Below are 65,993 nucleotides of genomic sequence, written 5' to 3'. Positions count from 1 at the left end.
TTTTTCAGTATTTTAAGTAGAGCACCTTTAAGAACAATTTAAACCACAAAAATCAGTACTTTGAGTATTTTTTCCTATAGATTCAATACTTTGCTACTTTATAAATAGTACATGACTGTTAATGGTTTTGTTGTTCTTGTAGACTGAGATTTAAAGTTGAAAATGTGACCAAAAATGAAATATGCATTTTGAGCACATCAAACAAACTAACTTTTATTTTTTCTGTTTCTAAATGAAAGATGAAGATCTCTAAGGTCATGGACATCAAGGTCATTAACCTTTCTGAGGACGTGCTGCTCATCTGGGTTTCCTGTTCTGGACATCGGCAACTTGAGTTTTCATTGAGACAGATGAGAATATGTTGTGTAACAAAGGTTACATAGGCATGTTTGTGTGGATGAGCGCGTTTGTGTGTTTGTGTGTGTTTGCAAGGCAGAAAGACAGAGAGTGAGAGATCGCAGCATCACTGATCAGCAGGCAGGTCACATTCCACCACACAGCTTTGTTGTGTATCTGGTTACACAACAGCCGTGGGCTTTGACCTCTGGATGCTAACCTGCTGTCACCTCCCTTCACCTCTCTGTGCTGCCAGTGCTCTCCTCCATGCCATTCAACCCTCTGCTCTTTTGTTGCTGTTTCTCCTTCTCTCCTGTCCTGATGCATAGATGTTCAAATCCCTCTGTCAAATTGATGATACAATTTTACCATACACGGGATATGAAAAATATTGAGTTAATTATTTGAGTTAGGGAGAAGCAGAGGATGATATAAGTGTACTTCTTTCTTCTCCTTTTCATACCTATATTTATTCATGAGGTTTATGAGAACTTGTATATTGAGAGTTTGCTATATGTTTTCTAATCATTTTATTCATCCTTTTTACTAGTTTTTTCATTCAAAATAAAAAGAATAAATCTGAAAAAAAAACAGAGCAGTTATACATGAAATTGCCATGAAAATGATCCAAACCAACACACCTTTACTCCTGCACTCATCTTCCTGTGTTTCAATTTTTCATGATTCCCCGGTTCCCTGCTATTTTCTACTCTGCTCTCTCTTCTCTTTCTCCCTTCACTTCTCTTCCCTCTACAACACACTCCCCCCTTTCTCTCTCTGCATTTCATTCCTTCGGTCTTCCTTTTATGAGGATTAGCAGTACTACTCTGTACAGTGAGGTCAATTCCAGGAACACAGTCACTGTTAATAACCTACTATCTGTGTGGGAAAAAGCAGAGATTTTGATTCAAACCAGCCAAGCACGTGTCAGGAAAGGGGGGGCACAGGTGCAGACCCAAGGGTGTCTCAAAGTTATTCCCAAGGGATAACCACAAAATTACAATAGCAATAGATAGGAAAGGGTGAAAAAATACAAAACTGTATGGAGCCACTACAGGCTTCCTTAAGGAAATAAAGCACTAAGATGATAAACTAAACCACCGCTGCCAAGCAGCTGACACAAAGTCAAAATTGTCCAGGAGACTCAGAAAACACAAAACTAAAGCCAAAGGCTGCCCAGGAGACCTTTGATAAACAAGAAAGGCTGGAGACACAACAAAGTCTCCAGCACCACTACTTTACCCTAGAAAACAGGCAATGGACAACAAATACACACAAAGTACTGAGATAGTGCTTGTATATACATTTGACAACAGGGAGAAGCTCTCACTACCTCTGAGGGTGAGATAATGAGTGAGTGTGCTAAGCTAAGCAGCTGCTGGATGCAGAGTCATATTTACCGACATGAGGGTGCTAACAGGAAGCATCACACCTCTGTATTCTGTCAGCTAAAATAAGGAAAATGTATCTGTCTGTCCATCTCTTTTTTTTAGGAATGAAAATTGCTGCACCCAATATAATGACAAAAGCAGAAACGTCATTGTCAAGTGAATAGTATGGTCAAGGACATGCTTGGTGAATGCAACTACATACACCCACCACCAAAGGTTAATATGCTGTTATGTATGTAACACAGATTCAATTTCCATAACAGCTGAGTGGAGTCATAGTGGAGGCATGCTGCTCATCAGGGCCTAGTGTTCTGGACTTAGTTTTCATTAAGATAGATGAGAATGTATAGTGTAATGTGTGTGTGTGTGTGTGTGTGTGTGTGTGTGTGTGTGTGTGTGTGTGTGTGTGTGTGTGTGTGTGTGTGTGTGTGTGTGTGTGTGTGTGTGTGTGTGTGTGTGCCTGCGTTTGCGTGTTAGTTGGTGTGTGTGTGTGTGTGTGTGTGTGTGTGTGTGTGTGTGTGTGTGTGTGTGTGTGTGTTTGTGTGTGTGGTGCAGCACTACATATGCTCAGTCTGCTGGTTAGAGCTAATGGCTCCTCTGAGAGCAGCATCCTGCATTTGACAAATGGTCACATGGCAGATGGTGCACGCACACACACACACACACACACACACACACTGAGGCCAAACATAACACAACCATGCCCACAGAGAACACATAAAACTGTCGTTACAGTAAACGCAGGTTTCAACGTGCCAATAAGCACAGGGTGTGTGTGATGATCATGTGACTTCCAAATACACACACACACACCCCTCAACTGACCCAAATACAAGGTCAAACAGCAGTCCACGTCAGGCCAGGCCCAAAGGAAGGAACCATGTCAACAATGTAGATGAAAACACAAAGGCGACATTGACAACCAGTCACTGGCTCTGTTGACTCATAAAGCCCCTGAACACCCACACAGGTGTTTTCAGTTCTTCTGGCTGATTGGACCTCTGCCTGGGTTAAAGGTGGGCGGGGTCGTTGATGAGAATTTGATGGGGATTTATTAGGTCACAAATGTCTGTCTACCAACAATAATGATACAGATGTACTTTGTCCCGCCTTAACAGGTGACACAAAGCTAACAGGAGAGAAGAGGTCTGAAATGAAAACACCTGTGTGGGGGTTCAGGGGCTTTAATTTAATGACTAAATTAAAACTGTAGTTCCATTTATCTACAACGTTTGTCAGTAAGTTTACATAGTATAAATATTTACTCACAGCAATGGTTTTTTTTATGTTTTGTGAAATTTTTGGAGAATACTGTTTGTAGATGCTTTCATTAGAATTTTTCTGTTTTTCATATTTTGCATTTTAAAAATATGCATTGCATATAAAAATGGATGATATATAAATATGAAATATTGGTTGTTTTTTTTACAGTGTTCAGTGTACAGTTACAATGCCTGTGACTATTTTTACCAACCTGAATAACAAATCCGTTTTGTTATGCAATACATTCAGTATGTGGTGGGATTCAGGTCACCTCCTCTCAGGTACACGGCAGCTCCTCAGGCTGTCAGAGTGTCAGAGATCAGAGCCGGCTTTTAGATTTGATTTGTCTTACTGGAAGGTGTTGTGTGTGTCGCACCCTCAGTGGCAAAGATGGCGACACCATGAGAGAAACCACGTTCTGGTGTGAGAGGGCAGCTATGCCAGCTGAGGACACACATTCCGATACACACACACACACACACACACACACACACAAACACACACACACACACACACACACACACACACACACAAACACACACACACACACACACACACACACACACACACAGGGTCTCTCAGGATTGTTTGGGATAACTCAGTAGATCATGTTGAAGAGTGTAACAGTGCAGTGCAGCAGGTCATGGATGTGCCAAAAATACAAATCTCCAGCATCCCTCAGAGGCAGCGCATCTAGTTATCTCAGTAAAAGCGCTGACCAGACAGAAAAGTCATCTTATCCTGACTAAGATGAACAAAAAGAAGGGAAGGACAGGAGTAGGGTAGGAGAATGGGACCAAAAACTACTATCATTGTTTATCTATTTATCAGCAAACCTTTGTGGCAATTAAAAAATGAAAAGGTCAATAATGTGTACTTTATGTAATATAAGTCTGCAATTTATTATTATTATCATTATTATTATTATTATTATTATTATCATTCTTTTTTATTATTTTATTTTATATTATTTTATTTTATTTTATTTTATTTTATTTTATTTTATTTTATTTTATTTTATTTTATATTGTATTATTTTATATTATTTTATTTTATATTATATTATTTTATTTTATTTTATTTTATTTTATTATGCATGATGGTGTTACATTTCAGTCCCTTAGCCTGTAGAAATACTGTTGCAGACAAGTTGGCATTGGATCAAATCCAGCCATGGACTTTCCCTGCTTTCATCAGCTCTTTGCTCTTCTCCTACTGTGTTGGAAAATAAATCTATTTTATTAGCGCAGAGGGGGAAAGACAGAGCGATACCTGGGAAGGAGCTTTTGTGAACGTCATGTACTTTTTTGGTGTGTGTTATCTTGGTAAGTTGAGTAAACTCAGTGGTCAAAGACTCATCCATTTATTTCTCACCAGTTTCTCTCATCAAAGTTGTGACACTGTACTTTTCAAACTCTTGCCCCTCACCTCAATACTCCAGTTTTGTTTTGTTTCCCCCTCTGAGCATATCACACCCACGACGCCCTTTCCAAGAAAATGCAGAACGTTTGCTATGTTTGCAAAGCCCCTGCTGCTCATATGTCCATGTGAAACATGCTGAACTTATATTCCGTACCGTCCTGATCCTGTGTTCACATGAACGAGTGGCATCCACTTCAACATTTACCCTTGAATGTCTTGAAGATAAAATTATTAAATTGGCATTCTAATGCATGTAAAATGTTTTACCTTTAATAAATAAGGTAATATCATTTAGGTTCTCCTCTGCCAGGCAACTATCTGCGGAACTTGACAGCTTAATTTATTCATGAACAAAACTAACTTGTGGTGTACCTCAAGGGTCAATGCTGGGCCCTCATCTTTTCTCAATTTATAATTAGTAGACATATTTGTAAGCAGATAATGCACAACTATACCTGTTCGAAGAGAATGAAAGCTTACTTTTAGGATATGAAATGTAAGATGTCTTGTAGCTTTCTCCAGTTTAAGGAGAACAAGACTGAAACCCCTGGTCAGTCGGGTAAACTAAAACATCTCTACAATTATGGATTGCTGTGAAATTTTGAACCGAACTTCATGGCTCTGAAACGATGAATCCTAATGACTTTGCTGATCATCTGACTTTTACTCTAGCTTCACTTTGAGGTTCTCATTTGTATTATTTAGTGAAATGTCTCAACAGCTATTGGATATACCACCATCAAATGTGGCACAGGCATTCATGTTAGTGCCCCCATTCGGTCAACATTTTAATTTGTCCAGTACTAAAATGAATGACATTCCCATCAGCCTTAGCTTCCCTTTGAGTCTATTACCGTAGGAATTAATATGCTAACATGCTTAACTAAGATGCATAGCATAGCTGTACTGACCTACCAAGCCCATACATACAAAAGATGCACACTTATGTCTGCATAAAAGGTTCTCCTGCAGTTAAAACATCAACTATGACAGTCCATTTATTGTATTATTTAATGTTATTTTATGAATAATTTTATCTCATCTCCTTTGAGACCATATGATTAAAAAGAGCTTTACTAATACAGCTATTGTTATATTATTAGATGTTTGGTTGGTGCTTGTACAGAACATAGGCCATTACTGCAAAATAACCCTCTGATGATTCAAGGCTACAATGTCACAACACCACAGCACTATCTTATCCATATCCGTTTATTGCCATCAAACCTTTTACTGACTGTTATCTAAATGTTAACTGTAGAGTGATGGCATCCCTCTGATTACTTCCGTCCAATAAGATAAGATCCCAGAGTGTCAAAACATTTCTGACTCATCATGCTTTTACATTCCAGTGATATGCCAAACAATGATAAGACATGCTTGAAATGTTCTCTTTTGAACAGATCAATCATTTCAAACGGTCACCGCTGAAAGATTTTTCCAGTTTGACCATATAAAGAAATACCGGGATTTCCGACATGAATGTGCAAAAATGACTTAGATAAAAACAATATAATAGATATTTAGCTGTAAGTCACCTAGTTCTTATTCATCTCTTATTCAGATGTTCTATATTGTATTTTTATTGGATTAATTTAATCGTTTCTGTATGTATACCCTTTAAAATAACATGCATAGTAGATAAAAGTCTTCTATTGAATTGCGGCCAGAGTTGCAGATCAGGTGATGAGTTTACAGTGAATAGACTGCATTATTTAATGAAGAGGTGATTAAAGCAGGTTGAGCTAAATGATACAAATTATTTCCGCACTGCGTTGTGGTAATTTCTACTTTAGGGTTAAGATCTTAGTGTCAAATGGCAAACTTCAAATATTGGCAGTCCGTTTATATTTCTATAGCTGGGTGGAGTTGAGCAAACAAGATCTTGGTTCAGGTAGTTCACATACATTCTTAACCTATTTCATAGTCCTTGTAGTCGCTTATTATTATTATCAATAATAATAATAATAATAATAATAATAATTCCTTGTATTTACAGTATGTTGCACTTTTCTGGAACTCAAAGCTACAACACATACATGTGAAACCAGTATCTGAACCTGGACCTGTCTTCAATAGACTGTTACTGCTGTGCATGCATTTTTTGTTATGAACTACTGGACAGCACTTGTGCTCATAAACAAGGAAAATTTAAAAAAAAACATTTCGATTTCCAGTTAAATCATTAGGTTTTTGTCAAATAAAACATTATCAATATCCTTAATCTCATACATCTCAGTGAAGGAATCAGAAATACTTATAAGTCTGATTCTTATTTTTACTGATCTTTAGTGGTTTAACTACTCATCTGGGTGCAGTGATGTGGAAGTGTACTCCAGAGTGTCAGTGCACTGGCACAGCACTGTTGGGTGCGGTTACAGGTGCAATAGAGTCAACTTCTGACCACTTCTGACCACATCACTTATGAGTTGAGGCTAAAAAGTTTTTTTGCAGACTTTTTTTCTCACACGATCCTCCTCAGACCATTTTAAAATGGGCATTTTAAGTTCCAAAGATGAAAGATATTGTTTTTGGAAGATTGTTTTTGATTGGCTTTCTTAATGCGCTCTGTTTGTTAATTCTGCTTATGAAGGTGTGTAGATGTCCTGTTTTCCAGAAATACACAAGTTTACATGTTCTTATGAAGCTCCTCCAGACATTTGTGGATAACTTAAACATGTGTGGCGGCAAGAGAACAGAGACAATATTAAATACCTTTGAGGCAAAAACAATATCTTTTAAAAATCCAAAAGGTAGGAGGATATTGTAGAATGTACAGTTGTCATTTAAAATGGCTTAGTCATGCTATTTTCATGAAAGAGACAGGCACAGCCAGAAGGAAATATGAAAGTTATTGTACAAGCTGGGTCAAGAGACTCAGACAGGGTCAGTATGGAATTCATAATGTAAATCCACTCTGATGGAGCTTTATTAAAAACAAAGAGGACCCCTGGCACTACTAAAAGGTACGACTCAAAAACAGAGTGCTCTGAAGTTGTGTTTGTTTGGCCGGAGCTGCAGGGTGATCTGCTGCTGCCCTCCATGTGGTTTTGGATGTTCCTCTTCTGGTGCTCTGTTTCCTTTAAGGTGATACCACTCTCCAATAACCTCAATCAAGCAAAGCAATCAATCAATCAAACTTTATTCATCCACGAGGGGAAATTATTTTACAAAAGCGGGTATGAAGGGGGTACATCACATAAGGTTGAGGGGGTGGGGGGCTGGGTAGTAAAAAAAAAGCACTCCCCACACTGCGCTACTGTGGGAAGCACAGTGCAGGATTTGCAAAAGAAAGAAAGAACAGAAACTCGAAATATAACCTGCCAGGTTTTATGAAATTGTGCAGAGTCATGCCAATGACAAGTAGTGTGTCAGAAAAAGACAACTGAGGGTGGAGACCGGAGAACAATGGACTCTGCTGCAGTACGTTCGTGTTTTATATCTGTAGATCAAAGAAAGCATTTGATTTTATTTGGTGGCACATTACTTGAATAAGACAAGGTGACAGACACACTAAATAAACAGAGCAAAGGCTTTTTGGCATCTTCAAAAGCACCCTTCTGTGTGCCGTCATCCACCGTGTGCATGGACACTGTAATGGGGTGTTCTGGATTCTTGTGAACTTGGGAGGACAGGAAATGTCGCATGATCATGTTGTATTTCCCAGGTAACAGCATTCAGGTGGATGTCGGGCACAGGTAAATATTTAACTTGCAACACACCAGTGAAAGTGCTATTGCAGCATGGTTCGTGGCTAGTACTTTAAATTTAAAAGCTACAGAGATTAGCTAAAAAACTTGTCCCATTAGGTTTTAGAACAGCAATAAAATTATTAAATTATATTTAAAGAGAGAGCAATTGGTAAAAAGTGAGGCTACAGCGAGGAATAAAAGTGTTTATCAGCTTTATATTAACTGCAGTGCATTTAAAAGCATATCTATTGACTTGAGAATTGAGACTTGAGCTCAGGTTTTAACAAACAGATTCTACCCAGCACAGGTGTCAAGAGGCATTTTGGATTAAACATAGTTTCTTCCTGGTAGATTGTAATCATTCTTATTTTTAAGATGTTAAGCCTGGAAACTATCTTGAGTCTGGAGGAACAGAATTCCTGAGTCGCTGGCTTAAAAGATAAAGCTTTTAGTTTTCTTTCCTTTCCCACATAAGGAAATAATCCAGACATCTTTTGTGTGACAGTGTATATTTACGGGTTGAGATTGTCATGTGAGACGTGTGTCTGAAAGAGGAAGAGGATATGTTCACTGATGATCATCACTGATGGTAAATAAATACAAACTTTGACAAACTTTGAGCGTTCTGTGCGTCCAGTTTCAGTAATGAATAATGTGCAAAAAATAGAAAAGCTCTTTCCGTTCTACAGAGGGGGACTTTTGCTTGAATGTGAAATAAAGTTTGTAAATGGTACAAGGAGCATTCTCCATTTCACACCAGCTAAAGGCATGTTTTCAAGGCACACTTTAAAGCGGAATTATTCCATTAAAAATTTAATTGGACCAGATTTTTAACCTACAAAATGTTCAAACAGACAGATGCTATCCCCGGCCAGTTCACAATCCACAGCAATATTTTGGCGTCTGGTCTATTTTCTCTGTGCGCTGAGAGCAAAAACACACTGATAATCAATTATAAGGGATGAAGGGTAGCCTATGTTGTATGAGATCTAAATCATGTGATAAAAACTACATCGACAGAAATCATCTTCAGGAAAAATGTATTTGACATGTACTACCATCCACTAGCATCAACGGGGCGGGGTTTATGACCTATACTGCAGCCAGCCACGTCTATGGTATTTCATAAATAAAATAAACACACTATAGCCCATACCCGTCTACGAGGAAGAGAGCTGATTCATAAACAGTGCTTCTCTGTACACTGACACCTACAGAGTTGGCATGCTTTTGATGGCATACAGTATATACACAGGTTAGTGTGAACAAATTTTTGGTGTGCATGATGTTATTTTTGAAAACAGAGACGGCGAAAATGTCACTTTATGAGAATAGCCAACCACGTGTAAACGTAGTCATAGTCTCTTCCAGTCTTCAAGCTGTATATTGTTTTTGTGTGATGGGAAATTGGACCCGGGGAAAGGCATTAAGAACTATAAAGACATATAGCCAATCTTCTCGCTGATGGCCTCTTGTCCTCACGTATGTAGGCTATATAGAGTATTAAACTGAGACGTTTCATAACCAGTAAAAAAACTTCTTGTAGATGCTTTAATATTGACATTGAGTGGTCAAAAGGGTTAAAACACAGTGCCAAAAGGTAATCTTTCATTAAAATACCATTCTCTTGAATCAGACTTATTCTGTAAATGCTGTTATGTATACAAAGGAATGCTGAAAAGCCAATGAGCCTCTGAGTATTTGCTGCATTTTTACCTGGAGGCTTGATGGGTGCAAACAGGCGCGTATACTGTACACTTTGCTGGTCGTGCAAAGAGTTATTCTCAAAACACAAGATTAAAGTGATAAATATAATTAAGTGCTGCGATAAACACAGACATGTGACACAAACAAGTGCAGATGAGATTAAAAAAAAAAAGGTTTCATCACGGTGTCAAGCTCCAAGGTTGGTGTTATGCAACAGCAAGGTAGTTTGGGTAATGCAACACAGTTTAAGATGATAATACCTTATGATAATGACACCTTCTGAGGTACCAGCAATATCTGATGACAAGAAAATAATATTTTGGGTCCATCAATAAATCGAGCTGTCAATCAATGGGGGGCAAGTTTGTGTCATATTACATTTCACTGTATGACTGAAGATTACATAAAAAGATATGGCCAAGACAGCTTAACTGTTGCAGCCATGTGACCATTGGTGCTTAAAGATCTTTGTGTGCACACTGAGGGGGAGTCAGCACAACCATAAATCAACTTCTCAGAAGACAAGCTGCTGTAGAATGTTGCGTATTTGGAATGAACACTCCTTCATGTTGATCCACAAACGGTGCTTACTCACAAAATGTAGCAATTAAAACATAAAACTGCTGTTTCGATCCCTGCAGACCTTCATCAGAGTTCTGTGATAGAATGGTAACAATCATTTCAGCTCCTCCCTCGCACAGCTGTATTCACTGATAAAGTCCCCATGTGCAGCTGAAGGCACTGATAGCATTCACAAACATTAGACACTATTGAAGCTTTGAATGGAGTAAAACAACAGGATGAAATAAACATGTATTTAAGAAAGAAACAATATCCATTGGAAAAGCAATGTATATGAAAAGAATCTGCAAAAAAAAAACGACATTTGACACTTCGACTGATATTTCATATATACTCACATTACATTTATGCTGGAAATCATCCATGTCTGACCAAAAATGAACATATAGGCTCCGTTCACACTGCAGTTACAATTGATCAGATTTCTTCGCTCATATGTGACCCATATCTGATTTGCTTTTGACAGTGTGAACAGCACAAGTCACATTGAATCTGACATTTTTGAATCAGATTTAGGTCACTTTTAAATGTGCTGCTGAATCGGGCATGTATTGGATTTTTTTTTTAATCTGACCGCAATCTGAACAGCCAGGTCACAATTACTGCCACTTTGACATCATTCTGACCCGCGCTGCTCTGTTTTGTAAATGAATGACAAATAAAAGTTGATTGAAAACTTTAACTTTGAAAAGATTATTCTGGAAATGTCCACTAATTGTAAAATTCTGGTCAGAGATGCACAAAATATTAGAAAACATGTTTCACATAAAAATACCATATAATTTCAAAACTTTTATTCTGGGAGACATTTATTTACTCACAGGGCTTCTCAACAAATACCTAACCATCACACGACACTGGCTGCATCCTGACTCCCCCACAATAGAGGAATCGACCGATATTGTTAATGAAATATACAAAATGGAAAATATTACTTTCTAACTTCGGCTACAAATGGACACATTCACAAGGTCATGGTCAAAATGGGTCTCCTATGTACAAATGTCACAGTCACATCCTGGAAACTAAATTACTTTCTTTGTCCTTTCCCTGTTGGTTTGAAGGACTGCCGGGTCTTATACGATTTATTCAAACATATCAAAACTCTTATCATGTTTTTGTTTGTCTCCCTACGAATGATTGCAGCCGCTGTTACAGGCCCATACATCCCGTTTTGATTCACCATTGTTTTGTTTTTTTCTTTTGTCTGTCTTTAGTTAGTCTTGTTTGTTTGTTTTTTTTCTCTTAAAAATATAAATATATGCAGGTTAGGTTTCTTTTAACATTCCACAACTACAATATGGCAACAGCTATGTTTTGATATGCTGATGTTTTCCTTTCTTCTTGACAATAATTGTAAATCAAGAAATCAATACCAACTGTGTAATTATGTGAGGAAAACAAAAATAAAGAAAGTTGGGGGGGGGGATTGATTGCCACAGGTGGGAGCCAGGAACAGAATCTAAACAAAAATGGAGGACAGCAGTGAAGGCCAGTAAAGGGATAGTTACGTTTTTATTAAATTTGCCGACTGTCGCCACACACTGTTTTTAGCATTAAGCCAAAAAGTCCCGCAATACCGGTTGCCGTTTCCATGCCCCCTTCAATAACCACCGTTGGAATGTTTTTAATGTCCAACTGTGCATGCAAGTCACTTCAGGAGCGTAAACTGTTCACTCAGCAATCCGTAGGCAAACAAAAAAATTGGATTTGAGCAATGAATGGGAATTGTGCATTAAAACCTGCAGTGTGAACGTAATGTTAGCGACAACACATTTTAGATTAAATGTATTAACATTCATAAAAAAAAAAACATTTGGAGGTGTTAAAGTTTTTAAAGCCAAAGAAAAAATGCAGTAACACAGGATACCATTTTTGGTATATTGGCATTTTCCATTTCTCTAATACTTACAAATAATGAGTTCACAGGACACTGCATAGAGTTGTTTTTCTCCTACAAGTTGACAGGTGGCTGGAGAGAGGGATGGATGAACGTGTAGGTCCAGGTTTTGATGACTTTGTGTGAGATTCCCTAAACTGGCCCTCCTGTTACATAACTGCGCCACAAACAGCAGAGCTCCTCAGCACCTGCTAACCCACCTCTACTTTCTCACTCCCCCTAGAGACATAAATAAACACTTTGGCCCACTGCACAAAATCCAGTAAAAGTCAATATGACATAGAAGTACAGCACAGCAAAACCAAGATACAGGATGAGGAAGTCTAGGACAGACTGTCATTTTGTCCAACACGGACACAGAAGTTGTTGTCTGTAATGTAACAGATATGTGGGCTAACCTGGCATGCCGGTCCTGTGAGATCTGCAGCAGGTGTTGGTGTTTTTACACTTTTCCACTCTTTTTTTCCATTGCAACATAACTGTAGGTGGACATGCTGTGATGCACAGTCACGGCTGAACAGTGTTCTGTTTTGTGTCACACTGAACACAACACTATCCAGAATCTGGCTGAGACAGCATTTATAGAAATTATTTACAGAGTATAACTCATGAATGATTGGACATGAAATTGAAACTACACCCTTAGTTACAAGTATAACTCCCATCCACCTGGCGTGTGAGTCAGCAGAATTAAATAAACTGTTCTTAGTCACTGCTGGTTATAAAATCATAAAATGTGGAACAAAGCATGGACATTTTGTATATTTTAAACAACTCTCAAAACATTATTCAGCATACCATAAATGTCTCTGCAACTTTCATCAATATTCTTGACAATAAACAATGACCTGCGACTGTAGTGGAGCATCATATACAGGTAGTTTGAAGCACAGGGCAACAGGATGAAGTGAAAAGTGACTATAAGAGATATTCCAAACAGCAATTTTCAGGAGTAATAGTTGTAAAAACAAAAAAATAGGTAGGCTGAAAGTACTACAATATGCATTTGAGAGCTACATTATCAATATAATATTAACATGTCGGTGGTGTATTGTGAATGAAGAGGCCGTTAAAATCCAGGTCCCAGGTCCTAAGTGTCAGAAGCCCGACGTCTTGACAATTCATGTGAACAACAGGAACAAAAATGTTCTTGTACAGCAGGATAAGTCGATATATTGTTTTATTTTAAGCTAACTTTTAACTATGACTCAGTCAGAAAGTTCTAGTGGTTCACTTGGGGTCATCCCTATGTTCCCCAGTCACATAAGCCTATGCCTCCGCTGATTCAATTCAGCATTTTGTCAGGGTTAGAGGTTACGGTCAGGGTCAAGGTTAGAGGGTAGCGTTAGGGTCTACATAGGCCTATTTGTTGTGAAATCCGGCACTATTTGTGGAAAAAAATAATAGACCAGGGAACATAGAACCCTTTCTGTGAAAAGCAGGGAACACTGGACTCTGTTTTGTTAAAAAAAAAGGTATAATGTTCCTATAGCGAGCACAAATTAAGCTGCGGCGTTGGAACACCCACTTCTGAATGGAAACCCATCCAGCATGCTGACGTACATTCGACAGCATCACGTGATGTGCCGATCACCCGGATGAGGGAAAAACAACCTGGAGCCTAACTCCTTATTCTCGCTGCTTTCAAGCTGACTTTAAAGTTCTGTCGGACATGCAGGTTCCATATGCACCCCATTCATTTGCTTTGAAAGCTTAAAAGTCCCGTGCTAACTTTACGGTTGCTAATGTAGAATTGGACAGCGGCGTTTCTAGGGAGGCCTGGGAGGGGTCAAAAAGGATTAGAATTTGGAACTGGGACCATATTTTATATTTCTGCTGTTTTACTGATTTCAAGTGGAAAGTCAGTCAAATGGTGATATGGTGAATGTCAGATATGAGTCACTAGAGGGTCAGCGGTACTGAATGTGGCCTCTCAGTGTATTCTCACCTTGCTGAAATCAGGTTAGATCAGATGAGAAATAATGGATGCACACTGAAGACCTGCTTTCTCAGAGATCGTGTATTGAAACATCCTCCTTGAATTTTCTTTACTGTGTTGTTCACCCATATTAGCTATCGCTGCTCATGGTAACAGCTCTTCCTCTCTTCAGGCTGTTTGTTTGTGGCAGTGCAATGTGGGAAGTCGTATAGAGGAAATGCGTTATTCTGTGTTTTACAGCAAGATGGAATAAAACATGGACAAACATCAAAGTCTTTGTTTAGCTGCATATGAGCGACAGAGCTTGTAATTTTAGGTTAGAGCATCGAGCAAGACTTTCTCTGTATGTTACAGATTTAAGAAGAATCCATGTTGAGAATCAGATTGAGAAGTGTTTAAAAAAAGCATGTGATCTGATAAGTAATATTTTATGCCTGGGCGGTATAAAACATGTTCAGTTGGGTGGCACGGAGGAGTGGTGGTTCGCACTTTCACCTTGTTCGAATCGCGGCTGGGGCCTTCTGTGTGGAGTTTGCATGTTCTCCCCGTGTCTGCTCGGGTTTTCTCCGGATACTCCGGCTTCCTCCCACAGTCCAAAGACGTGCATGTGTTAACGGCCCTCGAATTCAAAGCAGATCCATTTTCTATTTGCATGGAAGACATTACATAACATAAACGAAGTCAGTCAACACAACAGTGCTGTAGATGGAGGAGCGAAGGCTAGCGTACACACTAGAAATCAGTCATATGTAGACCTACGGTGTCACACTGCTCTGCCAAATACCTGCACTCACAGTAACACACATGCACAACAAACCACCACAGTTAGAACGTCATTTCCAAGAATAGTTCTTCTGTACTAAAATAATACCACTTATTCAGAGATCAAGACATCAATGATCTGTTGAACTGAGTTTACTTTTTTCTCTGGTGTAGACCATTTTGTTTTCATGTGCTGAAACTTTTGTGTATAATGTGCTAATTTCATTTTTAAAAGGAGATACGTGAATACGTGAACACTAGAGCTAGGAGATGGTTAGCTCAATGTTAGGTCAAGACTGGAAGCAGGGGGAGCAGCAATACTGGTTCTGTCCAGAGATTGAAAATAAATACAAACAAATATATAGTAAATACATTTTTAAAAAAAGCATTCCACCAGTGCCTCTAAAAGCTGTTTAACACCAAACGACTCAAAAATGTGCATGAACACATTTTGTGGGTTCTTATGAATGCTTGCACACCAAGCCCCCACCACTGCGACTTCCTGGTTGATCCAGTAAGGAAGCTCCAAAAACTGCAGTTCTCTGAGTGTCCACTAGGAGCAGTTTGCACAATAGAGCAGTTTCTCATTGACCCCCATGTTAAACAGGCTGTTTTCGCAGCATAATTAAACCTATTTAAGGCCTGGTACAAAAAAAAATTCTAGTCTGTGTGTTTAGGTCATATCTCCATGACAACACTTAGGAGGGTGAATTTTTTTGTACCATGCTAGTTTTTATTTTATTGGAGGTTAAAGTGTATGAATAAGTGGCCTCTTGAGTGACAGCTAGCCTCTGGCCCTCGCTTCTACTCGAAAGTATGTCAGTCGGATGGATGTATCTCCCTCCCCCCAGCGTCACATACTTGTCCTTTTTTGGTAAAAGGAAATGAGGCGGAGTCAAAGTCTGACAAGATGGCCACTCCCATAGGCGAGTGTGATTGGATCAAGTTGAGAGAACGGACCTTGACGGGTATGCTACATCCATTTTTTTATACAGTATGCACGTACCTCACAAATTGTTGATTTTACACTATTATTGTACATAATAAATAAACAAGATGTAACATGTTAATTACTGAGCTTTAGAGGTGCTGGTACGTGGAATTTGTTTTTGTTTGTTTTTTTTCCATTTGTTTGTTTAGACAGAGCAAGGCTAGGCCCGTTTCCAGTATTTATGCTAAGCCAATTTATTTACAGCACAAGCTTTCTGTAAATCATCAAACCTTCGGCAAGAAAGTGAATCAACGTACTGGCATACTATTATTTAACAAGTTTTATTATTGGTGCTATGCACATCATGAAGATCTTTTGCCTCTTATCTATGTCTGGATTTAGTCTTTTTTTAAATCGTGACTAAGCTTTCCTCACCCTCCTCCAAACTCAGACATTTTGATGTGAAACCATTCAATATTGATGCTTTACATGTGACCCTTCAACAACCGTCTGCTTGCCTTTTCACCTCAGTAATTTCCTTTGTGAGGCTGTTTTTATTTTTAAATTATGAGTGGGCTGAAGGACCTGATATCAAGTCCTATTCATCATCTTAAGTCACCCTGTGTTGAAATACCTTCCTGTTTTCCTGAGAATACAGTGACAACAGCCGGCTCATGCTGTCTACGTGAAACAGTACTGTTCTTCCTGGGAACCCCAGAATAACGTGTTTTACCAGTTGTCCTAACATAACCCAGTAAAAAGAGCAACGCATCCTGGAAGTCCAACAGTTTAAATAGCTTGCTTTATATTTGGTGGTTGCCATTTAGATTTTCGAGAAACCAAATCTGTCACTTTATTTCAATGGTGCTTCTAGACTGTCTCACTTCACTATAGACCCCACTTCAGGCGGCACTGCCTCTTCCCGGTATCAGGGCGCTGTTTGCAGTCTCTTCACTGCCAGCTGCAGACAGGAAACTGTCACAGTGAAGGCATTTCATTACACATCCTGTGTAGAAGGAACATACCATACTGAGTAAAGCAGAGACACACAGACCAGACAGGAACTCAGAGGTTATCATGTAAGGGCAAGGTCTTGTTTCTCACTCAGCAGCTATTTCAAAATATATAAACTACATGATATTTGTTTTCAGGGAAGAATATGACACTTTGGACACATTACACACCCTCCTTATCGTTTTTTTTGTTTGTTTTTTAACACTGAGGTGGGAGAGTAAGCATTTTTCTAGGTTGCATGTCAAAATCTAAGTCATAATAAATATAATGAAAATATCATATGCTCATCACATGACCACAGCTTAACATTTATTTTAGGGGCCGTATGAAAATTATGAGGGTATTTGGCTGAACCTTCTGTTTCGACCCTCCTTAGTGTAATTATTATTTTTTTAATCCTCTCCACAGAATAATTGCAACACCCTCTTAAAATAATTAATTTAGTTCATATACTGTAGTTTATATAATTATATTTAAATGTATAAGTTATACTATATGAATTTTAGTCATGCTAGTGGCTTGTCTAATGGAGTAGTTTGGTCTAGGACTTAGAGCCAAGGCGCTAGTCCTAACCTGGAGGCAGCTGTAGGTGGTTGGAACAAGGAAAGAAACAACAGGTGGGCTGACTTCAAAGACCACTGAGAGCAGCTGAGGTGGGTTAGCTTACCCTTGTAGCGGGCCAGTTGGTGGATTAGCTGTTGGCACATCTTTCCCTGCGAATACCCTGTGAATGGTCTCTGCTTTCATGAGCAGCTTGCTCCATCTTGTTACTTCACGTCAGTTTAGGTTGGTGTTGGATCCATGAAACCAACAGGGAAAAATCATGAAATAGTGTTTAGCAGTGGGGTCTAAATGGCGTCTTCAAAAAGCATGCATTCAGGGACGTTCCCCACACCTGATGAGCTCTGGCAGGTACTTCCTCATCACAAATAGCGTTAACGCACCCCCAACCATCCCCCGTTTGAAGAGTGATCTACACCTCCCTGCAACCCTTGGTGTGCATTACTTTTCTACACTGAATACTTTGACTTAATCAAAACCCAAAGGTACTGCAGACAAACCGAAAACTATCAAGGTGGAGTTTGCAGGGCCAATAATGGTGAGCCGTTTGGCCTAAATGAAGGACTGTATTTGTCATGTTTACTCTAATTTGTTGTAATTTGTACTTTTTGTCCTTATACCTTTGTAATTTTAACATCACCATCGTCAAAAAGATTTGAAGGCCTCTTCAACCAAATATCACCTGCACCCCTAGAATTTTGTCTCATTTAGTGTGAAAAAAGACACGATAGTCTCCCAATCTGCATTATTAAAGGCTGCAAATCCATCAGTGTGCTCAAGTGCGTTTTTTTCCCCTGGGAAAGGAAAGTGGCTTTTCAAGAACGACCCTAACTCTGGATGCTGGTGCTTGTGTGTGTGTGTGTGTGTGTGTGTGTGTGTGTGTGTGTGTGTGTGTGTGTGTGTGTGTGTGTGTGTGTGTGTGTGTGTGTGTGTGTGTGTGTGTGTGTGTGTGTGTGTGTGTGTGTGTGTGTGTGTGTGTGTGGATATCCTCCTAATCCTCTAGTTGCTGCAGCTCCACTCGTTCTTGTGCCAAAGCGGTGCCCTAACTTTACCCTGCGGTGTGAACCGAATTACCTCTGGCTGCCCTTTTTTCACTTGTTTCTCCCCGCTGGTAGTGTGAGACACTCAGACTCAATTCATGTTTTAAGAGCTACACTATCACGCACAAATATACAAACACACATTTGCTGCCCCACAAAGCCAAACAGCTGGAACCGTGTGGAGTGAAACTAAGATAACTAACTTCACAGAATAGCCAGGGCTCACTTGTAATCTAAATACAAAAACATGTAAAAGAAAATTGGAGCAGTGTCACATTTTTATTTTTTTTTACCTTTAATTAATTTTTTTTCCAAATGCTAGCTACCATTAACCAAAAGGTCAAGTGTGGTTATAAAATGTTTAGCTAGACACCCCAAATCACAATGGATTGTATGCATTTATGGATACAGCCCCAAGTTCAAAATGAGTCGTGAAAGATATGTTGACGTTTTACAGGAGGAAAAAAATGGACAGCATTGTTTGTCTTCATAAAGGAAATTTGAACCCAGTTGTAACCCACGACCTTTGAATAAATTGTCACTGTTTTGTGGGGCTTTAAGAGTAAACTAACTAATGAACTAATCAGATAATGCTTGTGAGATTTATGATGCAAAGTTGTGTAAATGCCACAAGCTGCATTTCTTTTAATTACAAGTAAAGGACTATGTTTGCTGGTTAGCATCGCGTGACCTCTGACACATTTCTCTTCACTCTATCTGTCTGCGTTTCTCACTGTAAAAAAAAAAACAGACATCCCAAGGCAGCCCAGCAGAGACCAACAGAGAGTCAGCGGGTTCACCGGACTGACTGAGACCATCCTGGATGGAAAGTTTTTAGAGAGCGAGACGAGTGGCCTCCCCTCCCCTCTAGGGCCCCTAAAGCTAACGTGATCCCCCATTTGTGCTCCTGTCATAAAGAATGCACCCGCTAAACCACTTTCCCACCACTAAGAGGATTACTAAGGTAATGCTCCTGAATCAAGAGATGCTCCGGCACATCTAGACATTGGAGAGCTAAAGTGTGAGATGTGAGTGTGAGATTTTCTCCTGTGAGTCAAACTTGTGCCTTACCTGCACATTGGGCATAGAGATGCTAGCTAGCCACTCGTCTCGGCAGGTTTCAAATCAAATGAAAGGGGGGCGTCTACATTACCCTTCTAATGCTTAGAATGTTTGGAATTTCTTGTGCTCTTTGTCACTGCATACTCTATTGTTGTCCTGATGAGCGACAACCCAACATCCCTTTCTTTTCACGTGCCAGATATGCCCTCCCAAGCAATCAGCCAAAGTTAGAGGGGCAGTAACAACCAAACACAGCCAAGTGTGTTTGCTGGAATGCATGACCAAACTGTCGGTAGTGCTGCCGAGAACTGGGGACTGCATATTGTCCCGACGGCTCATAACTCCAAAGCCCCAGTAGTCCAAAAATTGTCCCATTGGATTGAAAACCCATTTGTCCGACAAACGTTAAACAAACTTGTATTGCTCCCTGAAAATACGTTACACACTTTCCCAGACAGCAGCACATTGGTAGTTATTACGCAGAATGAACTTATAAAGGCGAGACCTGCCCTACTCTGCCTCTGACTGGCTCGTATGCATGGCCTTCATTGGTTGGGTATGTTAGACTTAGCTATGAGAGAGGTTTGGTTCAGGGTAAGAGTAACCAGGGTAAGCCAATCTGATCATTCTGCATAATTATTAGCCATGTGCTTCTGTTTTACAGAGTGCCATTAGAGAAACGGCCCTTCGCAGCAATTGGCATTTGTTTTCAGGATAACAGGCTGTCCATTTTAACGAACTATTTGTGTTTCAGAATTACGAGCTATCGTAACAATGGCATGGCACCCAAGAATCCTCCCTAGGTCTCTGTGGTGTATGGCAGGTGTTTTGCAGTTGCCTTTTTCCTAAGTTTTGGTCAGAAAATAGTGTAGCACACTGGCTCCGTTTGCATTCCTCTTTTGTTCAGATGATATTGTGGCTTTCTTAAAATATTTGCAAATTAAATTTTGATCTTGAAGAAGACCTGAGGGCCAAAACGTCATCTGCCTAAGAGAAAAATGCACATAGATCCAGTGTGCTACATATGCTACAAGTCTGCTTCCAGTGATCAACACCTTCCTACAACCCTTGGTGTGTGTTACTTTTCTACACTGGATATTTGATTGAACCGTAACCCAATGGTACTGCTTTCAGACGATCCAGAAACTATGGAGATGCTTGATTTTGCAGGACAAACATTGTAGTTGCAGAATTCCCTCAAGACTATGGGCGAGCTCTTCACAGGTGAACATTTAAAAGCAGTGCATCAAAGGGACTTTGATATGTTTCTGGTGCAAAAGTTTGGTAGAATATAAAAAAAACGAATCGCTGGCACCAGTTTCATTGCGCAAAGTTTCTGTGAATAATGAAGGGGCTGAAGGCATAGGACTCGGTCTGGGAAATGAAACTGTAATTGTAACATTTAAGGCAAATCCACTGGAGCTCAGTCCGAACTGCAGAGAAACCAGCGATGGTTGTTAGACCATGTTAGTTTTCCCACTGTGTTAGGAGGTCGTGTTTAGCTAAGGAGTGTTTACGTAGTGACCCTGATCCTGTCGCAGGCCTCACGTCCGATCAGGATCAACTATGCCTCTGCCGTGTGTGCGAGTGTGAGAGAGAGAGAGAGAGAGAGAGGGGGAAAGAGAGAGAGACGACAAGGTTTCCAAAAGATAACTCACTTCCTCTTTAGCGACTTGTTTGTTTTTCAGTCTGATGGCCACCAGCCTCCATTGTGTCGCCAGCGTCAAATGGCGGTTGCATTCACGCACCCGATGCTCATCATGAAAAGGACACACACACACACACACACACACACACAGAGAGAGGCAGACCCATACACCTGCAAAACAAGGAATGTAAGATAAAAAAGTTTTCCAATGCAAATGTCTTTCTTCTGATGTCAGTAAAATCATTAGCGACGGAAAGGTCCCTATTTGTTGGCTCCAAAGGAACAAAGGAAGGTATTTTTTCTCTAAGAACACCAGTGCCTCCATCCCAGATTATTCATTACTCTTCTCCCGTAGAGGAAATAACCCGGTTGCCCCTGACACATTTGACCCCTACATATCCTCGCATTTCTGTTCACACCTAGAGCCAGCAGAGAGAAACCCAACGACCTTTATTTTCCTAATAAAGCAAGGCAGATCATGAGATCTCTTCCTCAGGGGGAAAAAAAAGTTGTTCGTCTATATAGTAATAAAGATCCTCCTTAGAGGTGAACAGTTCCAGGAACACTCACAGTGGGGATGGGGTAAGTAAGGTTGAGGAGCATGAAAATCCCCGCTGTAAAGTCAGGTAAAATGAAAAGTTAATATGTATAGGCTGGGGGGGAGGTGTTAGCGATCTGGTCCAAATGCAGGAGGGGGGGCTTGGTGGGAGACTGGCACATTAAAATATGATGTAGTGAGAGGTATTCATTTGGGCAGTGGGCAATGGATTTACATGAGAAAATCGTCGGCTACTGAGGAGGCGATTAGCTTCTGGGGTCAGGGTTGGATACTATCATTGCAGATTTATGTCTCTTCCAATGAGACATGTGATTGATATAAACTTTTACTGCATCTACGAGATGTAAGATAGTTACACATTTTGTCAGAGATCTTCTTAGGTTTAAGCAACAAAACTACTTGGTAAATTTGAGGAAAATATGGTGGTTAGGGTAAAACAAAACCTTGCTGGCAAAAAAATCCTGAAGACTAATTACTCCAATGTGCTTCTGGCTTTTAACCCCCAGGAAGTGGTGGAAGTGCGCTGGGCTTTGAAGCCAATTTGGCGTAGTGGCCAAACAGTGGAATTAAAACTTCTGTCACATATAATATTGGGCCCAAAAACACATTTACCATTGACTTATACGGTGGGCATCTGTAATTCAGCAGATACATTTATTGGAGCGTCACAACCCCCTCAAAATGACTAATTTCACCTTCAGAGTTTGATCCATTTGGTCCAAAAACATTTAGAAATTCTAAAAGAGCTGCATGATTAGATCATTTAATCCCCATTAAAGCTCTAAAGCACTAAACTGGAAGGTCTATTGGCACCATAATGAGCAAGCAGTTGACGTTTTTGGACTTAATTGAACGGGGCCCTCAAACACTGGATCCAGTTCTCTTTATTCATCCATGCTTTTAAAGTTATGGCCAATGTGTTAGCAAACAGTTTCCTATTTACACATCCAGAGCAACCTCTTTATGTATTTGGAGTCATGTTTCTGTCCACATGACGAATGTAAGTCCAATATTTACTCTCTTTGTAGCTCTGGTCATTTGTTAAATACTCCATTACGTGCATTGGGTGGCTGCTGACCGTGTCTGTTTGTGTTTAGGTGCTGAGCAGGTAGTTCACTGTGGGTTTATTAGAGCTGTTATCCTCCAAACCGCTGGTTGTTGCAACATTGAGTGACCCAAATATTAAAGTTTCTAGCTGTAAAACCACAATGAGCTGAACGGCCTTCCTCTGTTGACACTGCTGTCAGAGCAACGGAAGCCTTGAAGGCACTGCACAGCTTTAGCATTTACCACCGAACGTATTTTCTTTCCTGTGGCAAAATGTGCGTAGCGCACAACAACAGAGCACTAAAATGCGAGGCCCTCAGGTAAAAGGTCTTATTCACTTCTTCCCAACTTGAACATCAAAGTGTAGTTAATACACATTTAGCTTAGTTTGTATATATATTGTGTAATGACACAGGTGTTTTCACCTTGAGATGATTAGACCTCTGCTCAGGGTGGAGCTATGCTGGGAATTCAAGCTGTATGTATTAATTAAAAATAATGAAGGGGGAAAGAAGTCACCAGGAACCACAACAAACCTCAAACAAGTTCTACCAGCCTGAGGTCACACATGCAAATGTTGCGGATCCTGTTCTAGGAGGCCTCAACTTTCTCTGCCGTCTTCTGGAGGTAAATATTCACACTCAAGCAAACATCTAAATCTATAGTCTGATGTCACCCAACATATCAACCCCTCCCTGTTGTCTACAGGCTCCCACGGTAACACCGCAACCACCACACTTTGCTTTATTTAATTCGAAGCATTGACAGGTTTTAAGTGAATAATTAAAGCAAAACTTCAACATTTTGGGATGCAATGCTTTTAATAAGAGTTAGATAAAATAAAAAAAACACCATCCTCATGTCCATATGCTATGAAGCTACAACCAACAGACATAAGAGACTTACAAGGAAGCAAATTAGTTTATTTCCCAACACTTCCTTTAAAAACAAAAGTCACGTGCACATATAAAAACATCATTGTAAGATCAGATTTAGGTGACCTGTAGTATTTCCAAGTTAAACAAGTCTTGTTTATGTCATTGATAGTTTATGTGTTTCCTTTAGCACTCAGCTATCCAAGCACGAGGAACAATTGACAATTACATCTCACACGTCTCTTCATTATGACTAATCTGTTTTGTTTGGTGCTGTGTTTGGTGTTGTTTTCTGGTGCAGTGACCTTTCACTTCTTCTGGAAAGGGCCACTTGTACTTTCAGGATGCAAGATATTTTGGTGAGGACAACAGAGATTGAACAAACTGCACAATTGTAATAAGGACATTTTTAAAAACAAAAGACGTAACCTTCTCTTGTCATTTCCGTTTCATATGAAACCTCTGTGGTTTCTCAATCTCGATATAACAGGATGCAAAACAAAAAGCCTGTAAAAAAAAAAATAAAAAAAGGCAAGTCATCTCTGCAAAGGTGTGTGTGGACACATTCCCCCTGCATTTGTTTTCAGCCAAGCCTCAACACACACCCATACAAGTTTAGTGCGTGGCATTGTTATGGACCAAGACAGCGCCAGACAGAGGCGGCTCATTTCTGCGACGGTAGAGTCTCGGTGCCGATGCCGTTACAGTGAGAGCCTTGTTTCTTAAACTTCTCAGAATCTGCTCTTAATGTTCTTGCGAGGCATCGCATGACAAAGTCAGCACTATGTGAGGCAGCAGCAGAAGTTTTGTTAAGTATTATAGTGGGCCTGGTCCAATAGAAACAGCAGAGTTGTAGTAATGGATGTGCTAAAAGGACTGGAGGTATAGTGGCACTAGCGGGAGGAGTAGTTTTGGTGTTAGCCGTCTTGTTTCACTTTCCATTCATTATTTTTCACCTTTGTTGACTTTTCTGACCCCTCCCTCCCTCACCTGTCTGACAAAGCACCGCTCCCTGGACCACATCATAGCAAATGTATTGTCCTGCTTAATATGCATGTGGATGGGAGTAACAGGGTGTTCAGACCATGTCCCCTCCTGCACCCCTTGCCCCCGCTCCAGTTTCCTGATCCGTCTTAGATCTGCTGGGTCGAGCTAAAGCCCCAAACAAAGGCTCGTACACAGAGAGAGCCCCACACAGACGTACTCGTGTGACTGAGGGCAGAGGAATGTACAATGTGTATGTTTGTGTGTGTGCGACAGAGAGATTATGAGGAACAGTGAGTGAGAGAACCAACAGAAGTGTCCTTTCACTCACGAATGTGTCGCCTTTTGAATTATTAATTTCTTAACACTGGGTGTGTGGAAATGTGTGCGTGTCCAAGAGTGTTATCAGCTCTTCTTCCCTCAGTTTACAAGTGCCCTGAGTCAATAATACCTGCATTCACCTGCACACTATTTTGGAAAGTTTGAGAATGCAATGAGATGCATGTGAGTTTACATACATAGCATTTCTTTTTTTGTAATGTTGAAAACCATGAAAGTGCATCTTATTCCTACATCTGGGCACTGCACCAACTGCATGCCATGATTTTTAATGAAAAATGCTTTTTGAGGGAAAATCCAAAGGATGTGAGGTTTTGTGCACTCCCAAGTCCCTTGCCTCTATTCAGCTAACCTTCAGTCAACAGTGTGCAAATTTAGCTAACATTAGCTTAGAAATGGAGTCGTCAGCAAACCACACGTATGCACTACAAAAGGCCACACATGCTGGGTTTCCATTATAGTATATTAGTAATAGATAGTATACTCTGCAGATTGACCTAGGGTTGGGGGCTGTCCTCTCTAACAGCAGCAACTAGTTTGTTGATTAGGTGGGGAGTCAAAATACTAACCTGACCCTCGCCAGATGAATTTCGTTCCGCATGCTTCTGCCTAGCTCCACTCATCCATCTGGGATTGCTCCAGAGCAGAGGGATTTCGGGAAAATTGAAAATCGGTTTAGCCAGTCAAGACCGCTGGGCAGGATTTTTAGAGATGTGACGTAGCAGAGAAGCAACTGTTTGATTCCTGGTGTTGATTCCGACAACATCGAGGAAGCAGGCGTCAACATCGATGCTGCTATTTCATCCTTGTTGTCCAATTTAGCGAATATTTCTTCTTTAAAAGAACACCAGAGAACGGCTCTGAAGGCTTTTGTTGGTGGAAATTATGTTTTCGCTCTTCTCCTGACCAGGTTTGGCAAAAGCTTGATCTACCAAATGGCTCCGCTAGTAGTGGTTTCGATGTGAGTGGTTGACGTAGCACGTCAATAAAGATGACGGACAAGTTTATCCAGTCATATACAAGGATTTTTGATGAGGCATTCTCAAACACCTCTCTTATGCAGCAATCCTAGATGGATGAGTGGAAGGAAATGAATAAAGGCGAGAGTCAGGTTAGCAAATGACTGCCTTGAGTGGGGAATGTCAGCTAATACATCCAGACTCCCAGGGCTGCTCTGGTTTGCTTTGTCGTTTGTACATTACTTTATTAACAGATGTTATGAAGCAACCAATGGCAAATCCAACCTTAGCTTGCTTGCCACTGCTCTCGGTTGCTCGACTGATGGAGTGATTTGCAAGCAGCGAGCGTCGTATTCTACATATGATTGGAATCCATTTGATAGCATTCTGCCAGTCAATCACGTTCAGTCTCATTTTTTTGGCCGATACTCACTTACGCCTACTAAGTGCGAGCAACAGGCTGCTGAATGCAGTTCACCTAACAGCCGCGGGTGTCGCTATCAACAAGGAACCTGAACCTTACACAGAGAACCAATGAGAGAATGCAATGAATTATTGTGCGCCTTTAAACAGATGGCTTGGACGGTCTCTTCATCTCCTATGATTCCTTTCTAGTATGTTGTAAAATTGTTCACTTTGTGACTTATGTCTCTGAAAAGCGTTATACAAATAAATGTAACTTAGACCAGAGAGCTCCTTGCACAACACCTGAGAAACAGTTGCGACATGATAAAAAACACGGTTTATTCTCCACCAATTTCTGGAACTAGCTTTTCCGGTTTTGTTTTGAATCTTCCTCATTGAAAAATAATAAAGGGGAAATTCTTTGCCTTTACAAAAACAGGGCAGGATGTTATTAGATATGTATTTTCTGTAAGACAATACAATATGTCAACAGTGCAACTTTGTGGGACTGTTTATCTTCCCAAATGCGACTTGTCATCATGAAAAGCCATTAATTCTCTGCAGTGTGTAATTTCAACTTGTGTCACAAGATCACCAAGACAAAAAGGTGTGTGGAGCAGTTCAGAGTGTACACATAATGATGTTGCACGATGCGTCAGAAGAACGATGCCTTTATTGACAGCGGCCTCACACACTCAACTGTCATTTAGCCTATTATGTGTAACTCTTCCTTATTACTCATTCTTCACTCCTTGAGCTGAACTGTGGAGCTGCGTTTTGTACCATTGTGTACATAAACAATGCTCCCTGATCCCTCTTCACTTCCCTTAACAAAATCCCTCTTTTCTGAACACCGTGCAACGCCACCAACGCAGACATCACTCCATATGTTACCCCGGCAATGTAAACACAGATACGTTTCTGCTACTGTGGACATTTTACACTACGGAAATAAAATATTAAAAATAAATTGAAACAAAAAGTTATACAATCACAAAACCTATTCTGTATGTCTTTTGTAAATAAACGATTTCATTTGTTTACAAAATGAACAATGTCATCCCAGCGAGGTGAAATGAGTCTCTGCATGAACAGGTAGGGGCAAAAGAGTTAAGGCAATAGTAGGAGTAGTAGTGCTACAGGTAATAAAGATAGTAATAGTACAAGTACTAGAAGTAGTTTTAGTATAGGGAGTAGACATAGTAGTACAATTACTATCAGTAGTACTAGTAGAGGTAGTAGCAGTAGTAGTAGTAATATAACATACACAAGATTTAATAGTAGTTCAAGTACTAGAGGTAGTACTTTTCTATAAATACTACATGTAGTAGTGCAAATACTATTAGTATTACAAATACTAGAATGCATATGAGTAAATGTAGTAGTAGTAGTAGTATAATTACTAGAGGCAGTGGTGATAGTAACAGTAGTAGTAGTAGTAGTAGTAGTAGTAGTAGTAGTAGTAGTAGTACAGACAGGTGCAATATTTAATAGTACTTCAAGTACTAGAGGTAGTACTTTCTAGAAGAACTACATTTAGTAGTGCAAGTAGTAGTAGTATTATAACTCCTAAAGTAGTATGACTAAATGTAATAGTAGTAGCAGTAGTAGTACAGATATATGAGGTAGTAATGGTACAAATTTACCAGTAGTATGAGTAAAGGTAGTAGTAGTAGTAAAAGTACTAGAAGTAGTACATTACTTGAAGTGCTACTTGTAGTAGTGCAAGTAGCAGTACTAATAGTAGTAGAAGCTAGCATAAGTTCAAACAGCAGTATTTGTGTTTCAGCAGTATTATTTAACAGTCTAGCAGAATCGTAGCAGAGGGTGTTTGTGGTGATACGACAGAGTTTCACTATCAGAATAAGGACCAGCAGCAGTAATACGCTGTAGTATGAGTTGTAGTATTAATGGAAGTGTCACATTTATGACATCTGTGGAATCAAAGGTGAGACTGATGGTTAACAGACTCTTCTGTTCTGTTCTGTTCCTAGTCATCCCAGCGTTAATAATAAACTGACCGCACACACACACACACACACACACACACACACACACACACACACACACACCTGAGTGACAAGGAGAGTCGGCAGTGTAAATGAGGATCAGGATGGCCGCTGTCACATGACAGTGTGTTTGTGTATGTGTGTGTGTGCCTGTGTGTCTGTGTGTGTGTATGTATGTGTGTGTGTGTGTGTGTGTGTGTGTGTGTGTGTGTGTGTGTGTGTGTGTGTGTGTGTGTGTGTGTGTCTGCGTAATCTCCTTCAGACAGGGAGGTCTGCTTTGAAGCTCCACTCATTCCTGATCTGCAGTGACACATCCACGACCCTGTGGGTCACCTCACATACACACTGTTTCTACACTGAAAAAAAATCCCTTTCAAATAATGAATAGTGTTAAAGAAGAGCCAGTTTAAAATGAAATGAACAAAGGAAAAACATTGCAGGTTTGGATGAAGGAGTACGGGATTAACAGTCAATAACTCCAGACTTTATCCTTTAATTATCATACGGTGACTTTTGGTTTTCCTATACTCATCACACAACTATTAACATTTTAATACTACTATAAAAATCGAAGTGATGTAGTATTTATATCCATTACTTGGTCTTCCATCTTGTAAACTATACTCGAGGGTTCCTGTGGTTCTCCAGGGGAGAGTCTCTGGGTCATTGCTCTGTTTGTACACAAAAGCACGTCACTGCTGTGCGTAAAAAGTCTCCTCCTCCTACCCAGGCCACTCCTCCTCCTCCCCCTCCCCCTCCCTCTCTCTCTTTCTCCCCCCTCCTCCCTCCTCCCTCCTCCCCTGTAGGTCCGGGCTGATGCAATGCTCATCTTTATAAAAGGGTGAGTCCCCACCCCTCCTCCAGCAGAACAAGGTTTTCTCTTCGAGCGCACCGCATCTCTGGGAATTTGGTTTAATTAGACTTAAAACTAAATTCCTATCATTTGACGCGTCCATTTATTCTCAGTGTATTTTAATACTGCCTCCACTTGAACTGTTTCAGCTAGTGTTTTGAATCAGATCTTGTCTGTAATAGGTCTATCCCTTCATTTTTTTAATTTATTCATATTCAATATAAATACACTCAAGGATCAGGCGGCTTTTGTGAAGAAATCGTCCGGACATTTGCTGTTTCTTTTTTTACCTAAAGGATTTTACAGGCATCCTGCCACATCTCCACAAGGTAAGAATGCCGGCATCCCCTCATCATTATTTACCGACTGTGTGTCTGTCTGTCTGTCTGTCAGAAAATCACCGGATGTAGACGGCTCAGTGTTTGAAAGATGATTTTAAGCTTTTAGGTGACAAAACTTTGCGGTTTATTATTGAAATAATCACCTCAATATCCCTATTTTGTCTGTATTTTGAATCTCGTTTAATGAAAGGTGGAGGCGTTTCCAGCTGTTTTGGGGCTAATTAGTCAACATTAGACTATTTGTTGTCATATAAGCAGTGTGATCTGTTTCTAACGAGACAGAAATGTTATTTCTAAGAGGCCCGGGGCGTCATTTCTTACCAGGTCAGCCCTGACCCAAGTAAATAAATAAATAATGAAGCAGTGTGACAGTGATGCTGCAGTGCTGGGCTCGTGTCTAGAGGTGGCACAGGACTGTTACTGCCACACTGCCAATTAAACAGAAGCTGAGTGTAAAGGAAACAATGTGCAGCTGCCTCTGAGAGTCATCTCAAAAGGCTCATAAACCGACTATGGATCAGAGCGCGAGCCTCTGCGCAAAATGGAGAGCCATGCCCATAAAGAGACAACACGTGCCATTGTTTCCATCACAGCCGGTCATGGAAATAATGTTATTAAATGGATCTGGGGGTTACGCCTTTTGCGCTCTGTGTAGCTCTACATGTGCGCACTGTTCATTCAACAGACAAATATGATGTATATTATTATATTAATGTCACCTTTCTTATATCCACATGCTTTACCTTTACCTTATTGTCACCTCACTCTGGTTTATAAATGTCAGAAGACTGATGTGTGTGAGGGTACAGAGGCGGACACACCCTGTTTTCTTTCCTCTTTCCAAATTATTTCGGAGGGAAATGTGCGCAAAGTCAGCGGCGAGGACTGCGGGTTTTTGTCATTCATTGTATTCAGTGTACATCGAGGCTGAGCTGTCGGCTGAAGTCGGATGCCGGTCTGGTATTTTTCCACTGCCGGTGCGTCACCCCCCACTGCCCCCCCCCCCCCTCTCCCTCCGCCCTCCAAAGAAAAGTCACATGATCGGAGATTCATGAGGTGGGCTGCGGGGCGCGCCTGCTCGCTATACTGATTATTCTAACGGGAGCGTGAACGCGCACAGCTAGAAATAAAACAAATAAATAAATAAATAAAAAAAAGGTGGCGCACCGAGCACATTTGCGTAAAAAATGAAACATAACAATAAAAAAATGTGCTCTTTTTTTCTGCTCTGAAATGGACAGCATGAAACAACCCACTGCCAAAACTGAAATGAGCCGTTTCAACATCTCCCCCGAAGACGACAGCTGCAGCTCCAACAGCAACGAGTACACTTACCAGGATTGTCCCAAGAAGGTCCCACTTGGCGGGTGAGACTGGCTGTAAAATATCTGTCAACATACACAATACTGGAAAAATTACGCCTTATTTGAAACTTTACATCCTGTACACTTAGGAATTGTTTTCTCTAAAGTCTCCTGTTTATTCTCTTTTAAAGCCAATACTCTGACATAGAGGCAGAGAGTCAAAACTTCCTCCCTGAACACAACCTGGGCAAGAAGAAGTATGAGACGGAATATGTAAGAGCTCCTCCAATCCACCAACACGTTCATCATCATCATTTTGTCCCAATTTCCTAACTGTGAACCTTTTATTCTCCCACAGCACCAGGGCAATGCTTCCTTTGGCATGTCCGTCTTCAACCTGGGCAACGCCATCATGGGCAGTGGCATCCTGGGTCTGTCCTACGCTATGGCCAACACTGGCATCGCACTATTTGTGTAAGTTTTTTTCTGTTATTTAGATTCTTTTCCACGCTTTCTTAACGGCGAAAGGGAGGGTGTTTTCTAATCTGGATCCAGCTGTAGCGAACAGGAACAGTTATGTTATGTCTGTTGCGTCAAAGTTGCAGTTCATGATGTACACTGAGCCTCTGCATGGCTTTTTTCCCACCAGGTGTGTGTGTGTGTGTGTGTGTGTGTGTGTGTGTGTGTGTGTGTGTGTGTGTGTGTGTGTGTGTGTGTGTGTGTGTGTGTGTTTGCTCTGCAGCTGCTCGACCCTGAGCCGTAGATTACACAGGTCGAATGTTTACAAATGCTCATCGCCAAGTACTCGCTATCATGTTTGTATTAGATACAACTGTGGAGAGAGTGTTCATTTTTAATGAGGAAAAAGGAAAGTTCCCTTCGAGGCAAATTAGGGTTTTTTTTTTAGAGAGGGCTCCCCCTATTGGTTATTCAAGAAGATTTGAGATCACAATGTCCACACACTGGCCATCACTTATGCAGCATATCTGAAGAATTTTGAGCTGTTTCCAATTTAGGTGTCATCTGGATTCCTTCATGTTTCGTTAGTGCATCAGTTCTTAAAAGTGTCTGCATTCCTGGGCCCAGTTTCCTGAGGAAAAAACACCAATAATAACAACACTTTTCCTTGAACTCACTTAAGAAAAACCATCTAGAGAAGCAGGTTTTACAGCCACACAGTCAGCACTGACTCCCAATCAGCTTACTGTATCTGAGACACAAGCTGAAGCAATTAGGAGGCAGCTAAAAAAAGAGCAGTAAAGTGTATTTTTTTCTGTAACTCTGTCAGAATATGAATATATGTACTCAACGTAGGTGAACAGATGACTTTGGATAACACCAAATGGTAATTTACAAACGCAGGGAGCGGCAGCAGAAGCAGCTTATCTGAGCTAATCCCACCGCATTTGGGCCTGAGTTATGTAAACGGGCCAACGAGCCAACGAGCCAACGAGCCAACGAGCCAACGTTCGCTCGCAGCAGATCTTGAATAGAACATGGTTCACCGTCAGTCAGCAGCTGACCAATCGCATCTGCAGGAAGCTGGGGATTACAAAAAACCTTGTTATCACTGGGAGATAGCTTAACTGTTTGCATTTCGAAATGCTGTCTGGGGCTCTTCTCGTCAGCAGAATTGTTACAAAAGGTTAAGTAATCTCGAACAGAACAAATTTATTCCCCATAAAAGGTCATCCAAAGTATATATTTGTTAAATAGCTGGCATTAAGCGATAAGATATGAACCATGCTCAAAGCAGCTGAACGGGCACGACTTTATAGCACCGGTCCTGAAATGGCCTGGAGATTAATTTTCACCGGGACTATTAATACCCGGGCACATATTGCTTGCTCTGCAGCGGCCCAAGGGTGCTGAGAGGATCCCGTACAGGGGAACCTTTCGTCCTTTGCAACCCTGCTGATGCTGCTGGTGACTTCAGAGGGCCTGCAGACCAATGCTGCCAAGGTCAAGGTCACAATGTGTGAGAAAAAGCAGGTTTTCGTCACATCAGGGACTGAATGATCGGAGTGATGACACTAACAATCATCCACTGGCCACTCTTTGATGTATTTTCTTGAAATGAAGAGCATTGTCTCGAGTTCTTGAAACAAGCTGAATGTTGTGAAAGTGTCTTGTTCTGCAGGCAGGCTTGAGTCATTACAAGATAAGAACATCTGTGTAAGACAACTTCTGCCCTTCCTATTAGCTCAATGTCAATGTGTTTGTTTACCGCATCCACCAAAATACATTTGTCATTGAAATGACTTTTAACGTCAGGGGTTCAATACAAGTGCTCATTCTAGAGCAGAGCCAATTACTTCAGCATTGATCAGGACCAGTTTGTCATTGATTTTGCCGTTTTTCCTTGTAATTTCCGTCTTGGCTGGGAGTCAACATTCAGCTAAAGATCCCTCTTGTCTGTTCACAGGATTCTCCTTGTGGCCGTCGCCATCTTCTCCTTGTATTCTGTCCACTTGCTGCTGAAGACAGCCAACGAAGGGGGTGAGTACATCAGACGAGTCAGGTCTCCAATTATTCTGTCTTCTCTAGGTGTTTTTGCTAAATCTTCCTGTCTTTGTGTATTTCCCTCTTCAATAGGCGCACTGGTGTACGAGCAGCTGGGTTACAAAGCCTTCGGGATGCCGGGGAAACTGGCCGCTTCCTGCTCCATCACCATGCAGAACATCGGAGGTGAGAGACGGTGGCTTTTTTAAAAGCAAAAGAATCTTATTTTTACAAGTGTCTGTAACTATGATTGAACTAATTTACTTTATTTAGCCACCCTGTGTTTATTCCACGAGCTACAACACTGCCCCTCTGTGTCTAAACTAGCTGCATGGAAGGGGGAAAAAAATGAAAACAGATATCTTGACCTAGTAGAAACCAGCGTATGTTTGTGGAACGCAGAGCAGTTTCCAGTAAAAACTTGAGTCATTTTGCAAGAATGTGTTGAACTTTTTTTTCTCATCGGAACAGCTCAGCCCCTCTCTAAATATTGGACTTCACTATTTTTGTAGAGGAGTTCCTCTCATGGGCATGACCTGGCTTATTTTACATGGAAGTGTACTGACTGCAGTTTTTGTCTTCACAGCCATGTCAAGCTACCTCTACATCGTCAAATACGAGCTGCCCATCGTCATTCAGTCCTTTACTGGAACCAGCAATGGGTGAGTGACCATTCCAAAGCTCCCAAACTCAGACTACATTCGGATAATTCACAACAAATGTGTCTTTAAGGTGATCTTTAAAGGCGCCCTGTTGAGGTTTCTTTAGAACAAGCAAAAGTTATGTTTAGGCTACAAAACATAGCTCCATAGCGCTAGTAGTGGTCACACAGGGCGGCTTTCATTTTCAGATTCCTAATAGGTTTTATCATTTAAGGCTTTACAGTTATCAATATGTATGTCTTTGGTTTGGTTTTCATATGAAAACAGCAGAAAATACATGGATACATTAAAAAAAAGTCATCCATTTTGTTTGACAGAATAGATTTTTTCATAGCGATTCATATTTTGCTGCCGTAACCATTTACCAAAATGTCAATACAGACAGCCCAAAGGGGTTGTTAGCAGCTTCAGGATTAGGTGGAGGGTGGTGAAAGACATGAAGTGTTAGAAAGCGGTGTGTTCCGGGACAAAAACATCATAAAAAACCAGGCGGAACAAGAGAGAGAAGAGAGGCACTCAAGGTGAAGTGGCACATCAAGCAAAATGGCTGCCGGTTGTTTTTGAAGTCTTGAGTGTCTGAGGAGTGGAAGCAGCGTCTTTGTCCTTCTGTTGGAGGAGAGGAGAAGGGAGGGGCGGTACGTTTTAAAAAGGGACGCACGGTCCTCAGTCCTTCAATGAGCCCATTTAGAAGATGCAGCCGGTGCCGCATCGAGACAGAGCGCGGCATGAGCTCACTGCGACCTCGCTTCAAGTTTTAAAAAATTGATGTGGTTCGCCTCCTCGGCGTTGCTCTGTTAAATCTATTTCTGTGAGCGCTGCAGTCATCCCGCGCAGGGCCAGCTCGTGTCAGCTGACAAGCAGATAGTGGAGTAGTTTGATCAGCCTGATGTAAAAGAGAGTTGTGACAGAAAAGTGGATTTAATGTGATGTCTGCTGCACAGTGGAGTCCATTTTAGTGCTAATTAGCTTGGAAAAAGATGGGTGTGTATGGTAAAAGCTACTGCTATACAGTATGTGTATTTTATACATAGAAACAAAGACTAAATCCACACGTTAGAAACACTGAGAAAAAGATCACTATAAAGACATATTATATAGATATAATATTCCAACCTTTTTGGTTCCATGCAGGGTGAAATGATTTGAAGCTTTGAAGTTGTTCCAACGTTAGATGGGGAAATAAATGTTGAAGTGTTTATCATTTACATTACACAGTAGCGTGCCTGTTCTGAATTTTGTGAATTGTATCAAATCTAAATAAAACAGGAAGAAAAAATGCCCCAAAAAAATAATGCTGGAGTGCCCCTTTAATATGAAAGTCATCTAATGATAAGTAAATCAGTGACTTGAACGGTTTCACTCACTTGTGCTGACTTGTTGTGTTTCAGAGAATGGTACACTAACGGTGACTACCTGGTGCTGCTGGTGACAGTCGTTATTATCCTGCCCCTGTCACTTCTCAGGAACTTGGGTAAGCAGTGTGTGTGTGTGTGTGTGTGCTCTTACGCACTTACACGTGTGCAAGTCTCACAATGTTCACCAGTCAAGTTAAAGTCATTCTGCAACTTTAAAATAGAAACCTCTTTAGGAAACAGTAGCTCATGTGTCTTTGTTACTTCCCCCCCAGGTTACCTTGGTTACACCAGTGGTTTGTCCCTGCTCTGCATGGTGTTCTTTCTGATCGTGGTGAGTGAAGCCCGCCCGTTACCTCATTCTTTACACACGCAAGATTTGGTTTGAGATTTTTCATGTGTTTCTCACAGTGGTGGATTTAAAGATGGACTCTACATCAGCCCAAAGTAGTAGCTAATTTAGCTTAAATATGTTGTGTTGTCCAGGTGATTATCAAGAAGTTCCAGCTCCCATGCCCTCTCCCCGTGGACGTCACCGATCTGAACGAAACCTTAAGCAAAAAGCTGAACGCCACCTTGTCCCACCTGAACACCACCGCCGTGGACTACAGCGAGGACGCTTGCACGCCGAAATACTTTGTCTTCAACTCTCAGGTACAGATCTTTGACACGCAGAACTCTTGAGGATTGAAATTTGTGCCAAAACAATAAGCATATAGAATATTTCGGTGTAAGTGTTGAATTTGTTGGGTTTTTTTTCTCAGACCGTGTACGCCGTTCCCATCCTGACCTTCGCTTTCGTGTGCCACCCGGCCATCCTGCCCATGTACGAGGAGCTCAAAGAGTGAGTACACGCTGCTGCTTTCTTAGTATTTTTTAACCCTTAAGAGTTTATCACACATTTACAGAAAACTGGTGTCTAAATGAAACATCCCCTCTCCTCCCACTCAAACAGCCGCTCCCGCCAAAAGATGCAGGGCGTTGCCAACGTGTCCTTCCTCGCCATGTTCATCATGTACCTGCTGGCCGCCCTCTTCGGATATCTGACCTTCAACGGTGAGTCTCTTTGTTCTTACGTGTATGTTTAATTATACATGCTGACTGCGTGTGGAACAATTTTGACATGTAGCTGATTCTGCGACGTACCTGAAATTTAACCAAAAAAAGATCTATGGCAATGGTGTCAAAAACATGCCATCAGTAAGAGATAACTGGAAAGCAACAAAGAGTTAATCGTAACCAGTGTTGATTTACAAGTGGTCGTTGTCCCCGGATACTAAATGTCAGAGTGGATCAATCATCCAAAGTTAAGAGATGAAGCTTCCAGGTCCAAATTAAATAGAGTATGCGTCCTGGAACAAAATCATCAGGACTCAAGGCCTGTTATGTAAGAGTGTGAAGAAACCCAGCTGGCCAATGTGCCACCACGTTTGGGGTCCTGTTTGTTATGGCAGGAACATCTGAGTGCATGTACAGCAGTGTTCCTGGAAACATCAAGTTGGAACAGGTTATACAAGAGCTCGATAGCGACAAAAGACTTCCTCAACCGTCATGACGGGGCAAATTCTGATGCGGGGTGGTGCACAGTTTGAGATTGAGAAATCCCTGTGACGTTTGTTCCAACCGGTTTGATTGTTTGGTGTTTTAACTGAACCTTTGCGCTCTAATGAAGCCTTTTGAAGTATTTTACTGTTTCTTTACATGTTCTCCCAAATGTAACCAACTTGTCTTTTAAGGCTGTATTTTGGCACAGCTGTGTTTGAGGCTGAATGCTAGTGTTTAGCAGGTGGTTATCGTGTGTTAGCATGCCAACATTTTCCAATTAGCGCCTGACATAAAGTACAGCAGAGACAAAGGAAAAGCTAGAAAGAAAAAAAAAAGTGTTTTGATCCAAAATTCAGATGCAGTTCACAGTTAAAAGGTATCATGGATCACTTTTCTGCATCTCCTACTACAGAACCCTTTGTCCACATGTCTTTATAAATGCGTCGCATGAATCCTGCCTCAAGTCTAAAGGGTCTCTGCTGTCTTTATACACAGTGCATGTGGAGCCTGAGCTGCTGCACACCTACTCCAAGGTCTACAAATCTGATGTGCTCCTGCTGATCGTCCGTCTGGCTGTGCTGACCGCTGTCACCCTCACTGTCCCCGTGGTGCTTTTCCCTGTAAGTGCCAAAGAGATCAAGATAATCGTATTATTACCGCAGTAAATTTTAGTGGGTCGTGTTGGATAACCTGTTTTTTTCTTTCTCTGCATAGATCCGCACCTCTGTCAACCAGCTCCTGTGCGCCTCCAAGGACTTCAGCTGGGTTCGCCACACCATCATCACTATGGTCCTGCTGGCCAGCACCAACGCCCTCGTCATTTTTGTCCCCACCATCAGGGACATTTTTGGCTTCATCGGTGGGTGTCCGTTTGTGTCAATGTGTATGATAATGCAACATAAAGGTCTCTAATATGAAACGTGACTAAAATGCCAAATCTCTCCCCTAATGCAGGCGCCTCTGCTGCTGCAATGCTCATCTTCATCCTGCCCTCGGCTTTCTACATCAAACTGGTCAAGAAGGAGTCCATGAAGTCTGTGCAAAAGCTCGGGGTAAGGAGTTAGTTCTTACATAAATATCACCAAAAGCCATCCGTAGAAGCTTTCTAGGGTGCTGACTGTTTCTTCGGCATTCCTTATGCTAAGTTAACATAAACCCAAGATAAAGATATCGATCTTCTCATCTAAGTCTTGGCAAGAGAGTGAATAAGCAGATTTCCCAAATTGCCAAGCTTTTCCTGGGTGAACATGTTAGCTAAATGGGAAATTGTCCTCCTCTCCAGGCCAGCGCCTTCCTGCTGTTAGGCTTCTTGGTCATGATCGGCAGCATGAGCCTCATCATCCTGGACTGGATCCACAACGCCTCAGCCAGTCCGGACACACACGGCGACGGACACTAAAGCTCCACCTCTCCTGCTGCAGCCCGCCGAGGAGAGTGGAGGCCCTTGGCGCCGAGCCGCTACGACCGCGCAACCAACAAAGATCGAAAAAAAACCTATTGTAAAAGAAGAAAAACACAAGAACTCACTTGATGCTCGGCTTTGACTTTCTGAGCGATAAACCATGCCATTCCAAGAGAATGTATCAAACTTTGTACAGTATGCCGTTATAGGCCACAAAGATGGTGTTTTACTCGTTTGTTTGTTTTTTCTCTTTTTATCGTAACTTTTTTCATTGTCTTTTTTTCGCTCGTTTTTATTTTTAATGTTCCTTTGTAGTTATGGTACAGCTGAAAACAAATATTTGAAGGTGCCTCGAATCAGAGATGACATAGTCGTAGAGTTCAAAATGCAGCTTACGCTCAGGTACGGTGTCATGTGTGTGCAAGTGTGGCTGTGACCTCAGAGCTCGGCAACAACAAATCCTGCTGAGAAAAGTATGTGAAAATTGACAAGAGGCAACAGACTTGAAAGTTCATCCTCCTCAAGGACGATTAAGTTCCTTCCGACATTTGTTGTTGTTGTTTTTTTCCTTTGCCAAAAATGTATTTGTAAAGCATCTTTGTAAATTGAAAAGCACTTACTGTTCAGCACACTTGTGGAGAAAAAAAACCAGACATGTCAGTTTCCACGGGCGAGGCCTGTTACACCTTGTCAGTATGCGTACCAAGGCTTTGTGACCTTGCTTATAGTGTCAGCATTCCTTGTAAAACCCCATATAAGTCAACAGAACTTGCCTTTTCAATCCAGACACTGGGAGCTGCAGAGTATCTCACATGAGGACTCTCTGGAAACTGTATTTACTCGTTATAACCTGCTGAAGATGTTGTTGGGATAGTGCGTGCACGCGATGACACTACTGCTTTGAGACCTGGAGGCCTCTCAGCCTCCAGTTTTGGAAACTTAAAATGTTTTTCTTTCTGGGAGAATACTTTGAATTTGACCACATGCAGTGGTTGTAATATTCCTGTTAAACTTGCAAAAAAAACCTAAAAACTAGAAGTCACCAAACGACAACAAAGAAAGCTAAGGAGAGCGTCTGTCACAATATTTTGAGGGTTTTTGCGTATGGTTGTGCAGTTTTCTGCTTTCAAAATGTTTCACAATGAAGAACCTGATAGCTTGACGCGGACTTGTTCCCCATCATGTCGTGAACCTGTCATTTGACGATGCACTGTGCTTCCAACACTAACTGAACACATCACCATACTGTTATTGTCCAACATCTATTTATGGAAGACGGTGAAATCAATGTAATTTAATCTATTTTACTATATTTATATAATATTGTATGTATATATATATGTATATATATCTATTGACTTCAACTGTATATACGCTTTGTTTTGTTTGAACTTTCTTTTTTTTTTTACAATAATGCATTGGAGCTGTAAAACAAAAGCGAAAAACCCCGAGCTGTTGAATTTGTGATATTGAATTGGCTCTAATACACTGGAGCTTCAACTGTTCATCTCTGTTAAGACTGACTGAATTGTCCTACTGTGTTGATTCTGTGAAAACTGTGTTACATGTGGAAGCCACTGATACGGCGACAGCAGCCTGGTTTCCTTTTTGGCCCCAGAAGACGAACCTGGATCAGCAAAATGTTCTTTACGCACATCTTGGTTGGAGAGTATGTTATCCATCTCTTGACCTCAGGAACAAAGAGGGCTTAGCCCACCAGTGTTACACTCTTGTTTCAATGAAACACTATGTATATCCTGTAAATAATGTCCAATAAAAATCAAAGATAATCTATAACATGTTCGGGTCTTTTTGTGTCCTGTGTCAGCTTGTTTTGGTCCGAGGAGAGTCTCTGAATGTGATTTATGAGGACAAAGTATGGTGGCCCTGATGTGCAAATCAAAACAGCAAATCATAAAACACAAAAATTGGAAAACACAACAACAAATAGGAACAAACATTGGCATATAGAAAACACAACAAATCACAAAACACAGCAACAAATAGGAACAAACAATGGTATATAAGAAAACACAACAAATCACAAAAGACAACGACATTAAGCCTGTGAATGTTCTCATTCTCTCGTAGAACAACGACATTAACTGCTTCAGGAAAAGGTAGGGCCTATCTATCAGAGGATCCTCCTGATTGGACGAACTGGCTGTCTTTTAACAGGAAGGATAAGTGAAAAACACATGGAAAAGCATCTGCTTTGAAACAAACAATTATTTCCCAAGATACGTTCCCTATTATTATGAATTATTCTGATGCTGGGCATAAATATGACGGGCAGTTGGCTCTCTGACAATTTTTTCCCATAACGAGGGCAAAACATCAATTTCATCTGCGCCAAATGAAGGAAATCAATTCAGCAAGCTAATGAGTGAGCTCTTATTTCCCATTAAAAGACAGACAGTCCGTCCAATCAGGAGGATCCGCTGATAGATAGGCCCTACCACTTCTCATAGAAGTTAGCTTCCATGTGTTTTCCTATTTGTTAGTGTGTTTTACTTTTTGTTGTTGTGTTTTCTTATTTGTTGTTGTGTGTTCCTGTTTTTTTGTGTTTTCTTATTTGTTGTTGTTTTATGATTTGCTGTCGTATTTCATGATTTGCTGTCGTGCTTTATGATTTGCTGTTGTGTTTTATGATTTGCAGTTGTGTTTTTCTATTTGTTGTTGTGATTTGCACTCCAGGGCCACCGTAAAAAGGAGTTACCACTGACAGATCTTCAAACGTCTGCTCACATTGTTGTCAGAATGCTAGTCATTCCCAAAAGAGGCCACCCACGGGCCTTATAAATGTCAAACTATACAAATTATGTCATAAAATACATAGTAGCTTCTGAGGGAAGACTGGCTGCGCTGACCCATAAACCTATACATTAGTGTTAAATCATTACAGTTAAATATACCACGGACAAAGTGATCATAAAGCATAAGTTCTGTACAGAAGTACTGTCAAGAAAACCGGTATCTGTGCGTTATGCAAACTTTCCTTTTTGGCCCCTGAACACAAACCTGTGATTAACTTCCAACTGAGACATGACAGCTGTGTTCTTGTCGTCTTCTGTGTTCTTCTTTGTGCCAGAGTTTGTGAATGTGGTTTATAAGGACATGGAATTACAACTGACTGATCCTCAAATGTCTGGTCAGAATGCTGTCAGAATGCTGTCAGAATGCTTGTCAGCCCCAAAAGAGGCCACTTGGGGGCCTTATCAATGTCAAACAATACAAATGATGTTTTAAAAGCTATGAATAGTAGTTTTTGAGACATGGCCTTGGTGTTCTTGTTGTCCTGTGTCAGCTTCTTTGTGTCTGAGCAGAGTTTGTGAATGCGGCTAATGAGGCCGTAAGTTAAAAACTGATCTGGAAGTCGATCAGAGGATTTATACAGTACAATCATGCAATTAACAGGGACTTTGAAATGTCAAGTTCTCCCTACTCTAACACACCTGATTCTAATGTTTATTAAACCCCTGACAAGCTTCAGTTCATTGATAACGAGCAGATTATTAGAATCCGGTGTGTGTAAAACATGCAGGGCAGCTACTCTCCAGGAGCAGGATTGGACTACAGTTTTCTAACACATTTACTCTGTAACTGCCACAAATAAAGAAAGACACTGTCATAATTGTCGGGGCGTCAGGATTCTTCAAGTGCAGCCTAACAGAATAGTATCAAGCATGACTTCAATGTTGAATCAAAATGGATTGGATGGATTTTTACTCTTGGGATGAACATCACTTTTCTGCCCCCTTGTGGTCAACAGGACACTACACAGCTGGAGACCAGTTCATTTAACCTTTTTATCCCACAATATTTATAAAACGATGATAAGATAGTGTAGAAAAAGAGTCTACTTCAATATGATAAGATATGCCAGTAATATATACAACTTTTCAGCTCATGAACAACTTCTTACATTTAAATCTGGAATTGAGCTCAAAAGATTGTGACCACGTTTCTCAACACAAGGTCCATTTAGAAGGATTTTTTTAGAGCAACAAACCTGTAATCACTGTTGATTTGGCTAATTCTTTCTCATTTTTCCACTCTGCTGGTGCTCAAAGTGGCCCTGCACAACCACGTAAACCTTCACAGGTGCTTTCACTTGACTGGCTGATTACAACTCTCAGGACTGTGTGGGCAAACACAGACAATAGCTGCTTGACGTCTCCCCAACTGTCGTGTTAGCTTTGTTGGGCAGGACAAAGTACACAGTTATTGTAGGCCTTTTTCACATAGCAGGAAGTAATAACATTAATGATGGCTCTGCTCTGTTGACAGCGAGCCAGCATGAACAATAACAGGACCCTGGAGCTGAAACAGTTACATAGAATTGAGCCATCAGCCATTTAATTATTTACACCTGTGCTTTTCCTACTGACATGTCACAATGTCTTCACTGAAAAGAGCCTATTCTGTCTGGAATTTTACCTACAGATCTCATGGAGCCTTTACGTCCTGTGGAAAATTGGTAAATTCCAAAATCCGACATGGAAATTGCACATGAATACCCTCTCGTGGTAATTTCCACTGGGATACTCATAATATTTAGATACACAAGTTGCCAGGATGAGAGATAACCTTTGACCTTTTCAACACGGCGGAGCGCAACTCAAGAGTCTACTTTTTTACAACACTGTTTTTGAGCTGGCAGGGAAGATTTTGTGCTTCAGATAAGGGTAGCCCAAGCTTATGTAGTGAAAACAGAAATATTAGCTTTCTCTTTTGTTCTTTAAAAAAATCTACCATTCATAATCTATAAAAAATACAGTATATTATTTACCGTTTGTGTTCAATAAATCCTCTTTTTGCTGTAGCTGATGAATTAGGCAGTTTAAAATGGTTTTCCCCAAGTAACAGATCAGGATCTGTGGGTCCGTCATGTCTCATTTAACTACGACAACAAACGCACTTGAACACAACGCACTGGTAATTTCCAGTTTACAAGTGAAAAGGACCATATTTTCCATAGCACGTGAAGGCAGCATCAAAAATGCTGTTGTAACACCATTGTTTTAAAAATAGAATATTCTTGAACCATTTGATTTTGGGAACTACAGACCAACACCAAACCTTCAATTCCTCTGGAAACTTCTTGAAAAGGTTGTATATCAACGATTGCATGTGTATCTGTCATACAACGACTTGTTTGATGTTTACCAGTTTGGTTTCAGGGTTAACCACAGTACAGAAACTGCTCTGCACAGTCGGCAATAATCTCAAAATTAGCTCAGACAGCCATAAAGCTTCTATTTTGGTACTTCTCGATCTAAGTGCAGCCTTTGATACAGTTGACCATATAATTCTTCTTCAGTGCCTTGAACACAGATTAGTACTGATATCATGAACCATTATGGAACCTTCACGTCCTATGGAAAACATGGTAAATACCAAAAGCCGACCTGAAAATTGCACATGAATACCCCCTCATGTGGGCATTTCCACTGGGGAGCTCTTAGAATGTTGCACGCTATTAAATGTTTTCTGCTGCTGTTAGCGGATAGTTTTTGTAGCCCATACAACGTTGTGGCATAGACAATTTCAATATCATGTGTTAACACTTGATATACCGTTATTGTTTGGTTTACCTACCCAGAGCAGATGCTAGCTAGCCGTCAAGAGGCAGTTTGATGCAGATGACAACAAAAGAACTTGAACACAATGCACAGGTAATTCACAACCATTTCACAAATGGAAAGGACCATCTTTTCCATAGCACATGAAGGCAGCATTAGTTCCATTTGTTGACCCCGTTAGATGGCGCTGTTTTAAAGAATCACCTTTTGTAGAACAGAGAGCTACATCTAGTGTATGAAAAAAGAAAAAGGTTCATGAAGCCTCATTTGGCCATCACTTCTGTTTAGGCCTTAGAGGCACAGTTCTTAACGGACTGACTTCATATCTGACTGGAAAATTGTTCCGTTTCTGTTTGTGACTTTAAAGCTGATGGTCAACATCCCATACGGAGTCCCTCAAGGGTCGCTTCTTGGACCACTGCTGTTCAATTTGCTCCCACTCGGGTCCATCATTCAGCAGTACAGCATTTGATACCACTCATATGCTGATGACACACAGTTATATATCTGCTGATATGACATATTGGATGTCTTAAAATGTCTTACTACTGAATGAAACAAAACAGCGACTCTTCTAGCAGGCCTCAAGGCTTCGAGGCACCAGATTCACTCTCCGTTAACCCCCCTAATTATAAAACCTTGTGAGCAAGTCAAAAACCTCAGGGTGATTTTAGATGCTGAATAGCTTCACATATCTCCAAAACGGCATTTTATTATCTTAGCAACATATCCAAAGTTAGATGCTTCCAAACAAATTATGAAAAATTCCCAGTAGACTCGATTACTGTAATGCAATTTATGCTGGACTGACAAAGCAGGTGTCAAACTCCAGCTTATTCAGAATGCTGCAACCACAGTATTAACTAGTAACAAAAGGTATGAGCATATCACTCTTATTTTGACTTCTCTTCACTGGCTCCCAGTGAAACAAACAATTGAATTTAAAATAATTATTGTTTTTAAATCTGAGTGGTTTAGCTCCTTCATATATTGTTAACATGCTCAATGAATACATACCCTGAGATCATCAAATAAAGGTCTCACTAAACCTAGAATAAAATTTAAATCTGCTGACGGTGCCTTCGGTCATCATGGTTCTACTCTCTGGAACTCTCTACCACAGGAATTAAAGTCGGCTACAACAGCGTTGTCTTTCAAAGGCACACTAAAAACATATTTTTTTCACAAGCTTTTATGTAGGTTTAAAAATGAAGGTTAATGGGTAGGAATCAGTATTGTTTTTATTATATTCTTTTGTATATACTTTATTGTATTGCCTTGTTGTGATACCTGTTTTTATGCTATGCTGTTTATATGCAAATATCTTTTAATTTCTTGTTTTTGTTAAGCATGACCTTTTGTGCTGCATATTGAGTCTACACCTGTCGTATGAAATGTTATATAAATAAACCTGACTTGATAATTCTCATTCATTCACGACATAAGTCGCAGCAAAGCTTCACCCACTGTCAACCCGATGTCTAATGTGCCAAATGAATTAAAAACATTCATTAAATAATGAAAAACAACTGTGTGGCAGATCCGGCTGCATGTGGTTGATGCTGTATACTATCTTTTATATCAAAAGGTATGTGTATGCTGTATAATAGCTGTATCTGTTGAAAAGAGATTGTGAGCACAACCTCATGGTGGAAAGCATATTAAATAAGGATACTTTTTTTTTTTTTAAATGTATGGACTAAAAGCAGTAGTCTGCTGCGCTTTATAACAAGTTTCAACTCATTGTGTAGCTGTCTGAGTTCAGCACGCAACATTTATCAGCTAAAGAGACCAAAGACCGCTAATGAATACTGACACTCAGCAGCTGGTCAGAAACCCCACTCCAACTGAATGCTGTTTCTCTGTAATTGCTGAATTTGTAAATAAGCATGTTTGCCGGCAGGTCTGACATAGCCACTGGTGCACTGACTTTTGGGAGTTGCAGAAACATCTCAGAAACAATGATGGAGACTAAATTCAAATGTAAACACACAGCAGATCAGGAAGCAGCTAATTTATTTTACTACTTTCTGGATACTTTGCAGTGAATGTTCACCCATTGACATTTAATACACATCCAGGCTGGGGGTGGGGTTAATTTAGTTTGATCTAAACCCCCTGGCACCTGTGCCTTACATTACAAACTCACTGCTCATTGGCCAACTCACTTAAACGTCAACCAATAAGGGCCCTGATTACAATCGCACTCTTGAGATTCTAGCCCTTAACGGGGCCACAGAGATTAATAAAGGCAATGCACTGTCTTTTTAAACTAGGCTTTCGTCTGAAATATTATATCATTTAAAAAAAAAAAGGAACATTGAAAATATTCAATTAATAAGCTTTGCGATCAGGATGCCATTCAAGAGAAATTCATTGTACGAGTCAGAGCCCTGGAAGAAGCTCTCCACTATATGAGCCGATGTTCACCGAGCGTTGCGTCTTGAGTATCGACCCCCCCACCCCCACCCCGTGCCCCACCCCGCTCCTTACAGTAGTTCCCAAGTCACGTGATCTATGCAAAATAAAGGGCTCTTGCATTACAATTTCTGATTGGGTAATTCTTTTTCTAACAAAATATGAAAATCTATAGAAAAAAATCTTCATCATTCAATAAAAGGTAGAGATATTAAAAAAAGAAAGCGTCGGCTCTCCGTTGTCTTTCAGTTTGGAGGCTAAATTCCAGCAAGGGGGAAATTGCACTTGAGCAGCTGAATGGGTCTGTGAGGGCATCGCCACGCCAGCAGCAGGGTGGAGGTTCATTTCTTGCGGGCGTGCTTGTATTTGTCCACGTAGGCCTTCACCAGGTTGGCCACCTTACTGGAGTTCACCTCACCACTCTTGCTGTGACACACCTGAGGGGGAAGAAAAAATAAATAAACAAATAATCAAATAGTCACACGCTGCCTCTAAATGGACTCATGTTTACTGTGTTCAAGAGAAGAGTCCCTATGGACCATCCCCTCTTGTGGTATTCACATGAATGTTACCATATTCTAATTCTAGTCGTATAGAGTTTTTCTTCGTAATTTTATGTCTGAGAAAAATGTTGATACTCCAGAAGCCTCATCTACAGTATTTCCTCTGTAATTACGCCTTTGGACTTCCTGCATTACAGTACCCGCTCCCTGGCAGGCTAAACAGTTCAGGACCGTTCCATGACACCAACATTGATGCTAATGTGCTTTTAAGCTCTATGTAATGACTGTGCATAGAAATGAATCACTTTTGTCATCTCTTCATGGTGTTGAAATATACAAAGTTAGTCAACATTTCTTGGAAAGAAGCAAACAATGATGAGAACGAGGAGTCTTCTGGGCATCCATGTTGCCATTGCCTAGTAGCTTTGTTCTCACAACTTAACCACTCGAAAGCCAAGGCTAAAGGTTCATTTATGCTTCCATTTCATGCGTAAATAGACATGTGCGTCGTCACTACAGACCAACATCGTCTTCACTGCCCTCATTCTTTCATGTGTCCTTCACGTTGGTTGAAACATCCTCTAGAGGGGGTCGCTCAGCTTCAGAAGTTACTCCAATAAAGTTTGAGAAAAAAAATGTTTTTGACTAACAAACATGGGGACGATGGAGGAGATAACATTCCTGCGTCTGTTGAGGAGGAGGCCAAATGGCAGGCAGCGTTGTAGACAGCTGTGGTCCGTGAGAACATTAAATACACCCCGGAGTGTGGACGGAGAATTCCAGACATTAGTTTTACAGATGAGAGAATTTGATGACGAACGTAGCTTTTAATGACTTGATTGCTCTTGCTATTCACGGCACTCTTTTTGTTCGGTGCCCGACACGATTTCTGGTGGTACTGCAACGTTTGGTCTGTATAAAGTTTGCATCCGTAAGCAGAAGGCTCTGTCTGTATCCGTATGTGTCTCTAACGTAGAGCATAAATGAGCTGGAAATGTTAGCATACCTTGCTAACTAGCTTACTACCAAGAGGCTGGTAATGGAGTGATACTTAAAGGGTTACAAGGCACATCATTAGCCACATTATTTGTTGGTTAGAGGCTAGATTTAAAGAAAAGGGCTGTTCACTGTGCTGCATCACTTTAACATAGACTGCTCTTTATTAGATTTAGGGCGCACTCACACTGTCCTTCCGCACCGCGACCAGGGCTTTAGGGGTTTTTGAATATTTTCATCCGACCAAATCTGCAGTAAACACTCCACCTCCGCATCACATCAACGCGAACCTTTCACCGCCATTGTTGTTGTTGTTAAATGTCCGCGCATGGTCCGTCCTTCTATTTACATGTCCGAACAGGCGCACATACTGCTACCGCCGTAGGGCTCGTGCTCGTGCTCGTACACGTCCGCACGCTCGTGCTCGTACATGTGCAAACGGCTCTGCTAAAGCCTACCTCTTTCAAGCGGGACGTGGACGGCCCACTGGCCGCAGTTATGCGCGGAACGGGTGCACTCACACTGCTTAAACGCACTAGGCTTTAGCTGAAAAAACGGTTTTGGCCCGGGACAGAAGGACAGTGTGAGTGCGCCCTTATGGATGTCTACACTCCCGCAACACCAGCCAAACTTGTTCCCTGAGGTAGTGTTACATTTGCAAAACACATGGGTTAGCCTTCACAAAAGTGAAATATAAGTACCGACAAGTATGTGAGTTTAGGAGCCAAACGGAATGTTAGAATGCAATTTCTGGCTAAACTGACATTTCTCTCATCACGCTTTTAAAACATAAAAAAAATAATCTCCAAACCACAATTCAATTTAAACATTTTTTCAGCGCCCAAGGGCCACTGGCAGAGCGGCACTTTACACTTTTGACAGCACTTGAATGCACCATGAGTTTACAGGGAACAACCGAATGCATGATGAAGTCCTGTGGAGCTCACATGCTTCACTGTTCATTGTTTGTTTACAGAACTCACAGGAAAGGACAATGTTGCCACAACAGCTACCTCAGGGAAGCGGAGTGATTTTTCAGTTCTGTTGTGTCTTGAAAGGGGCAGCAGCTGGCTCGTGTGGGTAAGCTACGCTGTTGTCTATGTGTTTGTTTTCCTTCACAAGTAGGCACGGGTGGAGAGAAAAATAAATACAAGGGAATCGCAATGCTCATTTTGATTGACTTTCAATTTAGAATCAAAATCACAACTAATAACATGAGTAACTAAGGGGGAGTGGCTTAGCAAATGGCCCATTGATGACAGGAACTCTCAAAGTGAGTGTTTACCTTCTCTACCGCTTTGCGGACAATCTCCTTGTACTCCTCCTTTGTGATTTCCTTCTTTTGGTAATAGGGTTTGATGGCTGTCTTCACTTCATTTACAGCTCTCTCTTGGATCTGTTGTTTCTAAAGCAAAGAGAAGAAATCGGATTGCTGGTTAGAAACTGACAGAAGTGGAGAGAGAAACAAACCACTTCTTTGAAAAGGTGGTTTGTGATGGAGCGACAGGTAGACCGGAGACAGCAGGTTACCTTTTCCTTTTTCGAGCTGTCAGCATGAGCCTTGTGATGCTGGCTGGGCTGAGTTGTAGAGGATGGAAGCACCTGGCTGGGTGCAGAATGGCCATAGGTCATCGCAGCAAAACCAGCTTTGGTTGGGGTGGGAAGAAGACCGGGTTTCCCATAGCCTGCCATAGTATTTGCCATCTAGGACAAACAAGAGAGAGAATAAAGACAATGGGAACGCTGCTTATGAACAGTACTTGTGTATTTAATTTCATATTTTTTAATGCTAATTGATAAAAGTCTACAACATAATCTCTTCACATCCTCAGCACTAGCCGTACTATGTGCTGATAAACCCTACCTGTGTCGTGTAGCCATCGGGCTGAGCTGCTGCTGTCTGGTTGCCTTGATGCATGGGTGGAGGTGGAGGGGGAGGCGGTGGGAGGCCCTGAGCACCAACGGCCGGGACCTGAAGCAGTGGTACGGCAGGGTGGAGGTGCACGGGGACCTGAGGAGGCATGGCGTACGGCGCTGTGGGCTGCAAGCTGACCGGCAGTGCTCCTCGTGGGCCCTGCATGGGGTAGTGATGGTGAAGAGCATTCACCTGAGGAGGAATCACGTTCATCACAGGCACCGGGGCATTACCTGGGACTGCCAGGGCAGGAGGCTCGCTTTTAGGGGGATCTAGAGAACAAGAACATATGAAATTAAGAAGCTTTCAGGAAGAATATGTCATCCTGTGTGAAAGCTAAAACAACCTAATGTTGTAGTTTATTTAAAGTACTGTATAATGAAAATGTGCCAACTATACACAAAAATGGCATCAAATGTTTAAGAATAGAAATTGTTCACAAAATAAACAAGTGTGTTAAATGATTGTAAGACCTAATAAATAAATTCACATTTTCAAAGGAAATTGCTTTTTCCTCTCAATTATAAAGAAGTGCAGGTGCCTGAATACAATTTCTAGTTTTTGTGCCTGTTCACAGTTGAGTCATTGGTGCCAGTTACAGCACTATGATTACCTTCCTCTGCTAGAGAACATTAATGAAACACTGACTTCTGCTTGTATTTCACAGGGAAATCTGGCTGATGAGTTAATTGCTATTTCATCTCCATTTTCTCAAGCTGTAGCAGTGGGTTTTTTCTGAGTGGTGAAAAATAACTGTACAGAGAAGCCTGAACCAAAACTGAGGGTTTTGACCTGCTGCTGCTGCCGCCGCTGCCGGCTGCTCCTCCTCTTGTCGGTTCCAGCCTCCTCCTGGTCCTCCTCTCTCCCTCTTTGAGTAATAATCCTGAACGTCTGCAGGCAGTGTCCTCCTGACAGCCCAGCTGGATGCTGATGACCAGCCTGACCGGTCGAGCATAGACTCTCCTGAGTCTGACTCTTTCCTCCGGCCACCTCCCCGGTTTTCGTTGAAGCGGCTGTATGCGTCATTCCCTGAAATGTTGCCTGTACCTGAGAAGTTATTTCTGGGCTGCCAGCGGTTGTCCTGTTGTTCCTCCTGCTGGTTGAAGAAGCTACGGTTGCTGCCACCCCGCCCGGCACCCCGGCCGCGGCCCCTTGACTCTCCTCTGTTCCCGCCACTGTTGCGGTCTTCCCAGCGCGAAGCACTACTGACACCAAAGTCCCTGTTCCTGCTCTCAGCCTCACGACTCTTTTCCGTAACCCAGTCGGGATTTTCTGACCAGCCCTGGCGTTCAGGGGAACTTTCTGGAGGCACACCATTTTCAAAGCGCCCAGCGCCTCCGTGATGCCTCTGTGCCTCAGCGCCAGACCCACTGCCCTGCCCAGACCTCCAGCCGCCCCTACGCTCCTTTCTCTGGGGAGAATGCTCTCGGGAGGCTGGACGTTCAGGACTTGGTCCTCGCCTGTAGGATCTTGTTCTGGATCGTGATCTAGACCGAGACCGGGACCTTGAGCGACTCCTGGATCGCCTTCTCCTCCTCTCACGACTACGTTCCCTCCTAGAATAGTCTCTCTCACTGTCCCGGTCCTTGTCTCTGTCTCTGCTGCGAGCTCGGGATGAGCGGCTCGAGGGTGGACTGCCATCACGTTCTTTAGACCGGGAGCGCGAGCGCCTAGACGGTTCTCGCTTGGATTCCCTCTTAGGTGACCAGGTAGATGTTGGGGAGTGAAAGCGAGAGCGCCGCTGCTTGCCATTCTTCCTCTCTTGGCTCCTTTCTCTCTCTGGTTGGTCCTTGCAGTCCTTGGTGACTTGGCTTGCGGACGCAGGAGGTTCTGCAGCAGCTGAGGCAGCACTCTCCTTCGGTAGTTCCAAAATGGGACTGTTGCCATGCTCACTCATGGGTGAACTGCAGTCCATGGGGACAACTTTAGTATCATCCTGGGATGGACTGTCGGCCTTGGTTGGACTGTCCTCCTTGGTTGGACTGTCCTCCTTGGTTCCTTTGCCAGAGCTGTCCACTACTGAAGGCTCTTCTGATCCAAATGCTTTCACATCAGCATCATCAGAGGCTTTTGATTCGGGGATAGCTGAATTATCATCTGACTCACCAACAGAGGGGGAAGCTGGTTGTGGAGAATTCTCACATGATTCAGCCATCACTTCCTTTGAAGATTCTTCATTGTTTTCTTCTTCTGACTCCGCACAAATCTTCATGCCCTCATCCTGCTCGTCACAGTGTGGAGACATCAGGTTGTCCAGCAGAGCATTCTCAGAGTCAGAGGGTAATGGTGAAGTCCCTTTCTCAGAGTCCTTTTCTACAGAGGATACGGGGCTTGGTGGCTCTTCCTCCTCCTCCTCTTCCTCCCTCTTGCTCTGGTCTCCCTCAGAGCATGAACCAGGGCTGTTGGGAGCGGAGTCTGAAGGACAATACAGGTCATCGTCCCCCTTATCTGGTTTCAGTTCTTGTTCATTAGATTGTTCCTGCGTCCCGTCACTGTCCTGTACCGCATCGTTGAGCATGGGTTCAGTAGAGTTGAATCGGTCCTGGTCTTCATTGAGGCTCCCCTCAGCATCAGACTGCTGCTGCTGCTGCTCTGAGTTGTTCAAATCCTGTTCCTGATTAGTTTTGTCTTCTTCCTCCTCCTTCTCCATGTCCTCACATCCATCGCCCTCTTCCTCCTCCTCCTCCTCCTCACTTGCTGCCGGGCTAACAATTTTGGGGGCCTTTTTTTTTCTTGTTGGGGCTTTCCGTTTCCTACCGGCTTTTCGGTTTGTTACCTGTTTGCCCTTCCTCTTGGCTGGAGATTGAGAAGCCCTGCCTGGTTTGGCAGACTGGCCAGTAGACGAGTCAGAGTCTGATGAACCGGACTGTGCCGGTGATGGTGGGTCAGATGCAGGAGCCTCTTCTTGGGTTTTACTGTTGCGTCCAGATCGCCTGGCTGGTAGAGACTTGGTCTCTTTGGTGGGGGCTTTGGAGGTTGAAGCTCGGCCGCCTCTCTTCTCTCCTCCTTTGGGACACGTGATGGCGCAGACGACACCCTGAAACACTGGAGAGAAATCACATGAGCAAAACCCAATAGTGTTTAAAGATACAATCGGCTGCCAATCCTTTTAAATGATACAGAATTTAGAAATCTATAAAGTCATTTAGATTGTTTAACTTTCTGTGTTTAATTGTGTGCTACTTGTAAATGGAACAAATGTCACAAATATTCACTCATTTTGAATTTGATGGCTGCAACAAGTTACAAAAAAGTTGATAGACTCAACAAAAGACTGGGAAATTGAGGAATGCTCCAAAATTATTTGATATTATTATTAGATAACGTGGGCTTGAGCTTCTCTATACACTGACCCCTACAGATGTGGCATATTCTTGCCGCCATATATACACAAGAAAGTGTGGATGATTTTTTTTTTGAAAACGAAGATGGCGAAATGTCTGTTTATGAAAATAGCCGACAATGTGTAAACGTAGCCTAAATCGTTGACAAACAACGATTGGGCGAGGTTCACCACTTTGTGAACAACTGCGTGAGCAAATAGTCCAACAGTTTGGTCATGGACGTCATGTCCTCCGGGCCAAAGAGGAAAAGGACCATCCAGATGGCACCAATAATGCTGAAAGGTACATGCAGGTTTTGGAGCAACATATGCTGCCATCCAAGCAATGTCTTTTTCAGGGACGTCCCTCCTTATTTCAGCCAGACAATGGCAAGCCACTTACTGCACGTGTTACAGCAGCATGGCTTCGTAGTAACAGGGTTTGGGTACTAGACTGGCCGGCCTGCAGTGCAGACCTGTCTCCCATTGAAAAATGTGACGCATTATGAAGCACAAAATACGACCTTACACCGTACTGGTGAGCAACTGAAGTTGTACATCAAGCAAGAATAGGAAATAATTCTACATACAAAGCTTCAACAATTAGTGCCCTCAGTTCCCAAACTCTTATTGAGTGTTGTTAAAGGTGATGTAACACAGTGGTAAACATGTCCCTGTCCCAGCTTTTTTGGAACATATTGCAAGCTAAAAGGAGTCAAAATGAGTCAAAAATTTTAAAAGAAAAAAACAAGTTTATCAGTTTGAAATGTTCTATACCTACTCTGTAAGAGATAACTTTTGAACCGAATCAAATTGAACATTAAATGTCTTTGTAGTGTATACAATTGAATATAGTTTGAAAAGGATTTGCAAATCATTGTATTCTGTTTTTATTTACACCCCATACTGTATATCAAGACATTACCCGACTTGCATTTAAAACAGTGAGTCTAACTAATATTCATATCCAAATAATATATTGGTTTACATCCCCTTATTATAAGTAACAATCTCAAAAAAAGGTTCACAACAAAAACCTGCTAGCCAAGACTCACCAAAATGACCAGGGCCAAACGGTGAACTGGAGGTAAAGGGAGATGGGAATGGGCCGTGGTTCCAACCAGTTGGATGGAAATTCTGCCTGGAAAAGCAACAATATACAAAAGAAGAAATTAGCTTAGCTTAAAAGACACCTTGCCATCCATTACAATTCTGTCAATGACAAAGAAAAGCACACAGTGGGGGCATTGTCAGCAACTGAATTGGTGAAACCACATCAGAGCTTCAGGCTGAGAGCCTTGGATTTCATTTTTTTGATGACAGTGCTACTAAATTTTATGACTAGGAGCTCAAGTGTGACTTGAAACAATGCCCCGAAAGAAAGTCCTTCCTCAAAGAACATTTGCCATGCCGTTTTTGGACATTTTCAATGTTGAGGATTTACATTCATGTTTACTAGCTTATTCTAGATCAGTGGAATAGTGTGACACCAAAGCACTACAAGAGGTCACTCCACAGGTTACTGTTAAGTGCAGTTCATATTTCTTATGCAATGCTTTTGGAGCTCCTAACAAAGTTATATCACACACAATTACTGATAAGTGTTTGTTAAGTTTGATAAAAGCGAGGAGCAGTGTTATGTAGTTTTACTATTCAATAGGGCTGTGCACACATTGATTTTAAATTAAAAAAACATGTCCCGGGGCTGGGTATCACTACGGATACATTACAAATCATTTTGTTTTTTGGATTCTATTTGATTCAATATTGATTTGATTAGCAATGTTTCAGTCACAAAACCACTTGTGCTTGGAAGAGATTCTCAGAGAACTAATGCGGTAAACTGTATGAGGAACTCTCTGGCCTCGGGCATAAGAATGGAACCCAAAGCAGTTACTTTAATGTGCTTTTCATTTAACATGAACACACTACAGCAGTCAACACAATAAGATGCAACTCTAAAGTCAGTGAGTATTTATTGACATTTTCATTCAGGTATCCTGAGGTCAGAGGTCAAGGGACCCCTTGGAAAATGACCATTCCAGTTTTTCCCTCGCCAAAATGTAGCCTAACTTTGGAGCGTTGTTTAAACCCCTTTCTGACAATACCAATGATACCAATGGATTCCTTAGAGTGTTATTGTTTTAGTAAAGAAAGATTGCTCTTTCTGTGAATCGATATCTGATCATTCAAACGAAGATTTTTTTTCTTGAATGAACAAACAAACAAGAGAAAGATTTCACTACCTTGAGTTGCCGTTGGCAGGGATGGGAGCGACAGGAGAAAGCCACGGACAGTCTTGTGCCTGGGGTTTGCACTGTTTGAACCCGGTGTCATATGGTATGTCCTCTGACACCCACACAGGCTCTGTACTGCAGGAGGATGAAAACAAGGTAAGAATCATTTAGAAAGTATTTCCAAATGTAATGGCTGAACCACGGACACTCTAGCTGTCAAATGACACACATCTTACATCCCACCTTAACAAGATACTGCAGATTTACCCTGGTTACTTTAATTAACTGGAATTAAACTATGTCTTTGCCTGCATCCACATTAATAATAACTTTTGCTACATTTACAGCCTGGTGACCACACCACTATGGCATTTTAGAACCACTAAATCAGAGACTTTTGAAAACACTGCTGACCCCAATTAAGCTTGGGTTGGGTTTTAGTCTGGACATACAGAAACTATGACGCACACACCGACGTTATCAATCATGACGTGTCCTTTCCTGATTTGTCACATCCCTATGATGTGGCCCTTTTTTCCAGAAGAAAACAAACACAAAAACAAAACTGCTGCCGATTCTGACCTTGTTGTGGATGCTAGCAGCTGTGTAGCACACACATAACGCGCGTACGTGAATGGTCATGTGATATGGGTTTGCAGGCATGTTAATGTAGACAGAGATTATTTCAGAAACGCTTGTGAGTAGGGATGGGAAATGGAGAACCAGTTCCCGTTTGAAATCCGGTTACAAATCGGAATTGTATGCCCCTGAGCTTATCAATTCCTTTATGGATGCCTGCATGCTTTTCAGACAGTTGCGCACTGCAAAACAATGACATCAAACTCATCAGATTCTGCCGGAGCAAGGAGGAGTCACGGCGGAGTGGATGAAACGGTCCAAAGCGTGGCTTCAGACATGCTGAAACATCACTCTACACAACACGGGCTTAAATTCCACGAATGCCATGTATCAATCAAACAATGACCTTTATTTCAGTTCAAGAGACGCTGAGGTTTACCTCATTTACAGCTGCGACGAGCACAAAGGAAACACAATTACAAGGATGACATAATAAAACAAATTAAAAATCCTATAATAAAATAAAAAGAAATACTAAATGAGTATTTGACACACCGAGCAGCATCGTTTCCATTACCCATGGTAAATATCCTATTATAATAGCCATTCATTAGCCTCACGCAGGCAGGCTTTGCACATTTTTTTCTTTGACTAAGAAAACCTGCAGAATTCCCTTCATTTTAAATTTCATTTTAAAATACTGTTTAAGAAAGAAAACACATTAGTGTGGATGTAGACTTTGCCACTGATGGGAAATACAAATATAATTGCTAGGGGGCTGTAAGGAAAGAATAAAATCGGACCATTTGAAGGAATTTGCCTTGTAGTCCAGCAGGGGGCATTCTTAATATGCACTGCGCCCCTTTCTGTAAACTAGGCTACCGTCATTTTCTTTGGTACTGTATTTTCGCGACTATAAGGCGCATATAAACGTCTTTTTTTTCCCTCAAAATGTGCGGCTCGCCCTATAGTGCGGTGCGCCCTATGTGTGTTGTTACTGCGGACGTTGTTGAGACCACCGTGAGAACGTTAAAGGGGGATAGTGGGCGTGGATTGTGTATAAAAGAACAGGTATGTGCTTTATGCAGAACATTGTTGTCTTAACAACCCTGAAAATGGCAAAGAGACACGCCTATGAAGCAGAGTTTAAACTGAAGGCTATCAGCTACGCAGAGGAACATGGAAATCGAGCAGCCGCGAGAGAATTCAAGATTAATGAATCGATGGTTCGCAAGTGGAAGAAGATGGAAAACGAACTCCGACAGGTGAAGAAGACGCTGCTGAGTTTCCGCGGACATAAGGCGAGGTGGCCCGAGTTGGAGGAAAGACTCGAGCGGTGGATCATCGAGCAAAGAACGAGTGGGGCGAGCGTTTCGACGGTCACTGTTCGACTAAAAGCAGTAACGCTAGCGGAAGAAATTAAAATTGAACATTTTCAAGGAGGTCCGTCGTGGTGCTTTCGTTTTATGAAACGGTGCCATTTTTCCATCCGGACCAGGACTACAGTAGCGCAGCAACGTCCGGCGGATTATAATGAAAAGCTGGCGAGCTTCCACTCCTACTGCAGCAAACACATCGCCGACAAAAGCACCCAGCCAAGCCACATCACCAACATGGACGAGGTGCCGCTCACTTTCGACATCCCGTTGAATCACACGGTGGAGAAGAAGGGGACAAGAACGGTATCGATATGCACAACGGGGTATGAAAAAGCTTCGTTTACTGTTGTGCTTGGCTGCCGGCCGTTCAAAGTAAGGCTGCGAGCGGCGTGGGAGCGATGGATGACCGACGGAGACCACAGTTTCACGAAAAGTGGAAGGCAGCGCCGGGCAAGTTACGCCACAATTTGCGGATGGATTGTAGATGCTTGGGCTAACGTGTCTGCTGGCACTGTTGTTAGAGCTTTCGCAAAAGCCGGCATCATTTCCGAAGAGCCGCACGGCACGGAAAGTGACTCTGACAGCGAAGAAGGGGAAACTGGCATGTCTGATTTAGCGCAGCTGTTTAATTCAGAAACAGAGGATGATGACTTTGATGGCTTTGATTAATACTTTGTAATAAATACATGTAATAAATACATGAAATACATACTCAGTTTTGCACCCGCTCTATTTTTAAATACGCAGTAGAGGTATTTAAACATAGTAGAGGATATGTACCGGTATATAAAACCCGCGCCCTATAATCCGGTGCGCCTTATGTGTGTGTTGAATACAGTAATGGCACACATAACTGAGACTGCGCCTTTTAGTACGGTGCGCCTTATGGTCGTGAAAATACGGTAAGTCAAAATGCTGGAAACTAGCAAGCCCTAATGACAAGTAAGACATATAATTGGCACATCAAACCATCTCATTTTAGATTGTTTCGCTGTGTAAACCACACGATAATTCATCGTGATATAAGAATTCATCATAGATGGAAGCGTGACTTACATGTCCTGGGACGATGTCGTTACGCAGGGAGACGGTGACCAAGTACAGCACTCTGTTCCTCTAACCTGGAGAAAATACAATAACACTGATGAGATTACACACTGAATTAATAACATTAACATGACACTGATCATTGAAATGTGAGCATGGGGCAATGAAAGGAAGTAAAGAAAACACCTTTTTTCTGCTCAGTGAGGAGGGGTCTTGATCGTTACCTGGAAAAAAGACATTTACAAACTGTTAGACTTTGCTCACAAAATGCGAACATGTCACGCATATTTCTGGAGGAACAGAGGCGTTAACGTACATTTCCTCACGAGTCCTTTTGTCTTGGCATCTGCCGTCCTCTCCACCTTTTGCCTTCTCAGTCTTCTTGCAGGTTTACTTCTGAAAAGAAAACACCCAGATTGTTCTCATAGCCTCAAAATTAAGGATGGGTCACTTTTCCCTGATTAATAATTGATTATGTCGATGTCATTAAGTATTTCCTCTGATCTCTGTAAAGACCTTAGCTTGAGTGCTGACCTTATGATCCTACATAAAACTGGCTGACACTCACTTGAGACAGACTTTTTGTTCGGGGTTTCTACAACAGCAACTCTCAGCTTCAGGTTGAGTCGCTTTTTTCCTCACAGGAACCTTAAAACAATGACAGAAGTATATTTCATTAAGATGCCAACATTTGCAATATTGTGACTGACACACAGAGAGTCAAGGATTTACAGCTGACCCAGTTCATTTAACCAAACATTGAGTGGTAGCTTTCAACCCATGGATAGACTAAAAACTGATTTTTGCAGGTATGTTTTTAACTGTTCACGGGGCCAATTAGTCCAAATACTGTTTAAACTGTTATGTTTTGATTGGCTTCATGCAAAGACGTTATGTACGGAGAGAGATGACAAATACCAGATTAGGGTGCCTAATAATTTTACCCTGAACAGAATAGGTAATTTCAGATCAACAAAAAAAAGCATCTTTGAATTTACAGTGTTGGTAGAAAGTGCAGGTAGAAAGCAGACTGACCTGCACACAGCTCAGATTCCCGTCCCATCTGTAAATATTAGTGAAAGGTCTTCTGTCCACCGGGCAGGAAGGAGCCATCTGCAACTGTAAAGTCAATTAAACCGTTTAAAAGACAAAACAATTCACGTTGGTCCAAATGCTTTACAGACTTTGACACAAATCATATATTCTGCGGGGGGAAAGTTTTGCCATAAAAAAAAATATATAATGAAATTAGGTTTTTGGCCAATATCAGTAAATGGTATAAACTAAATTGGTCAAATCCATAAACAAATACTTAATAATTTAGGAGAATGAACATAACAGTTCAATTTGTAGTATCAGTCTGTATACACAAGTTCATTTTTCAAAATGGCCCAACACCGGTTCACTTCTGCTGATATCACCATTTCACTACTATATTATCACAAATTTCATGAACTTCTAAAATTTAATGTAGCAGCGTTGAGCATCACCTCTGCCCATGTGAGGAGACATCTGAGGCAGAAGACGTGGCAGCAGCTGTCGGGCATGGCCAGTTCGCCTCCAGCCAGGACACCCAGGCAGATGGGACACCTCTCCACCTCCTCAGCATCTGTCCCATCAGGCGGGCCCTGGCCGCCTAAACATATAAACACGTTTTAAGATTGTTTATGATTCAGATCTGAAATGTTCTACTCAGTGTGAACTGAAAACAGCTGCACTAATATAAAGTTTTTTCAATGTGGGGATGTGTTGATATACTACAACTGATGAGTCATACTGTTGATGCAACGTATAACTGAACATTTGACCTATAAAATCATAATATAGTCTTACCGCTTCCAGCTCCTGTCATGTCCGCCCCGGGCTGTCCTGATCACCTCTACACAACACAGAGAAGGAGAAAAAATGAAGATGGGGTCATCGCTGCAGAAAACAGGAGTACAGCTGATTACCCACACAATGCTATGCACTGCATGAAGTTGGGACGTCGTGTAAAACAGAATACAATGATTTGCGAATCCATTTCAAACCATATTCAATGTAATACACTACATAGACAAGATGAACTGAACTGATAAACGTCGTCGTTTTTTTGCAAATACCCACTCGTTTTAAATTTGATGCCTGAAACACATTCCAAAAAAGCTGGAACAGTGGCATGTATACCGCCTTTCCTTTTAACAACACTCAATAAGAATTTGGGAACTGAGGACACTAGGCGCGTTACCATTGAGCTAATATGTGGCCGCTGTGAGAGTTTCAGGGCACGCCCTCCCTAAAGTCCTTACGAGATGTACGAGACTCTGGAGGTGACGTATCACTCTGAATGAGTTTCGACCGTCGCAGAACCGCGCTGCAGCACTTCTTTATCGAAGTGAGTAATACAGAATAGTTGCAGTTGTAATGATCTGGTTGACAGTTTTTACGGGCACTTCATGATCCAACCATTATTAAAATGCCGCAAGAAAGACATGGAAAAGAAAGAGAGATTTGTTCATAATTTTTGACATTGGTTCGCTTGATTTACAATGTCAACTCATGTACATGTAGCATGAAGGAAAACACTCCACCTTAAAGTAGTTCTCCAACAGTAGTTGTCAAAACGTGTGTTAGTGAGAGACAGGCTGTCACCGGTGCAGAGGACATTATTTGGCGTATATCTATTCAGGAATAGCTCAGTACGGTGAGTGAAAATGGCAGACAGACAGACAGACAGGGATGCAGGTCGGAATCCAACCTGGGCCACTGCGTCACTTTTTTTAACCAGCGCATGCAAAGATGCACATGCACAGGTCCTTTTCTTGTTCCTGTGATAAAAAAATAGCACTACTCCAAAAGTTACTGTTAAAAAACAACAAAAGCACAGTCAAACGGCCGCTAGGGGTGGCTCCCATTCAAATCACACTGCGCCACACATTTTCAATGGAAGACAGGTCTGGACCGCAGGCAGGCCAGTCTAGTACCCGCACTCTGTTACTACGAAGCCGCGCTGCTGTAACACGTGCAGAATGAGGCTCGGCATTGTCTTGCTGAAATAAGCAGGGACGTCCCCTGTGTCAACTGACAATGGCGGCTGAGGGATCGAAGGTCATAGGCATTCAATGTGCAGAGATTTCTCCAGATTCTCTGAATCTTTTGATGATATGGAAAGGTGTTTTTGAGCATTCCTCAACATTCCCAGTCCTTTGTTGACTGTCACAGCTTTTTTGGAATGTGTTGCATGCATCAAATACAAAATGAGTGGATATTTCACCTGTCCAGGGTGAACCCCGCCTCACGTCAGCCGGGATCGGCTCCAGTCCCCCCTCCTAATCGGTTTATTTTCATGTTCTAAAACTGCTTTGAGTGGAAAAATGCCAAGGGGCTGATACATAAAACTAAAGAGTTGAAACCAGGATTGACAGCTATTATCGACTCACGATTTGACAGGTGTATGGATGGTACTTCGATGACACTGCCCCACTGCTCAATCACTACAGCGCAGACTCTAGACGCCTAGAAATTTCTTTGGCTATATGCCAGGCAAGCAAATCACACTGAACTGAATAGGCGCCATTTTGGGATCCTGTATCCACTCCATGATAATCTATACTGTTTATCTAACCCTACGGGAGGAACCTTTGAGAAGACCTGGCCTACTATGAACAAAATGCTGCCCCATTGGTGTCCTGATGTCCTTGCTCTTTTTGATGCTCTCCTCACCATCCCTGCAACTACAGCTGACTCTGAAAGAGGGTTCAGTGTTATGAAGCAGGTAAAGAGTGACTGGCGTTCACGCCTAAATGGTGAGACCCTCTCTGACTTCCTTAAAACCCAGTTGTGCTCACCTGACATCAAAGACTTTGATCCAACCAAAGCCAGTGACATCTGGCATGCTGACAGTTTGCACTCACGCAGGCCTGACTTTGTGCACTTACGCAGGCCTGACTTTGTGCACTCACGCAGGCCTGACTTTGTGCACTCACGCAGGCCTGACTTTGTGCGCAAACATGGAACAAAAGGGTGGCTCAGATTCTGATGGCACCTCTGAGGGAGAAGAAGAGCTCTGCAGACGTGATTCAAATGAATGATAGATAGATAGATAGATAGATAGATAGATAGATAGATAGATAGATAGATAGATAGATAGATAGATAGATAGATAGATAGATCCCAAGCTTGAAATTAAATGTTTGTGCTTTCTTTGTATATTTTGTTGTGTGTATTGTACTTGATGTTTTTTTTCCTGCCAACACTGTTAATAAAATGATCAAATGCATTCAGTGACACTCATAATTTCTCCTATTTTCACCAGAAAAAAATTGCCTACTGGAAATTCTGATTCTCATTGGCTGGTGATCGAAAAAGTTAATTTAGAAACCTGGTTACGAGATATGTGATCAAGTCTTAGTACTACTTTCAAATGCGTTTTTCAGACTCTAATGTCCAGAATCTAGCCTTAATGATGTGTACTTCCCTGCAAAGACATGGCGAACGAACCTTAGAAGACCATTACACTTCTCTTAGCTGGATGACAGTGAAGAGGAAGCCTGAGATTTAAATCTGAGGACGTTACCTGATCCGGAACCAGTCCTGGCTATTATCTTAATCTTAATCTTGTCTAAAGTGAAACCTATTCAACAGGCTGAGACCAGCAGAGCCCTGTGATGCGGGGAAAACCCCGAGGTTTCACTTCCAAACACTTAATTTACAGTTAATTAAAAAAAACAAGTCAACGCAGGCCATTTGTCAAGACTGACATTTGACCGGACAGCTAACTTGTAAGCCTGAAAGCCTCAACCAAGAGTGAGCCTAACGTCAGACTTAATCCTGATATTAACTTACATCAAACTAGATGACTGATGTGACCAAACATCAGTTGAGTTGGCCGGTATATGCGTGTGAAAGCTTCCTGTGCCAGCACGGCCTGGCTCTTAGAGACACAACATTAGCAGCAACTTGATGAACCAGAGCCAACACGACGATGACAACATGACTGTTGTCGATTAGCTACACGGCTACAGCTTAGCTAAAAACACAGCTACCTAAAGGCTAACGGGCTGATGTTAGCAGGGCAGCAAACGTGGCCAAATAGTGTCTAATATTAACCACGAATATTGCACTGAAGGTCACAAGTTAGCTAGCTAGCTGCGAATGTAGCCGAAAGCTATCAAGCTGCTGAACAACAGCAGCTGCCTACGTCGCTTTTAGCATGCTAGCAGTTAGCTTCTGTTAGCTCCAGTTAGCTAGCGACAAGTGTCTTTACTTACCTTTAAGTGCTGTTGCAGCTGGTTTGCACCTAGTAAACTGTTTTTAGCGTCCAAACTCCTGCTATGAAATGCCGACGAATCGCACTATCCAGGAATTGTTTGGGACAAAAAATGGAGCGTAGCTTTCTGAAAGTCTCAGCCACATGTCTCGCGGTCCGGCTGTGAGTTTGGTGCAGCCAGCGCCCCCTAGCGGAAGCGCCGAGCATTACAGAGCGGAGGGGATTTATCCTCTGGGGGTATTTACAGTACGAAGTATGGGCCTTACCAAAGATGTAAACATAAACATTCTAAGTGTGTCCTAGTTTATTTCCTGTTGCGGTGTATGTGAATGACATCGACTGACAGGAAGTTAACAAGGAACAAGGCTGTTGCCTAGCAATGGAATTCTGCTGAAAAGGTCTATTACAGCAACAGGTGGGATAGAAGGCACACTCTCTATTTAACTTGCACTTCTTTTAAAATTATGCGGACATTATCCCCTATTTATTTGGTTAAATCATCGTGTATATGTATAAACCATTTATTATGTATTTTGCATCTGTTATTGATGCTTTCGATCCTCTTTTGCTGCTGTAACACTGAAAATGTCCCCACTGCGGGGCTGATAAAGGATTATCTGATCGTATCTTATTTCAGAGAGAGATTTATTCTAACCCTCATCCTCACATCATATTTAATAAACAAGGACTACTAATGAAGTAAATACTACAACTATCCCAGCGAAAATGATGGCTGTGATATTTTGATCTTCTGGTGTCATCTGAAGAAAAACACATTATTATTAGTATCACTTTAGAAAGTTACAGTTCGTATACATATTGTGAAAATGAAAATAGACAGAGCACATGAGGTTATCTGTCTACCTCGAAATACCTGACCCCTACACCCCTGATGTGTGTGACCCATTTCAAACATTAGAAATTCATAGCAATGCAATTCATGCAATTGGTTGCTTTTTGACAGTACAATTGTATTTGCAAAAACAACACTAATTAAAATAGAAAACAATAAGTCATGAAAAACTGTAATGATAGAATAAAGCCCCTGTTAGACCTGACAAAGAGTATACCTCAGGGGTCTGCAGGTACCTCAGTCGGTAGGATGAGGGTTTCAAAGTGAATATATATAATGTCTACATTTATATGTCTTCTTATGTCTTTATACTCTCATGTAATCCCAGATAGAATTTAGCACACCCGACGTATCAAGTTCATATCAACATATAAAGTAAACATTGGGCATCGGTGAGTATAGTAGGGATAAAAAAAAATCCCAGCTCTCATCGAAGACACTGCCTAGTCTAGTCAGTCACATGGAGATCCCCCACAAGACACCAGAAGATCTTACCTGAGGAAGAACATCTTTATTGAAAAACCAAACCTGCATTAAAAGGCCTTTTTTTGGTGGAAGACATCCTGTGACATGTCACAGTAGGAAAAGAGCAAGTGTAAAATAATGAAATAATAATGGAGGAATTCCATTAAGCTGCTTCAGTTTCAGAGTCCTAGTATCGTGCATGCTGGCTCACTGTCATTGTCACACTTGGATAGAACAGAGCCATGGTTATTATTATTACACCTGTGCTTTTCCTACTATGACAAGTCAAAATTTCTGCTTTTCAAAAGGCCTATTAGGAGCTGTTTTAATGACATATTTCTACTTTGAACAGGAAATCATATCAGGGGACGTTCACTGCTTTCCAGTGGTCACATTGAGAAACTACAACAAGACAATACCGTATGACAGTAAGCGAGATACTGCATCAAAGCAGGACGTATCAAGTCAGACCTGATACCCGTATAACTACACTGGTAAATACTTCAATACAAGGCTTTGTGTGGGATGGGAAAACTGGTTGGGAGAAGTTGTGCAAAGTAATAGGTTACTTTCTTTTACTTACCTTAAAAAAAGGTCATCACACCACAAAATTGATGCAACTACTACTACTACTTGAAACGACTCTACTCCTCTAGACCTGCTCTGTGTTGGTTTTCATTAGTAATACCTGGAACTGTTTTTGGCTCCACCTCGGTTGAGGTTCCAACAAGCCGAGCCAATATGAGGAGATTAAGTTAAAATACTGCCGATCGGAGCGGTGGAGGAGAGGTTAGAGTAATCGCCCAAAGAGGCTGAAGGTCCTCGGGGCGGCGGCCGCAGGTTGGACTCTGACTTGCGGCCCTTTGCTGCATGTCCCCCCCTCCCCCTCACCCCATTTCCTGTCTGTCCTATCTAATAAAGGTTCGGAAAACTGCCAAAAAATCTAAAAAAAAATACTGCAGACCACTGATTGGTCAAAGAGAATAAACACTACCCAGACATGGGACATCCTGCTCAAACCTGGCATTTTTAAATAGCTAAGCTACCGTCAATAGAGA

At 41.6% G+C, this 65,993-nt stretch overlaps 2 protein-coding genes across 2 annotated transcripts; one reads left to right on the top strand and one right to left on the bottom strand.

Moving 5' to 3' along the window:
* The first annotated feature begins 29,305 nt into the window (after positions 1–29,305).
* Positions 29,306–40,169, top strand: slc38a2 (solute carrier family 38 member 2). The gene is made up of 16 exons (XM_083935232.1): positions 29,306–29,609; positions 30,863–30,988; positions 31,117–31,198; positions 31,284–31,399; positions 33,351–33,424; positions 33,521–33,613; positions 34,014–34,089; positions 35,478–35,560; positions 35,717–35,775; positions 35,928–36,095; positions 36,206–36,285; positions 36,397–36,497; positions 37,482–37,606; positions 37,701–37,845; positions 37,941–38,038; positions 38,269–40,169. The coding sequence occupies exons 2-16, from the start codon at positions 30,864–30,866 to the stop codon at positions 38,383–38,385; spliced, it is 1,542 nt and encodes a 513-aa protein (XP_083791358.1). The 5' UTR covers positions 29,306–29,609; position 30,863; the 3' UTR covers positions 38,386–40,169.
* Positions 40,170–46,463: 6,294 nt separating this feature from the next.
* scaf11 (SR-related CTD-associated factor 11) lies at positions 46,464–63,766 on the bottom strand. The gene is made up of 15 exons (XM_083934912.1): positions 63,619–63,766; positions 60,203–60,248; positions 59,860–60,005; positions 59,405–59,488; positions 58,938–59,017; positions 58,686–58,765; positions 58,556–58,593; positions 58,379–58,443; positions 55,374–55,499; positions 54,183–54,268; positions 50,598–52,850; positions 49,755–50,077; positions 49,421–49,594; positions 49,176–49,295; positions 46,464–46,828 (listed from the first exon to the last, which is right to left on the bottom strand). The coding sequence occupies exons 2-15, from the start codon at positions 60,219–60,221 to the stop codon at positions 46,733–46,735; spliced, it is 3,690 nt and encodes a 1,229-aa protein (XP_083791038.1). The 5' UTR covers positions 60,222–60,248; positions 63,619–63,766; the 3' UTR covers positions 46,464–46,732.
* Between the last annotated feature and the right edge of the window lie 2,227 nt (positions 63,767–65,993).

This window comes from Echiichthys vipera, assembly GCF_963691815.1.
Source record: "Echiichthys vipera genome assembly, chromosome: 20".
NCBI classification, from domain to species: domain Eukaryota; kingdom Metazoa; phylum Chordata; class Actinopteri; order Perciformes; family Trachinidae; genus Echiichthys; species Echiichthys vipera.
This window is presented reverse-complemented; position numbering and strand designations above follow the sequence as displayed.

Excerpts from the sequence above, each read along its gene's own strand:
- slc38a2 (XM_083935232.1), top strand. The coding sequence starts at position 30,864 with ATGAAACAACCCACTGCCAAAACTGAAATGAGCCGTTTCAACATCTCC. Across the intron at positions 33,425-33,520 it reads GAAGACAGCCAACGAAGGGG|GCGCACTGGTGTACGAGCAG; the intron begins GTGAGTACATCA and ends CCTCTTCAATAG. Across the intron at positions 35,561-35,716 it reads GTCACTTCTCAGGAACTTGG|GTTACCTTGGTTACACCAGT; the intron begins GTAAGCAGTGTG and ends CTTCCCCCCCAG.
- scaf11 (XM_083934912.1), bottom strand. Across the intron at positions 58,444-58,555 it reads CCTCACTGAGCAGAAAAAAG|GTTAGAGGAACAGAGTGCTG; the intron begins GTGTTTTCTTTA and ends TATTTTCTCCAG. Across the intron at positions 46,829-49,175 it reads TCCGCAAAGCGGTAGAGAAG|GTGTGTCACAGCAAGAGTGG; the intron begins GTAAACACTCAC and ends CTTCCCCCTCAG.